This window comes from Pongo pygmaeus, chromosome 5 (assembly GCF_028885625.2).
Source record: "Pongo pygmaeus isolate AG05252 chromosome 5, NHGRI_mPonPyg2-v2.0_pri, whole genome shotgun sequence".
NCBI lineage: Eukaryota > Metazoa > Chordata > Mammalia > Primates > Hominidae > Pongo > Pongo pygmaeus.
Genome location: NC_072378.2, coordinates 19,740,586 through 19,812,674, shown reverse-complemented (window position 1 = coordinate 19,812,674; position 72,089 = coordinate 19,740,586).

Below are 72,089 nucleotides of genomic sequence, written 5' to 3'. Positions count from 1 at the left end.
GGACTACAGGCGTGCACCACCACACCCAGCTAATTTTTTTTTTTTTTTTTTTTTTTTTTTAGTAGAGATGGGGTTTCACCATTGAGAGGTGACAGCGTTCTGGCAGTCCTCACAGCCCTCTCTCGCTCTCGTCGCCTCCTCTGCCTGGGCTCCCACTTTGGCGGCACTTGAGGAGCTCTTCAGCCCGCCGCTTCACTGTAGGAGCGCCTTTCTGGGCTGGACAAGGCCGGAGCCGGCTCCCTCAGCTTGCAGGGAGGTGTGGAGGGAGAGGCGCGGGCGGGAATTGGCGCTGCAGGCGGTGCTTGCGGGCCAGCGCCAGTTCCAGGTGGGCGTGCGCTTGGCAGGCCCCGCACTCCGAGCGGCCGCCTGGCCGCGCTGGCCCCGGGCAGTGAGGGGCTTAGCACCTGGGCCAGCAGCTGCTGTGCTCAATTTCTCCGCGGGCCTTAATTGCCTTCCCGAGGGGCAGGGCTCTGTACCTGCAGCCCGCCATGCCTGAGCCTCCCCCCACCTCCGTGGGTTCCTGTGCGGCCTGAGCTTCCCTGACGAGTGCCGCCCTCTGCCCCACGGCGCCCAGTCCCATCCACCATCCAAGGGCTGAGGAGTGTGGGCGCAGGCAGGGGACTAGTAGGCAGCTCCACCTGCAGCCCCGGTGCGGGATCCACTGGGTGAAGCCAGCTGGGCTCTTGCGTCTGGTGGGGACTTGGAGAATCTTTATGTCTAGCTAAGGGATTGTAAATAGACTAATCACCACTCTGTATCTAGCTCAAGGTTTGTAAACACACCAATCAGCACCCTGTATCTAGCTCAGGGTTTGTGAATGCACCAATGGACACTCTGTATCCAGCTACTCTGGTGGGGACTTGGAGAACCTTTGTGTGGACACTCTGTACTTAGCTAATCTAGTGGGGATGTGGAGAACCTTCGTGTCTAGCTCAGGGGTTGTAAACGCACCAATCAGCACCCTGTCAAAACAGACTGCTCGGCTTGCTGTAAAATGGACCAATCAGCAGGATGTGGGTAGGGCCAGATAAGAGGATAAAAGCAGGCTGCCCCACCCACCAGTAGAGACCAGTTGGTGTTCCCTTACATACTGTGGAAGCTTTATTCTTTCGTGCTTTGCAATAAGTCTTGCTGCTGCTTACTCTTTGGGTCTACGCTGCCTTTGTGAGCTGTAGCACTCACTGGGAAGGTCTGCAGCTTCACTCCTGACGCCGACGAGACCACGAACCCACCGGGAGGAACGAACAACTCCAGAGGTGCTGTTTTAGAAGCTGTAACACTCACCGCGAAGGTCTGCAGCTTCACTCCTGAGCCAGCAAGACCACAAACCCACTAGAAGGAAGAAACTCTGTAACGCATCAGAACATCAGAAGGAACAAACTCCAGACACGCTGCCTTTAAGAACTATAACACTCACCGCAAGGGTGTGTGGCTTCATTCTTGAGGTCAGTGAGATCAAGAACCCACCAATTCCAGACACACGATGTTGGTCAGGCTGGTCTCGAACTCCCTACCTTGGCCCCACAGAGTGCTGGGATTCAGGTGTGAGCCGCCAGGCCCTTAACTTTTATTCCAAAAAAATTTCAGTTAAAACTTCCGATACATACTATTCATAGAGCAGGGACCCTGAAGTGTTTGTTAAATGAATGTCACATATGTCACATACTATGATAGGAATAAAGTCAACCGTTTGAAAGGTTGATAAATACAATGATAGGCTGCTAGAACTTCATGGGTCTTAAGAGAATATCTCACCATATCATCTCACCAGATCTCATCTTCCAGATGAAAAAAGGGCAGCACAGACTTCAACAGGAAGGGCTGATTTAACGACATCTACTATAATGTGAGTCTGGGCCACACTCTGGTTTTCCAGTTTCAGTAGTGATGCATCACTACTCTTGAAAAACCACCAAAAACCAACAAGCAAGCACCCAAAAAGATGTTCAGGAATTCGGAAGTATTCTTTTTATTCCAGCCTTTACTTAAACATTTGCTCTTGCATTGTGGATTACCCATCAACAATGTCCAGTCCTTACCAGTAATCCGGGAGCGCGTCAAATGCTGGAGATACTGAAATGACCTTAACCCAGTACTTGGCCACCTACAGGACACTGTAATGGAGAGCAAAGCAGGACAGAGGAAAAGCAAAACACAAAAACGCCAAAAAATTGGAAAATCTTTGGAGCCATTTGCCTTCTAGAACCTTAAAGGCACCGTATAGTCCTGCACTATAGAATATTGGAAGAGCAGTCGGCTGTAAGTCTGAATTAGTTCCTTACACTTTTCTTCCCAGTTCAATTTCGGGAACTTCCGAGCCCTGGTCCTTTCATTGTTTGTGATACCCAACACCCAGCACAATGCCGCGGAGCGCACAGTAAGGTGGCAGTGAATTCATCAATACTTTCAAAGTCTATTTTCCCTACAAGGACAAGTTTTATTGTATGTTTCCTTTTAAATAAGTGCCACAGTCGCAATAAGTGAAAACAAATCCTCTCTGACACCACCCCAGCGGGCACCCCCCAGCTCCTGGACCTCCCTGCAGGGCGCCCGCCCGTGGGGGTAACCGGCGGAAAACTAGGAACGCGGGCACAGCCGAAGACTGGGCGCGGGGGGCACCGGAATGGCCGAGCCTGGGACGCTGAGACCTCCGGCCGCCGCGGGACGACCGGGCGGGCGGAGGCGTCTCCCGCCCTCCCGGGCCGTGCGGCTCCTGGCGCATTCCTGCACCCTCCTCCCGCGCGCCGCGCTGCCTCCCCCGGACAGCTGATTCATTGGCTCGGCCGCCCAGACTGCCTGGCGCCGGCTGCGTGACGTCACCCATTCACGGAGCCCACCTCCCCCCTCCGCTGGCGCCTGCCGGGCGGTCGCCCTGACAACGCAGACGCCAGCCCGCACAATGACTTCCAGCTGGAGCAGCCCAGGCAGCCTGCGCGCTCACTCGCTTGCTTGCGCTGGGCTTCAGAGCGCTGGGGTGAGTTTCTTTCTCTCTCTCTCGTTTTTTTTTTTTCCAGGCTCCCGCGGGTTCTCCCTCTCAGGGAATCCACTCGCTCTAGTTTTCTAAGGCTCTGGTCCCAGTCCCTTCTGAAGCGCGCTTGCAGGCTGTCTTCCTCAGTCGCCCTCTCCCTGGGCAGCATCCCATGCTAGGCTCGGCAGACATTCTGGCGGTTGGGTTCGGCCCTTGCAGCGCTAACTAACACCTGCAGAGTCGAGGCTCCTGCCAAAAGGCATAAAGCAAAGGAGGAAAAAATTCATTGTCATAATAGCGAAAATGATAAACCTCAGCTGTTTAAAAGAAGAATGTCTGAGTAGCTGTTGATTACCTCCCATAATCACAAAACAACTTTTTTTTAAAAAAGAATTTGCACTCTTCGTCTGTTAAAACGCGGTCATTCTTTTGCTTTCAAATCGAACTTTACGACAGTTAGCAACTTCAAGAACGCTTCCAAATGGATAAATCTTTCCAGAACGTAAAACAAATCTGGGAAGTTGTAGCAGTGTAAATTAGGATAGAGAGTGTGTGAGGGTCGTATTTGGAGGGAGAGACACAGAGGAGATTGGTGGTCTTGGGGCAAGGCAAATAGCTCATTCGCACCCCCTCGCCTCCAGTTTCCACCCCAGACCTTTAAATCTTTGAAGGTGGAGGAAAGGGAGACATAGCTGTTGATTAGAGTTGGGTGGGAGGTAATTCTTATTCTAAATTTTCACTTTATTTTTTGGTGCCAGATTTCTTGCTTCAAAACAGCTGCATTTTTGGAAGAAAGTCCACAACTGACAACTAAGTAAAACCCTCCTGGTGGATAGCATAAATCTGCTTTGTTGAAGCTGCTCATTTGTCTGATCTATGAGTCTAGAAGATGCAAACTCCCTTCTCAGCTTATGCAAAAATACTTCCAGTAAAAACAAGCCCTTTGGCCCCTTTCTTCTGTCAGTCCAGATTTCAGCATGTTCTTCGCTTTGTTATTCATAATTTTATGTATTTGGACCCATCCTCAAACAGACTTTAAACCCTTTAAAGGCAAGGAGGGACTCTTTCCTAAACCTTTAATCCCCTGGCCCAGCTGAGTAGATGCACAGTGTCTTATGATGATGGTGATACAGAATGATTAATAACCACACAAGGCATTCGGTTGGTCAAGTCACTGTTTATTGGCTCAAAATAATCCTTGGCTTCTATATGTCTACAACTCACTTCCTAAACAGTTAAATCCAGAGTCTAATAGATAATAGTTCGTGATCATTAATATAAATAACTAATATATTAGAATGTAGTCAAAATAGGAATACTTGCTTTTCACATATTTCCCAAGGGTCGCTGCTGGTGGTAGTCAACACAATAAAATAAAAATCTGAACTCATTTTGTTATTCATCTAAATTGAGAAACTCGGTGAAACATTGATTTTCTAAAATTGCTGCATATTTAAATGTGATTGTAATTGCTCTTTAGCATTTTAAAATTATAACATCGATACCAAATGCTTAAGAATCTAAAGAATAGTCTATTGGGGCTGGCCTTTTTTGTGTAAAATGGTCTGTATCATAATGGATGACTGATTATCCCATCCACATTATCTGGATTCACTTAATACTAGGTTTTAACATTAGGAGAATAAAACTCTCAAGAAACCTAACATAGATTTGTATATTTAGTTTTCTCCTTCCTTATCATCTTCCACCAGACTTACAGGTGTTCCACCTGCTTGTAGTTTCGGTAATAATACCAGCTGCCTGTGGTTCCTAACTCTAGCTACACTTTAAAATTACCTCGTGCGTTTAAAAAAAAATGCAGTTGGCTAGGTTTGCGTTTAAAAAAAAATGCAGTTGGCTAGGTTCCTCCCCTAGATATTTTAATTTACAAGGTTTGGGATGTGGCCTGGGCACCGATTTTTTTAACTTTTTATTTGAATATAGACTTACAGGAAGTTGCAAAGATAGTACAGAGAGGTCTCATAGAGCCTCCACTTTGCCTCCACTATTGGTTACATTCCGCATAGGTAGAGCACAATAATAAAGCCAGGACATTGACACTGAGATAAAATGTGCCTGTGATTCTGTTACTTTATCCCTGAAGACTCTTGTAATCATTATCACAACCAAAATCAATACCACAAACTATTTCAACACCACAAAGATCTCTCTCATACAGTCCCTTTATGGTCGTCCCTTTCTTTCCCCCACACCATCCCTAACCCTTGGCAACCATTAGTCTGTTCTCTATTTCTATAATTTTGTCGTTTGGGGAATGTTTTATAAATTGGTCCTTACAGCTTGTGACCTTCTAAGATTAGCTCCCCCTTCCACCCAACTCAGCAGAATGCCCTTGAGATTTATCCAAGTTATTGCAGGTATTTCTAGTTTGTTCCTTTCTGTTACTGAGTTCTACACTATGTGTGTAACACAGTTTGTTTAATCATTCAGCATTCACCTATCATGTGACATTTTGGTTCCTTCTGGTTTTTTTTTGGGGGGGGGGAGGCTATTACAAATAAAACTGCTTTGAAAAATTGCTTGCAGGTTTTTCCGTGGACCTAAATTTTGATTTCTCTGGGATAAATGTCCAGGAGTGTGATTGCTGGGTCATATGGTAAGTATGTGTTTAATTTTTAAAGAAACTGCTGAACTATTTTCCAGAATGTGGTACTATTTTACATTCCCAGCAGCCATATATGAGAGATCCAGTTTTTCCACATCCTTGCCAGCATTTTGTATTGTCACTATTTTTTTACTTTTACTGTTCTGATTAGGTGTGCAGTGGTACCTCACTCTGGTCTTAATTTGCATTTTCCTAATGACTAGTGATGTTGACCATTTTCTCCTGTCTTTATTTGCCATACACATATCCTCTTCAGTGAAATCCCTCTTCGTGTCATTTTCTTATTTTCTTATTTGTTTTGTTACTGTTGAGTTTTGAAGGTTCTTTAAATTATAGACATGAGTCCTTTATCAGTTACATCAGCAGTCCTCAACCTTTTTGGCATCAGGGACAAGTTTCGTGGAAGACAGTTTTTTCCACGGAAGTGGGGGTGGTGGGGGAAATGGTTTCCAAATGGAACTGTTCCACTTAAGATCATCAGACATTAGTTAGATTCTCATAAGGAGCATGCAAACTAGATCCCTCGCATTCGCAGTTCACAGTAGGGTTCACGCTCCTGTGAGAATCTGATGCCCTGGCTGATCTGACAGGAGACAGAGCTCAGGTGGTGATGCTGGCTCAGGAGCTGCTTACCTCCTGCTGTGCTGCCAGCTTCCTAACAGGCCATTTACCTGTACCAGTCTGAGGCCCAGGGGTTGGGGACCCCTGAGAGATGTGGTTTGCAAATAGTTTGTCCCAGTATTTTGCTTATCTTTTCATCTTGAAAGGATCTTTTGGGCCGGGTCCGGTGGCTCACGCCTGTAATCCCAGCACTTGGGAGACTGAGGCGGGTGGATCACCTGAGTCGGGAGTTCGAGACCAGCCTGACCAGCATGGAGAAACTCCGTCTCTACTAAAAATACAAAAATTAGCCGGGCCTGATGGCGCATGCCTGTAATCCCAGCTACTCGGGAGGCTGAGGCAGGAGAGTTGCTTGAATCTGGGAGGCGGAGGTTGCAGTGAGCCAAGGTCGCGCCGTTGCACTCCAGCCCGGGCAACAAGAGCAAAACTCCATCTCAAAACAAAACAAAACAAAAAAAAAAAAAGGATCTTTTGGAGAGAAAAAGTTTTTAATTTTAATAAAAATCCAATTTTTTAATTATTTCTTTTTTTAACTTTAGGGGTACGTGTGCTAGTTTGTTATATAAGAAATTGTGCATCATGGGGAGTTGGCATATAGATTATTTCATCACCAGGTAATAAGCACAGTACCTGATAGGTGATTTTTTCAATCCACCCCCTCCTCCCACTCTCCATACTCAAGTAGGACCCAGTGTATAAAAGTACAGTTGATTTTTGTATGTTGATCTTTCTGTGACTTTGCTGAACTTACTTATTGGCTCTAGGAGTTTTGTTGTTTTGGGGTTTTTTGTTTGTTTTTGAAGGTTTCTTGGATTTTTTTTTTTTTTTTTTTACAACGTTAGGGAAACCTGTTATCTGCAAATAGCAACAGTTTTAGTTCTTCCTTGCATTTCCTTTTCTTGCCTTATTGTGCTGGCTGGCTAGAACTTCCAATATTGTGTTGTGGTGAGGTGGGACATCCTTGTTTTGTTCCTGAGCTTAGGGAGAAAGCATTCAGTCTTTTTTTTTTTTTGAGACCAAGTCTTTCTCTCTCACCCAAGCTGGAATGCAGTGGTGTGATCTCAGCTCACTGGAACCTCCGTCTCCCGGGTTCAAGTGATTCTTCCACCTCAGCCTCCCGAGTACCTGAACTACAGGTGTGTGCCACCACGCCCAGCTAATTTTTGTATTGTTAGTAGAGATGGGGTTTCACCATGTTGGCCAGGGTGGTCTGGAACTCCTGACCTCAGGTGATCTGCCCATCTCGGCCTCCCAAAGTGCTGGGATTACAACCACCATGCCAGGCCAGCATTCAGTCTTTCATTATTAAGTATAATATTAGTTGTAGGGTTTTTTTTTTTCTTCAAGTTTTTAAAAAGTCAGTTTGAGGAAGTTCCCTGCATTCCCAGTTTTCTGAGAATTTGTATCATGAATGGATGTTGAATTTTTTTAAGTACTTTTTCTGCATCAACTGATGAATCATATGATTTTTTTCCCTTTAGCTTGTTAATATGGTAGATTATTAATATATTGGTTGATTTTTGAATGGTAAATCAGTCTTTCATCCCTAGGATGCTAGCTCATGGTGTATAATTCTGTTGAATAGTGCCGAAAGCCATTTGCTAATATTTTGTTGATTTTTGCACTTATATTAATGAAGGATATCAGTCTGTAGTTTCTGTCTCTGTGTCTGTTTATCTCTCTCTGTCTCTGTCTCTCTCATGCAATCTTTGGTTGGTTTGGATAGCAGGATAATGTTGGCTTCCTAAAATAAATTGGGAAGTGTTCCTGCCTCTTCTATTTTTGGGGAAAGTATATGTATAATTGGTGTTAATTCTTTAAACATTTGTTAGAATAGTGTGGTAAAACAATCTGACGGGCCCTGGAGTTTTCTTTTTCTGTAATTTAAAAATTATGAATTCAGTTTCCTCAATAAAGTGCTATTTAAATGATCTATTTCATATTGTGTGAGTTGGGATAATGTGTGATTTTTGAGGAATGGGGTCATTTTATCTATTTATTGTCTAATTTTGTCTAATTTATTTATGTGGTATTTACTCATCCCTTTGGTATCTGCAGGATCTGTAGTAATATCCCCTCTTTCTTTCCTAATATTAATTTGTGTTTTTTCTCCTTTCCTAATATTAATTTGTGTTTTTTCTCCTTTTTAATTTGTCAGTCTTGATTGAGATTTGTGCATTTTATTGATTTTTTTCAAACAACCATCTTTTACTGATTTTGTTTTTCTGTTTCCAATTTCACGGATTTCTGCTCTTTATTATTCCCTCTCTCTGCTTTCTTTGGGTTTATTTTTGTCTTCCTTTTCTATGCTCTTGAGGTATAATCCTAGATTTTAATCTGAGACTTTTTCTGCCTTTTTTTTTTTTTTTTTTTTTTTTTTGAGACAGAGTCTTGCTCTGTCGCCCAGGCTGCTAACTGCAAGCTCCGCCTCCTGGGTTCACGCCATTCTCCTGCCTCAGCCTCCTGAGTAGCTGGGACATCAGGCACCCGCCACCGCGCCCGGCTAACTTTTTGTGTTTTTAGTAGAGACAGGGTTTCACTGTGGTCTCGATCTCCTGACCTCGTGATCCGCCCGCCTTGGCCTCCCAAAGTGCTGGGATTACAGGCTCGAGCCACCGCGCCCGGCCCTTTCTGCCTTTTAATGTAAGCTTTTAGTGCTATAAATTTCCCTCTTAGCACTGTTTTTGCAGCATCCACAAATTTTGATATGTTGTGTTTTTATTTTCATTCAGTTCAGTGTATGTTTTGATTTCCACTTCGACTCCCTCTTTGAGTTATGGATTATTTTATAGGTAATTTAGTTTCCAAGTGTTGGATTATTTTCCTGTTACCTTTCTGTTACTGATTTCTACTTTAATTTCATTATGGTCAGAGGATACACTCCGTATGATTTAATTCTTTTAAATTTCATGAGTTTGTGTTATGGATATGATCTATCTTGGTGTATGCTCTGTGATTGCTTAAAGAGAATGTTGCTAGTGTTGGGCGGGGTGCTCTGGAAGTGTCAGTTAGCTTCTGTTGCTTGACGGTGTTATTGGGTTCTCTTATATCTTTGGTGATTTTTCTATCCAATTGTTTTATCAGTTGTTGAGAGAGGAGTGTTGAAGTCCCCAACTATAATTGTGGATATATCTAATTCTCCTTTCAGTTCTATCAGTTTTTGCTTCACATATTTTATAAGTCTGTTATTTGGTGCATTCTCACTTAGAATTGCTGATACAGTTCACTTAGAATTGCTTATGTAATTCTTTTTGGTGAATTACGTTTCTCTCTGTCTCTTGTCCTTTGCTCTGAAGTCTACTTTCTTTTAATATAGCTATCCCTGCTTCCTTTAAATACTTTCATGACTTTTTTTATCCTTTTATTTTCAACCTACCTATTTCATTATATGTGAAGTGAGCTTCTTGTAGATAGCATATAGTTGGGTCATCTCTTTTTTTAAAATTCATTCTGTAATCTCATTTTCTTAATAGTTATATTTAGACCATTTACATTAAATGTAATTATTGATATACATTTATGCTTTTGTTTCCTACTTTATTTAATATTTGCTCTGTCTTCCTTTTTTAACTCTTTTTCTTGCTTTGGGCTACTTGAACATTTTATAAAAATCCGTTTTGATTTATTTATAGTGTTTTTGAGTGCAACTCTATAGCATTTTTAATGGTTGCTGTAGCTACTGTATTATACTTACATAGCTTACTAACTCTATTGGTGTTAATGGAGTACCAGTTCAAGTGAAGTGTTAAAGTCTTCCCTCCCTTCATATCCCTTCACTTTATAATATAAATATGCAATATAATTGTCTTAAGTATTTCCTGTACATACATTTAGAACCCTACCAGATAGTGTTATAATCTTTGTCTCAATAGTCAAATACTTAGAAAGCTCAAGAGGAGAAAGAAAACCTATTATATTTTCCCATGTTTTTTATGATTTCTGTCTTCTTTCTTTCTTCTTGATGTTCCAAGTTTCCTGTTTTTAATTATCATTTTCTTTCTGTTTAGAGAACTCTTTAGCTTTTTTTTTTTTTTGACACAATCTTTCTCTCTCAGCCAGGCTGGAGTTCAGTCCTGCAATCATAGCTCACTACACCTTCAAACTCTTGCACTCAAGCAATCCTCTTTCTTCACCCTCCAATGTAGCACCACCACCCTAGCCAGCTTTTTAAATTTTTTGTACAGATGGGGTCTTGCTTTGTTGCCCAGGCTGGTCTTGAACTTCTGACTTTAAGCGATCTTTCTAGCTCAGCCTCCAAAAGCACTGGGATTACAGGTGTGTTCCACCGTGCCCAGTCCTCTTTAGTCATTCTTTTAGATAGGTCTGTTGGTGACAAACTATCTTAGTTGTCCTTCATCTGAAAATGTCTTGATTTTTCCTTCATTACTGAAGGATATTTTTGCTGGATATAGAATTTTGAGATGACAATTCTTTTCTTTGAGTACTTGAAAAATGTTGTGCCACTTCCTTATGGCCCCCATGTTTCTTGTTGAGAAATCTGTCATTTAAATTTTTTCCCCTATAAATAAGGTATTGCTTGTTGTTGCCACTTTCAAGACTTTTTCCGTCTTTATTTTCAGAAGTTTGAGTATAATGTGCTTCAGTAGTGATTTCTTTGGGTTTATTTTTCTTGGCATTCATTGATAGTTTTATGAATCTGTTGGTTTATGCTTTGGCTAAATTTGGGGAGTTTTCAGTTGTTATTTTTTCAAATACTTTACAGCCACACCCTTTTTCTTCTCTCCTTTCTAGTCTCTAAAGATATATTAAATGTTTTGTTATAATCCTACTGGTCCCAAAGGCCCTGCACATTTTTTAAAATATCAGTTTTCTCTCTGTCTTTCAGATTGGGTTATTTTTATTGTTATCATCAAGTTTACTGATTCCTTTTTTTGTTGCCTTCATTCTGCTGTTTAGGTTATCCATTGAGTTTTTAATTCTGCTCTCTTTCCACTAACACAATTTCCTTTTGGTTCTTATTTATATCTTTGTTTTCCTTGCTGAGACTTTTAATTTTTTTTTCATTGTTTTGGGCATGTTCATAATTACTCATTAAAACATTTTTATGGTGGCGCTGCTTTATTGTTGCCAAGCGGAAGTAGAAATCCATGCCAATGTTAATAACTGGAGGTGAGGGAGTCCTCATAACTCCTGGGCAAGGGTAGAAGTTCTAGTTCTCCATTAAACCTCTGTTGATACCATCCTGGCTGGGAGGGACATGAAGACTCATTACTGCTTGGCCTCTACTGACATTGTTGAGTTGAGTTGGGGTGGCCTGGTTTTTGCTGGGCAGTAGTGAAAGTTTTGCCTCTCCACTAACTTTTTCTGATGCCACTCCAGTGAGGGTGGAGGAGCATTTTATTACTGCAGGGTAGGATGGAAGTCCATACTCTCCATGTGGTCTTCTTGAGCACCATCAGTGTGGCAGTGGTGAGGAGTCGTTATTGCCTGGTGGAGATGAAGTTCCCAGCTCTCTACTTCTCCTCTGTGACACCACTTGGATAGGTGTGTTGGGGTATCTGGCAATGGTGGAAATGGAGCCTCCCACTCAGTTTTTGCTGGTGGGGGTGGAGGTGAGGCCACAGTTTTCTCTGTGGTGTTTGGCTGTTAATGTCCAAGCATCTTCTATCTGGCTAGGTAGCCATTTTGCTTATCCTTTTTCTAGAGAGGGCAGGTTTCTGTTGAGGCTTTTTGGGTTGGTACTCGTTGGTATTTCTGGGTTTCTGTCTTCTCCAGCACCCAATCTGGGATATTTGAGGCAAAAAATTAACCCAGGGCACTCACCACCTGTTTGTTCATCGGGTCCCAAGTTCCCTAGCTGATTTGCCACCTTCTGTTCACCTTGTCTTCAGCCTTCTTAGGTCTGAAATAGAAGGAACACTACTCCATCTTTCTGAAAATTGAAGACCCGTTGCTTTTAAAGGTAGGTGATTCTAAAAAGTACAACCTGGGTTAAAAACAACCTAGCTATGCCTGTTTAACACAAAGATTATAGTCTCTCCCCTTCATTGTGAAGGGGTATCAGTTTCTACCTCTGTTGGATTTGAAACAGTTTTAAAATAATTTTAGCATATGTGGACTTCCTCTTGCCCAAACAGTGAAAATATGTTGAAGAAAGGAACAATGCCTTATTATTTGGAAGGCAGCCGAGCCTGGTGGTGTGGACAAGGCTTTTAGAGGCAGAATATCTGTATTGCAATGAGATCTTGGTCAAAATTCTTAACTTTCTTAAGGTGAATAAAAATTCATGATGTTGTTAAGAGTAAATATGTTATATATAGAAGACCCACCACAGTGCATGACTAATACATAATATATGTTCAAATATTAGTTCTTTCTTCCTGTGGTCATGCTCTATATATTACCTGAATAGTGATTAAGGAAGCCAAACAGTTGGGCTGAGTATTTGAGTCAGAGGACTTACTCTGGAAGCCTCTTAACTCTTAGGCTCAGGAATAGCTAGAAAAATAGTTCTAAGGAAGATATCCTTGTAAGAACAGAAATGTGAATTTTTAAAAATGATCCAGGTATGATAGGGTAGTGGTGTAAGTCAAGAGGAAAGACTATTGAGAATACAAAATGATAGGTAAAAGTGATTGGTTATGGTAATAGAATAGACATGGAAGTAAAACCATGAGCAGGAAGTGAAAGACTGGGAGAAAAGGTTCAGGTTAAGGTTAGGGCCTGGAAATTTTAGTAGGTAAAGTTCTTCCTGTTTCTCTGACTGTACTTTCTCATTTTCTTTTGAGGGTTTTTTTTCTTACCTGTTCCTTAAATGTTGATATAATTTGAGGTTCTGCCCTCTTTTTCTCGTATATACTGACCTTAGATAATCTTATCCAATTCCATAATTCTGGTCTTATGAAAAAGCTAACGGACTCAAACTCATTTATTGAATGTGCAGTTATCACTGGATGTCTCCATTTGGATGTCACACAGGCTTTTCAATCTCAGCCTATCCTAATTCATCTCCCTTCTGTGTTCTCCATCTCATTCAACAGTACCACCATTGATTCAGATCCTAAAGTGAGAAACTCAACCATCTTCCTCTCTTTCATACAACACACTCAAGCGACAACCAACTTATGCTCATTTTTCCTTCAGGAATTTCTGAAAAATTATATTGAGCGTTAAGGGAAGTCATCTTGGAAGAATGCTAAAATAGGTCAAAGGAGACATAAAATATCCTCCTCAGTCTCAAAACTAATATTACCTAGGACTGATTTACTCTGTGCTTTATGGGGTACCTGACAGAATTCTGTTAGCATTGTTCTTTGTTTCTTGACCAGTTATTGCCAGTATTTGAATTTGCAGTTTCATATTCATTCTAGAACTTCATATCCTCTTAGGCCATCTTTTTCTTTTCACCTTGTTTTCTCTTTTCAATTTTATGACAATTGCTGCTACAAGTTGAATTCATCATTCTAGAACTTCATATCGTCTTAGGCCATCTTTTTCTTTTCACCTTGTTTTCTCTTTTCAATTTTATGACAATTGCTGCTACAAGTTGAATTCTTATTTCTCTCCTGTTACCCGCTATATTAATTAGGGTTAGGTTATGTTGCGGTGAAATCTTAGTTGCTCATAGAAACAAAGATCTATGTCTTGCTCCTGCTACATGTCCATGATGGGTTGGCTAAATGTTTTCTCCTTCCAGGTTTGAGTGAGGTCGATGGACCTCCACTGTCTAGAGAGTTGGTGGCTGTGGCACAAGAAAGGGGGGAAGCAAGATACATCTTGTGTTGGCTCTGAAAGGCTTCTGCCTGGCAGAATTGATAAACGTCAATTGAGATTGTCCAAGGACCAAAACACATGCATTACCATGCCCAACTTGAAGTAGGTAGGGAAATGAAGTCTGCCATGAGGGTGGAACACTGAAATTGCTGGTGAACATTTATTTCCAGCATGACTACAAGACTCACTCATGGCTCCTCTGCTGGAAGCCCTGCCTTCTTCTGCCCTCCCTCCTTTCCCCTTCCCTTCCTTTCTTCTTTCTTTCCTTTGATATTTTTAAAATGACTGTTAAAAATATTCTTGGGAATGCCACAAAAATGGGAAACCAAGCGTTTAGTACTACAGGGTGGTTCCAAGTATTGAAAAATAAAAATGGATTTGTTAATACATTGCACTGTAACTGCATAGCTAGTGGTTCCAAGTGCAGCCTGGTTGACAGCAGTGATCCAAAGTAGCAGCGACAAAAAAAAAAAAAAAAAAAACAAAACTGCAGGCAAGTTAGAATTTCATTAAATACCAAAAGCGCATCTCTTAGCACTTACTCCATAGCTCTAGGGTGCTGATGCTCACTGTTATCAGTTGCATGAATCACCATGGCAATTGATGAATGTAAAAATTCAGTATATACTTTTTTCTTGCAGTGTTTAAAAATTTTTGGTTCTGAAGAATATCTTTTCATTTGTCTGTCTCTCTTATTCTGTTCAATCTATGCAACAAGAAAACATTCTCTTTTTTTTTGTGACTTAAAAGCTTTTTCTAATTTATTTGAAAAACTCTGAGGCCGAATGCCGTGGGTCACACCTGTAATCCCAGCACTTTGGGAGGCCGAGGTGGGTGGACCACCTGAGGTCAGGAGTTTGAGACCAGCCAACATGATGAAACCCTGTCTCTACTAAAAATACAAAAAATTAGCCAGGCGTGATGGCGGGTACCTGTAATCCCAGCTACTTGGGAGCTGAGGCAGGAGAATCATTTGAACCCGGGAGGTGGAGGTTGCAGTGAGCTGAGGTCACACCATTGCACTCCAGCCTTGGCAACAAGAGCGAAACTCTGTTTCAAAAACAAAACAAAAACATAAAACTCTGAATACTGACTCTTGACAAAACAGAATTCCATTGTCCCCCCAATATATAGGCATTTATGTTAACCGAATTCCTTTCATGTCTCTTTATTAGTGTGCTCACATTCATACTCCTTGGACTGTATCTCCAAAAGCAAGATAGAGCATCACAGCTGATACTCTTATCTCTATGTGATGATAGACCATCATATCAGATAGTCTGTTTTTACACTGTGATAAGGAAGACCTGTCTGTAAGGTATGAACCAGGGCTATCAATCTCATAATAGACCACTTGTTAATATTAGACCAGTGCTAAGAGTAGAGCAGACAGAAATGAAACCCAATCTATTGTATATGTTAATGATAAAGATATATATGTGTACACTTGTGCACGTGCACACACGCACACACACAGAGCATCCATAATTCAAAAATCAAAAATCTGAAATGCTCCAAAATTTGAAATTTTTTGCACTCTAACATGATACCACAAGTGGAACATTCCACACCTGACCTCGTGGCGAGTTGCAGTCAAAACTCTGTTTCATTCACAAAATTATTTAAAATATTATATAAAATTACCTGTAGGCTGTGTGTATAAGGTATATGTGAAGCATAAATGAATTTAGTGTTTAGGCTTGGGGAGCATCACAAGATAATCTCATTATGTATATGCAAATATTCCAAAATCCAAAAAAATTGGAAAAACTTCTAGTCCCAAGTATTTCAGATAAGGGATATTCAACCTGAACCTGTGTAACTGGTATAACTGTACATACATATGCATGTGCATGTCTGTGTGTGTTCCAACCCAAACGCTGTGCCATTCTTCCCCTGCCTTGCCCCATGTCCCACGTCCACTCCTACCCCCATTTATTTGCTACCAGAACTAGGTCACCTTCTTGTCCCTTAGTCTCAGTGGGAGACTCCCAACTCATTGTGTTTGGATTAAGTAGAAAGTTATTCTATAACCATGTATTCAAAAAAAGAAATAACTTTACAATCATTTGAAACAAAACCAATTATTACTTTTAAAAAGCTACCTGCTTTTAATTAAGCAGGAAATTATCTAAGAAGCCACTTAATTTGCTTTGGTCTGTTGTCCAACAACTGCTTTATGCTGAGTGGAGCATGAAATTAAATATGTAACAACTATCCTAATGGTTATGTTTCAGAATGCCAGCATTTTAGATTCCTAGGTATACTGAGTGATAACAAATACAAAAATGTACCAATCAAAGAATATGGCTGTATTGAGTTTGAGGAAAAACCCAAAATATTATTAATGTTCTTTATTTTTTTTAGTTAAAACTGTTTTTAAGAATCTTCCATTAATTGATGTATCTAGGAAGAGCTGCAGTGCATATATGGAAAATTCTTTCAGACTACAATAAACTACATTTTTTTCCAAATAAATTTTTACAGCATTTTCTTGTGTCCAAATGTAAAATAAATTATGCAAGGATACATTAATAGAGAAAGTCATAATGAATTTTTACTATGTGTTGAAGAAACACTGATACTAATCTCCTTTGAAGGATTCATCTTTGTTTAAAGCGAAGAAGACATATTGTTTGCAATGGAGAAATTGTTTATGTCCACATATAAAGGCACTAGTTTGTGCAGGAAATTTCAGAAGCATTACTTAAATGACACTTCAATCAGTTCTTAATAATGTTGTAAATGCTAGATGGTTCTCAGAGCCTCTTATTTATTTAAAACATTTCTTTCACAACTTTAAAACTATTTTTAAACTAGATAAATCTTTCCAAACACTAATCATATTATGGTTAAACATTTTTAAAATCGCTGTATAAATGTGGATAAAATCATCCTTGTTCTTTTGTAGTTACTTATTTCAACCCAATCCTTTTCTTTTTTTCTAAAAAAACTAGGTTGACATTTTGGCAGTTGTATTAGGAAATGTTGAAAAGCAAATAGAAGAATGTAACTGGATTTCTCTTCCCCCCCATATGTGAAGCAAGGCAAGTGTGAGCTGAGAGAGCTTGCAAGGTTCCAGAGTTACTCAGCACTCATTTATTTGATGCTGAACGTGCTTAATGTTCTAGTTTCTGTCATTGAATCTGTCTATACTTAGCTATATTATTCAAAAATATTTTTCAGTTTTCTAAAACTACTATCTTCAAGGATTCCCTGAGAAGCTACAAAAAAAGGACATCATGGTAATTTATGGGACGTTGGATATTTTTCTAGGACAAAAAATTCTCCTGTTTCTGCATGTATACTTCAGCTTATTCTGATCAGGGAAAGAGCAACACCATAATCACACAGAATCCTTGCACAAGAATCTGTGTGACCTTGAGAGAGCTGGTCAACCTCCCTGAGCCCGATTCCTATGAACTGGAACCGTCTTTCATGTGTACATTGGGAATAATCATAACTCTGTTAGAATTGTGAGGATTATTTGAGATAAGGTAAGACAAGCATTCGGTAGAGTGACTGACACATAGTAGGACCGTGTTATCATGAGTTACCATGATTTAAGTGGTGGTGGATCATTTCATCCTTTTGTAGCCTCTGTCTACCAGATCCTATGGGAAGCCTTTCATGTCTGTCATTTCATTAAGTCTTCCCAACAGCCTAACGAGATAGGTCTTATTAGTATCTCACTTTACAGCTGAGAAAATCAGAACACAGGGACTGGTGATGGTTCACTGGGCATTTCAGGTAAAGAAACAGGTAAAGGTGGTATTTTGAGTTTAAGAAGCCTTTTCCCCTGAAACTCAGCCGAAAGTTTTTCCTACTTAGAGGACCTACTTGCATTTTTATCAGCCTGCAGAATGTGTCTAAACTTCAACTGTGTGTCTTTTGGCTACACTTGGAATGTTAGTAACCAAAGGAAAGACAGACTTTTGGATGATGTGGAGTTTGTTCTCAGCACAGCCAAATCTTTGCTACAATAAAAGATATTATAGACCAATTGCGTTTCTTAAACAATCACTAAAATACAAATTTAAAGATAAAAATAAGTGCCTTTATATAGCTGAGGGTGTGATTTGTTTATACACAAGGGAGTTTAATTTTCCGATTAATGAGTGGGTTTTATGCACATGATGTCCATTAGTGTTAATGAATAATGTGTGTGTGGTATAATAGATTGCTGTGCTAAACACATGGTGCTCCCTGCCAGAGAGCAGATCTGTATATCATAATTTGTACATGTGATATCACACCGATGAAATCAAGAAAATGAATTAATTACATTCACAAATGTTTGGTAGACCAATAATTTCAGGAGTCAAGAAATTCCTTAAGAAACACCTAGGCAATAATGTTTTACTAGGAAATAATTGAGCAATATTTTCAAAATCGCAACCTGGAGGAAATGATATATCATTGAAAGGAGTGACTCAAAAGATAGGACCTAAAAACAACTTGAAGCCTTGAAATTTAAAATTGGTTGAATTTAGATTAGAGCAGAGACATCATTTGATCTTAGTGATGTGGTACTTGCCTTACCTATCCAAATACTCATTCCTGAGAGCTTGACACAGTGCCAGGAAATACACTTTCTCCTAATTTTTTTTCATGGGAAGTTGCCTGGAAAATAAAATTAGAAAACGAAAATAAGTTTGGTTTCAATGAGGGGTAACCAGCTCTCAAGCTGGTACAAAGTACCAGGTTTTTAAAATAAATTACCCAAATCTTAGGGTTTATTCTATCTACACGGCATGACCTAGGGTTGCAGAGAATCAAAGACTTTTACTCTCTGGTCATTCCTAGTGCCCTGTGGTTCTTATGCAAAGAAAAGAGAATAGCACCCTGGGCTCTGTTCCTGTGGGATTTCTGTATAAGCTTGCTTCCTCCTCTTGCTTCATGTTACACACACTCTCTCTCTCTCTCTTTTCCTCTTCCTCTCTTTCTGTCTCTGTTGCACGCTGTCTCTCTTTCACACACACATGCACACACACACACCTTTTTTTAAAAAAAAAATTAGGAGATACCTTAGGTGATCAGCTGCAAAGGTTGCAGGTGTATAATACGTTGTTATTTTTAAAAATTTCTATGGCTTTCCGACATCTGAATCAAAAAGCACACTCAAAAGGAAGGAAAGAAGAAAATACAACTATTTAAACTCTGCATTTCCTAAAGGCAGTTGCAATTATAGTGCCACTTTCTCAATTTTATTTAAATTTACTGCCTGCCAACATATGAGTGCTGACCTTTCCATACTTAGCAAAGTCTAGGCATGCAGTGAATGAGTTCACGAAAGGGGCGTTTCTTGGGAGGTCACAAAAACAGAACGTTATTGTGAGAAACTAGAATGATTACCAGGACACTTTTTTTAATCTAACATTTTATGATTAGAGAAACCCAAATCCAGTGATCTGTTTTGCTACATCATGCTCTATTATGCCTTAGTTTCTTATGTGTAAAATGGGTATAGAAACATCTGTGCCCTTGCAATTAACAGGAATGCTTTTTAAGATAAATGAAATAGCATATTTAAAAGACAATAGTATTCTTTAACACAGGCCTGGCCAATGAACTCTCACTAATCAATACCATTAAAATGATTATACAAACAAAAAATATCTTTATCAAAATGACCTATGAGTAAGCGTTATTCTAGAGTTGTTAGCTAGTTCTCTAATCATATTAGCCATTATGGGCCTAGCGTAGTTAGTGCTCAATATGTGTATCTTGAACGGATGGAGGAAACAATGAATAAATGGGTGTTTGAATTTTCACTTTGGCATTAAATAATTAAGGGCCATGGAAAAGGGATGGCAGGAATATAGCATGCATGCCAATCGTTCATCTTCCCTTACTAATTAATTATAGCATTCTCTCTTGCTGAGACTGAAGGTAACTTCAGAATCTTTCTCAATAGAGGAACCCAAGATATCTCTATCAATCAACTGGAGTTACAGTTGAAAGAAAATATATTTGCAACCCCAAAATATTTAGAGAGACCAATGATTTAAAGGGCAGGGTGAAATGATGGACATGACACTTACCTGGGACCTATTATCCCTAGCTGATCTTAAGTATTTATGTTCAAACATACCAGGACACAGGAGAGTCCTAAGACTCAACTTTTCCCAAAACAGATGTCACTGTTGCTTTGAAATAGTATAATGTGTAATACAATGTGTGATAAGAAGAAAAGGTACATTGGTAAGAAGAAGACTCAACATAGAAATTATAATTTTCATAGCAGTATTATTGTTATTATTGCTATTGTAGATAGAAAGGGAGAGAATGAGGAAGGAAGGAAAGAAATATCTTACTTTGTTAGGCATACAAGAAGACTTCAAAACTAGGCAGGGCTTAAAATGAAGATCTCCTTATTTCAAGTCACTCATTCTGTTACTTAGCTATCAAAAATATTTTGTCTGGGCGCAGTGACTCATGCCTGTAATCCCAGCACTTTGAGAGGCCGAGGCGGGCAGATCACCTGAGGTTGGGAGTTCGAGACCAGCCTGACCAACATGGAGAAACCCCGTTTCTACTTAAAATACAAAATTAGCTGGGCATGGTGGCACATGCCTGTAATCCCAGCTACTAGGGAGGCTGAGGCAGGAGAATCGCTTGAACCTGGGAGGTGGAGGTTGTGGTGAGCCGAGATCACGCCATTGTACTCCAGCCTGGGCAACAAGAGCAAAACTCCGTCTCAAAAAAAAAAAAAATATATATATATGTATATATATATATATACATATATATAAAAAATGTATGATTTGTGAGTACTATGTGTACACACAGAGCAAAGGTCTGTAATTGACCTTGGACATGCAAAAAGAATAAGATGTAGTTCCTGTTTTTGAGGGGCTCCAAGTCTAGGGAGGAAAGTGGACTGAGTAACAAACAGTTTAACATGATGTGCTATGGCAGTTCAAATACCTACTAAAGGTATTGACCACCAGACTGTAATGCCTTTCTCTCTCTATCCAATAGTGACTACTGTTTCATGTTGAAATATATATTTTAATGTAGAAATTAAAATCTATAGATATCAATTGTTTAAAAATTACCAGTCATATTGCTTTATTAAAATACACAAGGTGGACTATGTATAAAAAATTATAGAATTTATGCCTGAGATTAATTCACACTGGGCTTTATCCATAATTTACTTAATCAGAGGAAATAGTTTGATGTTATAATGGCTGCTTAAAAAGAAAAACTGAGGAGTCAGGCTTGTTTTAAAACTAAACTAAGATTTTATTCTTTCCTTCAACATGAAATTACTGAGCACTTGCTCTGGGCAAAACACTATGTTAGACTCTTTGATGGATATATTTACAGTCTAGTAGAGGAAATACAATCTGTATCCTGGCAACATTACTATAGGAAAGAAATAAAGATGCAGCATAAGGGAGTTACAAATAAATACAATTAAAGTTCAAGGTAGGGGAGAGTACTTCTAGCCTTGTGGAATTAGGGTGTGAGAGACAGTTCGTAATATTGGAACATTGGGTGGGGCTTGAAGCAAATACACATGCACACATACACACCCTTATATGTGTATATATATTTGTGTGTGTATATATAAAATATATGTTTGTAAGTATGTATACGTGCATATATATGCATCTGGATCAAGAGCCAGGCCATTACCTGCACATAGTTTTAGCTTTTACATATATGTGTGTATGCATATACAAATGTTCAAGATGTATCACATACCTTAATGTAAAATACATATACACATGTATACATATACATGTGTATATACATATACACATATGCACACATATATACATATACATATTGTATACATGTACACATACACATACACACACATAGAGTCATGCATTGCTTAATGATGGCCATACATTCTGAGAAATGCATCATTAGGCAGTTTCTTTGTGCAAACATCATGGAGTGTATATACACAAACTTAGTATAGCCAACTACACATCCAGGCTATATGGTATAGGCTACAAACCTGTACAGCATATTACTGTAGTGAATACTGTAGGCAGTTGTAACAATGGTAAGTATCTGTGTATCTAAACATACCTAAACAGAGAAACAGTACAGTTAAAATATGGTATTATAATCTTATGACATAAGATTACATACAGTCTTCTTATAATCTTCCATCATCCACCCAAATGTCATTATGTGGTGCATGATTGTACATAGTGTTTTCTTTTAATAGAATTACAGTAAACATACAACAAAGTGTAGTGTATAGCTTGAAAACACCCCTGCAACTAGCATCCAGATCAAGAGCCAGACCATTACCTGCACATAGTTTTAGCTTTTACATTGAGGTATGTGATGTATCTTGAACATTTGTATTTTAAGGTGTGAGGTAGGATTCAAATATCATTTTTTGTTATATGGTGATTCAATTATTTCAGTACCATTTTCTTTTTCCCATTGAATTATCTTGGCGTATTTGCCAAAATCAATTGATTATCTACATATGGACCTATTTCTGCACTCTATTGGTTCTTAATGGTGCCCTTTTTTTTAGTCTGCTAAAACAATTATTATTTTTATTATATATATTTAAGGTATATGGTGTGATGTTTTAATATGCATGTACATCATGAAATGATTAAATAGTACCCTTTGATGAACAGAAAATCTTAATATATATGTTTAAAAAATATATAATTATACTTATATACCTAGCACTTCTTGTGTCCTATTTGTAAAATTTTTGCCTACTCCAAAGTCATGAAGGTACTCTCATATGTTTTCTTCTAAAAGTTTTACTGTTTTACCTTTCACATTCAGATCTACGGTCCCTCTTGGACAGATTTTCCTGTGTGTATATGATATGAGGTAAGAATAAAGATTCTTTTTCCCATAGCTATCCAATTGAGCCAGAACCATTTGTAGAAAATTCTGTGATTTCCCCACTACATTGTAGTGAGTGGCCTCTTCATCATAAATCAGTTAACCTCATATGTGTGTTTCAGTTCCTGGATTCCATTCTGTTCCATGAATCTATCAGTCTCTTCTTTTATGGCAATATATACTGTTCTAATAATTATCACTCCATAAGTCTTAATATCTAGAGTATAAGCTTTCTTCAACAAGAAACAAAATGATTATTTTGGTTAATTTTGGCCTTTTGCATTTTTATATAAATTTTAGAATTTTTTTGTTAATTCCAATATCGATTCAAAATTTGCTAGGAATAAAATTGGGATTACGTTAATTTATGGTTAAATTTGGGAAGCACTGTTAGCCTTACAATAGTGAACCTTCCAGTTTGTGAACATGGTATAACCCTTCATGTATTTATGTCTTTTAACATTTCTTTCCTAATATTTTGTAGTTTTCAATGCAGAGGTCATGCAGATGTCTGTTAGGTTTACACCTAGGTATCGGAATTTTTAAAAAATGACTTTTGTTGATGTTTTAATGTGTCAATTTGACTAGACTACAGTCTCCAGTTAGTCAAACACTTATCTATGTCATGCTATGAAGGTATTTTGCTTATATGATTAAAGCCATTAACCACTTGACCTTAAGTAAGAGAGGTTACCCTAGAAAATCTGGATGGGCCTTACTGAATAGTGGGATGGCCTTCAAAACAGGGCTGAGGTTTTTCTTTTTTCTTTTTTTCTTTTTTTTTTTTTTTTTTGAGACGAAGTCACTCACTGTCGCCCAGGCTGGAGTGCAGTGGCAAGATCCCGGCTCACTGCAACCTCTACCTCCCAGGTTCAAGCAATTCTCCTGCCTCAGCCTCCTGAGTAGCTGGGATTACAGGTGTGTACCACCACGCCTGGCTAATTTTTGTATTTTTAGTAGAGATGGGGGTTTCACCATGTTGGTCAAGCTGGTCTCAAACTCCTGACCTCGTGATCCGTCTGCATAGGCCTTCCAAAGTGCTGGGATTACAGGCGTGAGCCACCGTGCCTGACCCCAGGTTTTTCTTACAAAGAGATGAAATTCTATCTGTGGATGACAGTGCTGGCCTGTGCCCGTGAGTTTCATTCTGCTCATGATCTTTCCTTCCTGGTTCCCTGGGCTAGGGATGTCAGACTTGCTTAGTCAGCCTCCACAATAGTAAGCTAATTTTCTGTAATGAATTATCTACCTACCTACATAATCTATTTATCATTTTATCATCTACCTCCCACTGGTGCTGCTTCTCTAAGTGAGCACTGTCTGATACAGATTTTGGTACTGAATGTGTTTCCAAAAGAACAGAATCTTAAGGATGAATTCTCTGAATTGTTGCTGAGCAGTATCTGGAATGATGTAGTCAAAGCATTGCTCAAATTATTGCCAGTGGATGCCCCTAATCAAATCCCAATACCTCAGAAATATTACAACACTTTAATTAAGGTCATTAGATACCAAGGAGCAGGACCAGGATTTAAACCTCGATTTGTTGGATGAAGGTGTTAGCAGCTATGCTCTGCTGCTAGTGCCCATAGGCACTAGATTTACTTTGAGAGAAATTAATGTTTTAAGATTCACACTCTATATGATTCTATAGGTTAAATATCTTTTTTCTCCTTTTGGTATTATTGTTGGGAAGAATATATGGTTTGGGAGATGTTAGATACAGGGAGAAACACAGAGGGATTGACAAGCATTTTCTGATCAGACTCGGAATATTTAGTTCTATTCAAATCTTCACTACTCATTTTTCAGTGGTTTGTTTTTACTCTTCTGATGTCAAAGACCATATTAATTCACTCATATTCAAAAGCCAAAGAGACTTAAAAGCCAAAAAGAACGCATTTAAAAACAATCTTCTTGCTGTTTACAGCGGCCTAATATGTATGAGACCTCTCTTGGAAGGAAGGATGAGCACAAGGAGCTATAATGGGCTTGATTTCCTTGGCCAGCGTGGGCAGAATGTTTTTGCATAGAGATTTGCAGGAACAATACCTGCTGCATTTTAATTTTTACAGAGACTGAAAGTACGTGTGAAAGTATGTGTGAGCTGAATGCACCCCGTGTGAACCTTGCAATTCTAATCTTCAAGGGAAATAAGAACTTCATGGGTCCTAAGCCACCCCTGGAGCAAACATATCCAGGCACAGCCGTCTGTGAATGAGCAGGGCCAAAGCATGCTGGGTGCAGAGCTTTACCCAGAGGACTGTTTGGGGCAACTCTAATTCCTAAGGCATGGGGTATGATAGGGTATAGAAAATCTGTTAGGAAAAGAACAACCTAAAGAAAAAAGAGGGAGCAAGGAATGGCAAAACAATGGATTCGATCTTCCAACTTCATTGAAGGAAAACTATATGAGATTAAAGAAAGCACGTGCCACAGATGCAGCCGGGAACGGCCGGGGGTGAGGCAGCAGTACAAATGCTGCTTTAATATATTGCAATAGAAAGATTTCTGGCTCTTGTATTATGTCTCAGATAGAAACTTCAAGTTTTCTCCTTGGGAGATACATTTAATTAATTAATATACATTTTGCTGACTTTGGGATTTGCAGAAGGCAAACAGTATTTGTATTTTCATGTCTCACAATAACCTAGTGAGATGGAGTTGTTATTCCCATTTTCCAGACAAGCTGAGTCCAGTGACTTGTCTAAGATTCCCAAGGAAGCTGGGAGATACATCTCTTGAATATTTTTCAGATAGTGTCTTGAAAAAATAATGAGCACTTTTATTTCCAAAATATACTTTTGTGAGTCTCTTAGCTTCTCTGATTATCAAATAACATGTTGAGGTTGGCAAGGCAGGTGTTATGATGGTAAATGTGCCTACTTGAGGAAACTGAGGCTCAGAGTTGAGTGACACCACCATTCAGCCATGGAAACTAGAAACTGTGGACTACATCCATTCTATTCCCTGACCAGCATAGAACTACTTATACACTGTAACCGTAACCTCCCAGCCTTTACACAGTTTCTCTCCCTGCAATACCCACACTGTGATGGTTAATTTCATGTGTCAACTTGACTGGGCTACAGGATGCCCAGATATCTGGTAAAGCATCATTTCTGGCTGCGTCTGTGAGGGTATCTGCAGAAGAGATTAGCATTTGAATTCATGGACTGAGTGAAGAAGATCCACTCTCTTCAGTGTGGGTGAGCACCATACAATCCTTGAGGGCCCAGATAGAACAAAAAGGCAGAAAAGGGGTGAATCTTCTTGAGCTGGGACAGCCAACTTCTGCCCTAGGACATCAGAATTCCTGCTCCTTGGGTCTCGAAACTCCAGAACTTACACCATTGGCTTGCTTAGTCTTCAGGCCTTGGGCCTTGTACTGAATTACACTACTGGCTTTCCTGGTTCATCTGCTTGCAGATGGCAGATTGTGGGACCTCTCATCTTCCATAATCACGGGAGTCAATTCCCATAATGTATTTTCTTATCTCTCTCTCTATATATATATCCTATTGGTTCATTTCTTTGGTACTCTATCTAACCAACTCCTGAGCCTGACCGTCAGGCTTTTGAGAGAGGGCTCAAGGTCACCACAGCTGGAGCGGGGGCTGAACTGTGGCTGGGACCTGTGGGGCTCATCTCTGGAGCTACTGGAAGAGGAGTCTGCCTAGTGCCCCACAGCTAGAAAAAGGCGACATTCTCGCTGGGGTGGGGATTGGGGGTGGGCAGGAAAAAGCTGTTTTGCGAATATTAAGTCTTTGAGGGTGTTCCATACAGCATTCACCAGATGAACAGTACCGGGCCATCATAGCCTTTGGCTCAGTCATTTCTCAGGCTAAGAGAAGCCCTCTCTTTCACTAACAGAGCCATCTGCCAAAGTCTGCTGTGAAACCAAACATCCATGTTTTGCTCCACCAGCAGGCTACTGAGAGGTAATGATTAGCTGGCTGCCATTGATTGAGTGGTCACTAAGTGAGGAGGTGCATTACTTACATGGCCTCATTAAGACCTCTGAGATTATTCGAACTGACAGAAAGGGAAAATGAGGCCGGGCAAGGCACATAGATGTGCCCAAAGTTTCCTACTTGGTAATGAGCCCAAGCAGGGCCTGAACATGTCACATAGGAGGGTGCATGTTTGACGCCTCTTAATTTAATTTACTTCTAGCCAGAGCAGGAAGAAAGGTCATTTAATACTGTACTTGAAAACTGATTTTTGCTCTACTGAAGATGCCGCTACTGAATTTTCCCAGGGAATGAGCTGAGTCCTGCTTTCTTTCTATTAATTACCTGTGCAGGCAGCCTTGCACTTCTAATATTGCCTCACACTTGAGACTCTTTCAAGGTTATCTGACTGCATGCTAAGGCGAAGAAAATTCTTTTCAAACATTAGTGCTTAATGGACTTTAGCTCAAAGCAACTGAACCACCTACACTGTACCTAGCACTGTTCTGCCCCCCAGTCCCCACCCAAATAAAGATAAAACTGGTCCCTAGTCTCCAGGAGCTTTTAGTCTTTGGAAAAAGCATTATATTCAAATGAGATAGTTAGACATTGTTCTAGACAGACACTAATCTGTGACAATAAGTACATAGAATAGTGCTAATAATGAACAATGATAAATACTTTGACAAAATGTACTTAATACAGAGCAATGATCAATCAGAAAAATGTCAGGTAGGATTTGAATAATTCCAAGGAATATTTGATAAGAGCATTTTCCCTGGTTTTAAGGGTAATTTTGAAAGTATTAATTTGTTGCATGAGATTTAAAAAAAAAAACCACCCATATTATCACTTAATTAAAATTTTTTTGATATAGACTTAGGGAGAAGTGGTCTAGAGTAGCCAACCATCCACTTTGTCAATTCTGGATAGAGTCAGAAGAAAAATACTATTTCCTATGTGTAGATATTCCATGAATTAATACAAAGCATCAGTTCTTAGAATAGTCATTGGTGTATACTAAAAATTCAGCAAATATTAGATACTATTTCAGCAAATATTTGATATTATTATTACCTCTTTGATGAAGCAATTGTTTGTATTTCAGGCAATGGTTCAAATGAATATGTGATATAATGCATAATGTTTTGTCATTGAGTTGGATCCCCTGTGGTTTATTTTTCCTTGCAAAAAGTCAGGCTTTTCCATTTTGTATTTTTGTCAGTAGAGTGTCTTAGGTAAAATGCATAGCTTTGTAGCCCAGCTCAATAACTATACCCCTTCAGGTATTTTCTGGTATTTATTTCACAAATCCATACATTTTTAAAAGAACAGATATCGTTTTTAGTAATTCAAAAATGTTTTCTAGGTACTTGTTTATATTCAAAGTCTGTTATCTTGCATGAACATTCCCCAAAACATGTACCAGACATTTTTTTCATATTTTGGATTGTCAATATGAAATTTACTTAAATTTTCCCACAGCATCAGTTTTCTTTGTAAATTTTCAACACATTTCATATGCTTCTATAACAGATAATGCCTTGTTCTGCATTTACTTTCAAGAAAATGACTTCTATGGTTTTATACCTTTACCTCATATTAAAAATACACTAATAAGCTTGTTGTCACGGGGAACTATCTTTGTGTCAAAATGAATGTAGCATTTGAAGAAGCCATTTACAATGAGGAAGTTTCCATTTCTGAGCACTGTTAATATTAAGGTGCTGAATTACCTGCCCTGGTAGTTAAGTGTTCTCAGCCATTGCTGTCTTGCTCAACTGACTTGAATTTTGTAGAAGCTGAACTATTTGCAGGTCACACCGTTATGTGCAAGGTGAAAGTTCTTCCCTAGTAAGGAACACTTGAAGTATAAATAGTAGGCTTAGTAGAGTGAAACAAATTGCCTATCGTGATGAACTCACTGATGTGTTATTTGTGTTCCTTTCTGTCTACTTAAAGTCAATATAATGAAAATAATATGTTCTCATAAAAATTTGGAAATTATAGAAAGGAATAAAAAATACTCATCGACAATCACTGTTAACATTTTTATGTATGTCTTTTGATCTCCTGTGTATATTAAAAAATCACTGAGATGTGTACACATCATTTTATATCTTTTTAAAATACGGGCTGAGCGCAGTGGCTCACGCCTGTAATCTCAGCAGTTTGGGAGGCCAAGGCAGGTGGATCATTTCAGGTTAGGCATTCAAGACCAGCCTGGCCAACATGGTGAAACCCCATCTCTACTAAAAATACAAAAAATTAGCTGGCCGTGGTGGCAGGAGCCTCTAATCCCAGCTACTCGGGAGGCTGAGGCAGGAGAATCGCTTGAACTCGGGAGGCAGAGGTTGCAGTGAGCCAAGATTGTGCCACTTCACTCCAGCCTGAGTGACAGAGCGAGACTCCGTCTCAACAAAAAGACAAACAAAAAGAATACATCCCATTATAGCATCTTCCATCTGCCAGTCATTTTTTGTATAATCATAACTGGCTAATGTCCATGTTTGTAAATATAGAATCCTGTATTTTAGACTTGCCAGCCAACAGACTATACTCACATATTGTTTTCTCATATCTGTAGTCATTTGGTCCATCATAGATTAAATATCCATGAATAGAAAATATGAGTCTGCTTGGCCAGGTGCGGTAGCTCACGCCTGTAATCCCAGCACTTTGGGAGGCCTAGGCGGGCGGATCGTGAGGTCAGGAGATCGAGACCATCCTGGCTAACACAGTGAAACCCCGTCTCTACTAAAAATACAAAAAATTAGCCGGGCGTGGTGGCAGGCGCCTGTAGTCCCAGCTACTCAGGAGGCTGAGGCAGGAGAATGGCGTAAGTAAACCCTGGAGGCGGAGCTTGCAGTAAGCCGTGATCGTGCCACTGCACTCCAGCCTGGGCAACAGAGTGAGACTCTGTCTCAAAAAAAAAAAAAAGAAAATGTGTGTCTGCTTTAAGACATTGCCACATGCCTCAAACATTCATTTGATGTCTCTTCATTTTATTTGTCTATGTCCATACTTTTGGAAAAATTTCATTGATTAATTTGCTTGCTATTCTGAGATAGAAGTAAGGCATCAGAGCAGTTTATTTCTTGATATCACTCCTGCTCACTGTTTTGAAGAGGCCTAGCAAGTAGAAAACTTAAAGTAGTTTTCCTAGGATAGAATATCAACTAGGACCAGTAACTCCACAATCATTGTTACAGAAGAGTCCATACTTACGTCCACAAATTACATATATTATGTAACCCTAACATCTAAACTCAAGGAAGAATTTTACATTATTCAGATTACAATAAAGGGTGATGGGTGCACCAAAATCTTGGAAATCATCACTAAAGAACTTATTCATGTAACCAAACACCACCTGTTCCCCCAAAAACCTATGGAAATAATAAAGAAATAGGAGCATTTGTAAAATAATATTTTTAACTTAATATATTGCTAGGTGACTTTTTTTGAGTTGAGGCCGATATTTTGCACTGTTAATTTCACCAGTCTAAAAATAAAGCTTCTGGAAAGCTTTTCCTGGATATGAACTGTGGTAATGAGGAGGCACCTGCATGTCCACATAGGATATACATGGGATTGATTGCAACCTCCTATTTTTTGTTAGCTTTATTGAGGCATAATTTACATATAATAAAATTCTTTTTTTGGCCAGGTGCGGTGGCTCACACCTGTAATCCCAGCACTTTGGGAGGCCAAGGAGGGTGAATCACCTGAGGTCAGGAGTTCGAGACCAACCTGGTCAACATGGTGAAACCACATCTCTACTAAAAATACAAAAATCAGCCAGGTGTGGTGGTGCATGCCTGTAATCCCAGCTACTCAAGAGGCTGAGGCAGGAGAATTGCTTGAACACGGGAGGTGGAGGTTGCAGTGACCCATGATCATGCCATTGTACTCCAGCCTGGGCAACAGAGTGAAACTCTGTCTCAAAATAAATAAATAAAAATTAAAAAATTCTTTTTTTTTCTTTTAGATACAAGATCTTGCACACTGCACAGGCTGGAGTGCAGTGGTGTGATCATAGCTCACTGCAGCCTCAAACTCCTGGGCTCAAGGCATCCTCTTGCCTCCCAAGTAGCTGGGACTACAGGTACACACCACCACACTGGCCAATTAAAAAAATTCTTTTTTTGTAGAGATGGGAATCTCACCGTGTTGCTCAGGCTGGTCTTGAACTCCTGGCCTTAAGTGATCCTCCTACCTCGGCCTCCCAAGTCGCTGGGATTGCAAATGTAAGCCACTACCCCTGGTCTAAAATTCAATTTTAAGCATTTAATTTGATAAATTTTGACAAACATATGCAGCTCTGTGACAACTACCACAATCATGATATAGAACATTTCCATTACATCTAAAAGTTGCAGTGGGCCTCTTGGCAGTGACTCCCTTCACCTGCCTCTTGACTCCATGGTAACAATGATCTGCTTTTTATCGCTGTAGTCTGGCTTTTCTAGAATTTCATATACATGGAACTTTATAGTCTGTTTTATCTGGTTCTCTCATTTAATATAATGCTTTTTGTAACATCTATCTTCTTGTTATCAGTTCATTCTTCTTTGTTGCTGAATAATATTTCACTTATTTAATCCCTTCACTAGTTGATAGGTATTTGAGTTCTTTCTAGTTTTTCACAATTATTGACATTAAAAATAAAGCAGCTCTGAACTTGAGCACAAATTTTACTTTCATTTTTCTTGGGTAAGTACTTAACAGTGGAATTGCTGGGCCATATAGTATGTGTATATTTAACTTTATAAAGAACTGCTTTATAATTTATTTTCTGAAGTGGCAGATCCATTTACATTCCCATAAGCAATGATTAAGGCGAGAGGATTGCTTGAGCCCAGGAGTTTTACAGTAAGCTATAACCGTGCCACTGCATTTCAGCCTGAATGACAGAGTGAGACCCTGTCTCTAAAAAAAAAATAAGAGCAAACACTTTGTATACAAACCTTTATAGTTACATGTTATGCACATGTTTTCTCCTAATTTGTAGACTACCTTTTCATTTCCTTAACAGTGTTTTTTAAATAGCAAAATTTTAGCAAACTTTTAACATTTTGATGACATCCAGTCAATTTTTTCTTTTTGGGTCCTAGTTAAAACATATTTGCCCAATCCAAAGTCAATGAGATTTTCTTCTATACCTTCTTCTAGAAGTTGTACAATTTTATTTTTATATTTGTCTCTGTGATCCATTTGTTTTTTTTTTTGAGACGGAGTCTTGATCTGTTGCCCAGGCTGTAGTGCAGAGATATGATCTCTGCTCACAGCAACTTCCACCTCCCTGACTCAAGCAATTCTTGTGCCTCAGCCTCCTGAGTAGCTGGGATTGCAGGCAGGTGCCACCACACCTGGCTAATTTTTGTATTTTTAGTAGAGACAGGGTTTCACCATGTTGGCCAGGCTGGTCTCAAACTCCTGACCTCATGTTATCCACCTGGTTCAGCCTCCCAAAGTGCTGGGATTACAGGTGTGAGCCACTGCACCCGGCGTGTGATTCACTTTTGAGTTAATTTTTTGGTATATGTGAATCAAATGTTATGTTTCACTTTTTTGCATATGGAGATTTTTTTTCTAGCACCAGTTATTGAAAAGTTTTTCATTTTTCCATTGCATTTTCCTAGAATAGTTGTCCAAAAAAACCTCCAATTTGTTATTGTGTATGTGATATGGTTTTGCTCTGTGTCCCTACCTAAATCTCGTCTAGAATTGTAATCCTCGCTTGTTGGGGGAGGTAGCTGGTGAGAGATGATTGGATCATGGGAGTTGTTTCCCCCATGCTGTTCTTGTGATAGTGAGGGATTTCTCATGAGATCTGATGGTTTAAAAGTGTCTGTCAGTTTCCTCTTGTCTCTCCCCTGTCACCGTGTGAAGGTCTTTGCTTCCTCTTCACCTTCTACCATGATTGTAAGTTTCCTCAGACCTCCCCAAGTATAGGGAACTGTAAGTCAATTAAGCCATTTTTCTTCATAAATTACCCAGTCTCAGGTATTCTTTAGAGTGGTGTGAAAACAGACTAATACAGTATGGGTCTATTTCTCGACTCTCTAGTCTATTTCTTTGTCTATCTTAACACCATAGCACACCATCTTAATTATTGTAGTTTTAAAATAAATCTTGAAATTAGGCTGTGTTCATTTTCTAACTTTGTTGTTTTTCAAAGTTGTTTCAGCTAGTCTAGGTCCTTTGTATTTCTATATGAAATTTAAAGTTACTTTGTGAATTTCTTCAAAAAATATCTTTTACCCACAAAGTATAAGGAACTTTTATTCAGAACATACAACTTTTACCCACAAAGTATAAAGAACTTTTATCCAGAATATATAAATATTTAATACACATTTATAGCAAGGAGTAGGGGTTGGGTGGAGATGGGATATTTCTGTAAAGCTTATCCTATGTTCCTTTAGCACTTCTGTCCAAAGCAGCTCTAAATGACTTGTACTAATAAAGGTGCACATTAAGTTAAGGGTCCAAGAACATTTCAGATAATTCTTAAAGTATTTAGAAATGTGAATATACTTTTGATGCTCAGGCCAGTTTCTGAAAGCAATGGGCATGTCAGACCATAAGGCAATTCAGATCTTGGCGGTATCACATTAAAAATAGGCTGCATCTTTTTTAGTAGAGGTAGGCTCTGCTAATGATTGCTGCAACCAGAAGTCAAAACTTCTTTCTTACACACAGTGTAGAAAGAACTGCATTTCTTGCAGCCACAACTCCAACATGCCCATAGCACTCATGATCAGCCTTGAATATGTAAGACAGTGTTGCAGTGTCCTGGCCTTGCTGGTGGCAGCTGTGGGCATGGTCCTCTCTAAACTGAATCTTTTGTTCCGCATTATGGTCATGTTATTCCAGAACCTAGATCCTTTTTTTTTTTTTTTTGGAGAGGGAGTCTCGTTCTGTCGCCCAGGCTGGTGTGCAGTGGCGTGATCTCGGTTCACTGCAACCTCCACCTCCCGGTTTCAAGCAATTCTCATGTCTCAGCCTCTCAAGTAACTGGGACTACAGCTGCATGCCACCACGCCTAGATAATTTTTGTATTTTTAGTAGAGATAGGGTTTTACCATATTGGTCAGGCTGGTCCCGAACTCCTAACCTCAGGTGATCCACCCACCTCAGTTTCCCGAAGTGCTGGGATTACAGGCATGAGCGACTGCACCCAGCCAGATCCGTTTTTAAAACTATCTTCCTTAGTGCTTCTTTTTTATTGGATTCAAATGCCAGTAGCTAGAAGCTACTAATTTATTGAGGCTTTACCCTGATACTGTTTACAATGCATCTTTTCAGGCATGTATCATATTTGTGGATCAGACATTGACAATTACAAGGCACTGAAATGATTATATTCAATTGCCACAATTGAAGCCCTTGAAATAGGATACCTGAGATAATGCATTCCACATTCCAGTGTCTCATTCGATGATCAATGTATTAATCAGAATCAGAGATGATAGCATACTATATACTTGTCAAAATAAACTTATTAGAAATACATTAGTTCTAACTAAACTCTTGTATTGATTTCTCATTTATTAATAGTAAGCGTTACACCTGCTCTCAAATCTTCTAATTAAAAAAAATCTGTTTCCTAGACAGATTGAAGTTAAATGGTTAGCATAATTCCTGTGTGTGTGTGGAGAGAAAAGATAGTAGCTCACTGGCATACTCCATTGGCATGCCTTATTTTCAGGAAAACAAAGAGAAGAACAGCTACAGGAAGCAATTGATATCCCTGCACAGGTTGGAGTTGATATGCAAATTTATAAACACAGTGTTTCCATTCTAGGTAAGCTATACAGAATCACACCAGCAGGGGTTTCATACTGTATTTCCTTCTGTTTTAGCTGTGTTGTCATTTCAGAAGCTGTGAAACTAAGAATCTCTAAAAGATGTGTTAAGAGATTCAAAACCCCAGCAGAGAACTATGTAACAATAAGCAATCATATAAAAAGTAAAGAGTAAAACATTCAACAATACAAGGAGGGTTTTACAAAATGGATTTACAAATTTGGGGTAGTATCAGTTTAATATGACTTTTGTTACTCCTTATTGTTAACATAGTGCTTAAGGAACTTTTAAAGGTAGTGTACAAATTGGATTAGTCCAGAGCTAGTTAGGGAATAGTTTATTATTATTATTATTATTATTTTTTACTTTTGAGACAGTTTTGCTCTTGTCACCCAGGCTGGAGTGCAGTGGTTGCGATCTCAGCTCACTGCAACCTCTGCCTCCCAGGTTCAAGAGATTATCTTGCCTCAGCCTCCCAAGTAGTTGGTATTACAGGCGCCTGCACCATGGCCAGCTAATTTTTTGTATTTTTAGTAGAGATGGGGTTTCACCGTGTTAGCCACGTTGCTCTCGAACTCCTGACCTCTGGTGATCTGCCCGCCTTGGCCTCCCAAAGTGTTAAGATTACAGGCATGAGCCACCACTCCTGGCCAGGAATAGTTTTTGTCTTTAATAAGCTCTGTTTTACTTCTATATAGGCATAACTCAGAGATATCACAGGTTTGGTTCCAGACCACCACAATAAAGCAAATATCATAGTAAAACAAGTCACACATTTGTTTTTTGGTTTCTCAATGCATATAAAGGCTACACTATACCATACATACTCTTATTAAGTTTACACTATACCATATATGCTCTATTAAGTTTACACTATACCATACATACTCTATTAAGTTTACACTATACTGTATATATTTATTAAGTTTACACTATGCCATATATACTCTATTAAGTTTACACTATACCATACATGCTGTATTAAGTTCACACTATACCGTATATACTCTTAAGTTTACACTATACCATATATACTCTATTAAGTGTGCAATAGCATTATGGCTTTAAGAACTTACATAATTTAAAAATACTTTGTTGCTAAAATTGCTGGCAATCATCTGAGACTTCAGTGAGTCATAATCTTTCTGCTGGTGGAGAGTCTTGTCTGGATGTGGATGGCTGCTGACTGGTTAGGTTGGTGGTTGCTGAAGGTTGAGGTGGCTGTGGCAATTTCTTAAAATAAGGCAACAGTGAAGGTTGCCACATTGGTTGACACTTCCTTTCACGAACGATTTCTCTGTAGCATTCAATGCTGTCTGATAGCATTTTACTCACATAGAACTTTCAAAATTGGTATCAGTCCTCTCAAACCCCGGCACTGCTTAATCAACTAGGTTTATGTACTATTTTAAATCCCTCTTTGTCATTCAGCATTGTTCATAGCATCTTCATCAGGAAAAGATTCCATCTCCAGAGACTGCTTTCTTTGCTCATCCATAAGAAGCAACTTCTTATGCGTTCAAGTTTTATTGTGAGATTACAGCAATTGTCACATCTTCAGACTCCACTTCTTTTTTTTTTGAAATAGAGTCTCGCTCTGTCGCCCAGGCTGGAGTGCAGTGGCACCATCTCGGCTCACTGCAAGCTCTGCCTCCTGGGTTCATGCCCTTCTCCTGCCTCAGCCTCCACGCCCCCGCCACCATGCCTGGCTAATTTTTTTTTTGTATTTTTTGTGGAGACGGCATATCACCGTGTTAGCCAGGATGGTCTCTATCTCCCAACCTTGTGATCCGCCCGCCTTGGTCTCCCAAAGTGCTGGGATTACAGGCGTGAGCTACCGCGCCCAGCCCAGACTCCACTTCTAACTCTAGTTCTCTTGTTATTTCTACCACATCTGTGATTCCTTCCTCCCCTGAAGCCTAGAACCCCTCAAAGTCATCCATTAGTGTTGGAATCAACTTCTTCCAAACTCCTGTTAATGTTGATATTTAGACTTCCATTAATCATGATTCTTTTTTTTTTTTTTTTGAGACAGGGTCTCACTCTGTTGCCCAGGTTGGAATGCAGTTACATGATTATGGCTCACTGCAGCCAGCCTTGAAATCCTGGGCTCAGTCGATCCTCCCACCTCAGCCTTCCAAGTAGCTGGGACTACAGGCACATGCCACCATACCCAGTTAGTTTTTTTTTTTCTCCTGGAGACAGGGTTTTGCCGTGTTGCTCAGGCTGGTCTTAGTCTCAACTCCTGGGCTCAAGTTATCCTCCACCTCAGCCTCCCAAAGTGCTGGGATTACAGGGGTGAGCCACTGTGCCCGGCCATGGATGTTCTTAATGGCATCTAGAATAGTGAACCCTTTCCAGAAGGTTTTCAATGTACTTTGCCTAGATCCATCAGGGGAATCAGTGTCTATGGCCTTACAAGATGTATTTCTTACATAATAAGATTTGAAAGTTGAAATGACTCCTTGATACATGGGCTACAGAATGAATGCTGTATTAGCAGGCATGGAAACAATGTTCATCTCCTGTGCATCTCCATTACAGCTCTTGGGTAACCAGGTGCATTGTCAATGAGTAGTAATATTTGAAAGGCATTTTTTTCCCAAATGAAAGATCTCAACAGTGGGCTTAAAATATTCAGTAAACCTCCCAGCACTTTGGGAGGCTGAAGTAGGCAGATCACGAGGTCAGGAGATCGAGACCATCCTGGCTAACACAGTGAAAACCCATCTCTACTAAAAATACAAAAAATTAGCCGGGTGTGGTGGCGGGCACCTGTAGTCCCAGCTACTCGGGAGGCTGAGGCAGGAGAATGGCATGAACCAAGGAGGCAGAGCTTGCAGTGAGTCGAGATTGAGTCACTGCACTCCAGCCTGGGCAACAGAATGAGACTCTGTCTCAAAAAAATTAAAATTAAAATTAAAATTAAAATTAAAAATTAAAAAATTAAAAATTAAAAAATTAAAAATTAAATAAAATAATTAAAAAATAAAAAATAAATTAAAAATTCAGTAAACCATGTTGTAAACAGACGTGCTGTCATCCAGGCTTTGTTGTTTTATTTATGAAGCAGAAGTAGAGTAGATTTAGCATAATTCTTAAGGGCCCTGGGAGTTTTGGAATGGTAAATGAGCACTAGCTTCAACTTAGTGTCACCAGCTGCATTAGTCCCTAACAGAGAGTCAACGTGTCCTTTGAAGCTTTGAAACCAGGTATTGACTTCTCCTCTGTAGCTATGAATGTCCTACATGGCATCCTCTTCCAATATAGGGCTGTTTCATGTACACTGAAAATCTGCCATTCAGTGTAGCCACCTTCATCAATGATCTTAGCTAGATCTTCTGGATAACTTGCTGCAGATTCTATATCAGCACTTGCTGCTTCACCTTATCCTTTGATGTTCTAGAGATGGCTTCTTTCCTTAAACGTCATGAACCAACCTCTGCTAGCTTCAGACTTTCCTTGTGCAACTTCCTTCTCTCTCTCAGCCTTCATAGAATTAAAGAGAGTTGGAGTCTTGCTCTGAATTAAGCTTTGACTTATGGGAATGTTGTGAATGTTGTGGTTGGTTTGATCTTCTATCCAGACCACTTAAACTTCCTACATAGTAGCCATAAAACTGTTTTGTGTTCTTATCATTTGTGTGTTCACTGGAGTAGCACTTTTTAATATTATTTTTGAATTGCTTTTCCTTTGCATTCACAACTTGGTTAACTGTTTGGTACTAAAGGCCTAGCTTTTAGCCCATCTTAGCTTTAGATATGCCTTTCTCACTATGCCTAATCATTTCTAGCTTTTGATTTAAAGTGAAAGATGTGCAACTCTTTCTTTTACTTGATCACTTAGAAGCCATTGCAGGGTTTTTAATTGCCTAATTTTAATATCGTTGTGTCTCAGGAAATAGGGAGGCCCAAGGGAAGGAGAGACATGGCCAAATGGCTGGTTGGTGGAGCATTCAGAACACGCAAAACCGCACAACATTTGTGTATTAAATTTGCCATCTTATATGGATGCAATTTGTGCCACTTCCCAAAATTACAGTAGTAACATCAAAGATCACTGATCACAGATCACCATAACAGATATTACAATAATGTAAAAGTTTGAAATATTGTAAGAATTACCAAAATGTGACACAAATACACAAACTGAGCACATGCTATTGGAAAAATGCCAATAGGCTTGCTCAGAGTGGGGTTGCCACAAACCTTCAATTTGTAAAAAGAAAATACAATATCTGCTGGGTGCAGTGGCTTGTACCTGTAGTTCCATCTACTCTGGAGGCTGAGGTATGAGGATTGCTTGAGCCCGGGAGTTTGAGGCTGCAGTGAGCTATGATCACACCACTACACTCCAACCTGGACGACTGAGTGAGACCCTGTCTCTAAAAAAAAACCACAAAAACAATATACAACAGAACTCCCAATATCTGTGAAGCACAATCAAGTAAGGTATACCCGTATGTCCCAGAGGTTCTCGTATACACATTGCAATGAACTTTGGGGGGGATTAAGCCTACTTCTCAGCATCCCTCATTAAAATTAAAGTACAGAAAATCTATGCTTTCTGTAGCTCTACTTTTTAGCAAATCTCTGAATTGGATCTTAGAATAGTCACAGGAAAATCAAAAGTGGGTAAACTTGGAGATTCTAGGCCTTCATTTCAGCCAGATAGAAAGAAGCCTATCAGATCTTTTCTCTTTTCCTGGTGGGAATCCATCCTTCCCATATAGCTTCACTGCGTGTCCCCAGGAGTGGCCAAACAGCCTCCCTGTCTTAAAGATCAGTCCCACTTTAGAAAGGAAGGTTTGCATTGATTTATATATAACAATTCTAAAGGCTATTGATCTCACTCTGATCTGGAATTCAGTTATGGCAATACATTCCTAGTTAGCTCCCAGGACCCAAGTTTCTGTTCTACTAATAATCCCTCCTACCATAAGTTGTAAAGAGGTAGGTTCTGGTTTCTCTGTGATCTTGAAGTAGAACACCAACATAAAGAAAGGCAGGAATAAAACACAGCAGCAGAAAGAGCACAGTAGTTCACCTGGGCTTTTCCTGGGCCATTATTCATGGGCCATCTTTGTACCCAGCATGACTTCAAGCCCAGGGGATGAATCCTGTTTCAGGTCCTGATTTCCAGTTGGCTTCCTCGTTTTGTAGTTCATCTAACCTGATAATCTAATGAAAAACAAAGCAAGTACCAGAATCTGGCTTTCTGTCTAGTGCTCATTCTATTAAATTACGTTGCATGGCCATCTGAACAAAAGCCCATATGGGACTTCACTTTATTCTTCACTTATCTGCTGTTTATTTTTATTTTTCTGACTCTGTTGAACCTGATGATGCTGCAAAATGAAGTTTTGTTTACTTACTTTAGAAAAGAAGTTGTGATAATTGGGTGGTTACTGACGGTCTGTTCACTAGAGGAGACACTTCAAGCAGGAATGATTTATTTGAAGAGATTGATATCAGTTTAGGAAACAGTACCCTGAACCTCCCGATCGTGATCCTAAATTGGCCATTACAGTATTGGGATTCACCAAATTACAGTTTTTACAAAGGCATTAAACAGGGAGTGGCAGGGGATGAGAGGAGTCTTGCTTGGTGAGCCTTTACTCTTATTAAGAGAGGAAAATCTTTGTTAACTAGTACAATTCCTTTGGGTTTGTGTATGCAGAGAGCCCCAGCGAATATTCTCTTAAGCTCATTGTCCTAACCAGGATCCTATGGCAACATGATTGGTCACATGACCTACTTTAATTCTAAAGGAGGCTAGAAAGCCAGTATCCTGATTTTTGACTTTGTAGTGAGAGTCAAGCAAGAGAAAGGAGGGTAAGAAATGGTTGTCATGTCTGCCACAAATAAACTTCTCATTTCTTTGTTCATTCACCTTCCTAGCTCTTAATCATTAGTTCTTCATATTTATTCCCTTATGCTGTTGGTTATATTTTTCTCTGTGTACATTTACTTCCTTAGTATTTCTCCATTACTGATGGGATAAAGTTCAAAATCCAGATGAAGGTATCTGAGATCCTTTATGCTTGGCTTCTGCCCTTGTTTCCAGCCACCTCTGTTTCCATTCCCTTAAAGACACTGGGATGCTACCATGAGGATACTGGTTTTTTGTTTGTTTGTTTTGTTTTGTTTTGTTTTTTTGGCAGAGTCTTGCTCTGTCACCCAGGCTGGAGTGCAGTGGCATGATCTCAGCTCACTGCAACCTTTGCCTCCTGGGTTCAATCAATTCTCATGCCTCTGCCTCTCAAGTGAGTAGTTGTGGCTACAGCACTGGCTACCATGCCTGGCTAATTTTCTCTGTTGTTTTTCAAAAGTGGCAGAGTGTCTCAGGCCCATGTTGCCATGCAATATAGTTAGCATTTAGTCATTAATCAAGATAATCTCAATCAATATATTAATAATATATTGATAATATATCCCAAGGCCATCCCACTGTTAGCACTGATTATGCCTCATCGTAATGGTTTTCTTACATGGTTGTCTTTTCCTACATTTGAAGATTTCTTGTCTAGTGGGGCCGACAGACATGGGAACAGTGCCTGGCCCAGGGCAAGCATTCAATATATGTGCAGTGGAGACTATGAGAGCCCCGAGGGAAAACACCATCTTTTATTATTTTCTTGTTTTCCCAATAACAGCCCAACAGAGTTAATAACCCTAGTCAATTTGTTAAAAAAATTAATTTGATTCATTGATGAACCACATGAGTGAAAGACATTTTTTAAACCTTATAACATCAGTGGAGATTTATACTGTGGTTAGCCTATCGCTTTGGTCATTATATAAGATCCTGGCTGCCCAATGTACCATAGTGGCCATAGCACCTCTTTTCCTATTCTCTTCTCCCAAGAATGTGTCTTTAAGTGTGTTTGTGTGACTTCCTTATCTTTATTTTTCTTTCTTTACTTCTAACTTCCCCACCATCAATAATGGTAATTTCATATTCCTCATGGCTTGTCTGCTCATGTCCGATTCACACTATCATCAGGTAGAAGACACTTCTCTGCCTCAGCGGAGTAGGAATAGTCTTTGTATCCAAAAGCTAGGATCATCTAAATATTCTAGCACAAAAACCATTTAATATTCACAGCACTGACCTCTGGCAAACATTTTGTGCGCAATGCCATGAAGCTTGATTAATCAAGGAATGAATCATTTTTTTCCCCACAGAAAATAATCTGAAGACTATTTAGTTTTCTTATAGATTTTTCATTCTATTAAAAATGAAAATACTGAATTCACATTGCTTAATACATACTAATATAGATCTCAGAAAATTCTCTGGTTTGTTTTATACCTTCCCACAGGGTGTGAGTGTCCGCAGGGTATCTATAGGAGTTGTCAGGGAGACAGACTATCATTAGAACAGTAGGGAGTCAGCCGGCTTGCTTCATAATAGGTAAAAGAATATCTCCAGTATAAGAGGACCACCTAAATAATGGAAGAGATAAAAGTAAAATGGTGTATCTTTAGATACATATTTATTTTTTATGTGCATACATGTTTATGTCAGAGCTACTGATGACTCTTAGAAGTACAAGCCCATGAAATTTGGATTTCTTGGGCAGGACCATATTGGACAGTAACAACAACAACAACAACAACAGAAAATCTCTTCTGCCTGTTTAATTTACTTGGAGGCATTTGCAGAGGAAAATTGGGAAACAGGTGAAGTTTTACGATTCTTATTCTTTCAGTAAACACTTATTTGGAGGTGACTAGGAAAAACCACATCCTTTGGGAGTTAGTCAGATGTGGGATGGAAGCCATATATTGGTTGTGTGACTTTGGGGAAGCTGCTTAGTCATTTTAAACTTTGGTGTCTACATCTGTAAAAGACAGGTAATATTCCTTATCGCAAGGGTTGCATGGATAGGAGTACTCAGTGGTAAGTACTCAATAAATGGTGGCCATTACCATTACTATTATTACTACTGTCACTACCTCGTACATGCCTGGGGAACTGCATAAGACTGGGCACATTCTTTGCTCACAAGGAGCTTTCACTTTACTTGGGGTGGAGGACCATAAACAACTAATTATATCATAGGACAGCATAATTTTAGGGGAATAAAAAGGGTATAAACAAAACATGGGATTAGAGAATGGGTAAATTGGTACTACATGGAGACAACAGAGAAAGCTTCATGAGGATGAGGAATCTGTGCTGAGCCTCAGAAATGAGCAGGATCTTCACAGAGAAAGGGGAAAGGGACTGATTTTGTTAACACCCAAACTGCTCTTCTCTTTAGCCCATTTGCTCACAGTTGTTTCTACCTCATTCTTCCTCCTTTCTATACTTAGTAGCCTCCTCAGGTAAGAATAGGCTACTATTGTCTGTAGGGGAAGTATTCTCCGTTGTTATGTTGTGTGTAACTGCTGTGTGGAAGGCATATGGAAGCCTGTGTGGTCATAAGGAACTGTTGTGTAGTGGTCTGTGTGTAAAGGTCAGGGACCTACTGGATTTGAGTGAGTATCAGTCACCTTGGAAAGAGTGTCTCAGGCTGGACAGCCAAAACCCAGAGAGACAAATCCTGGTGGGCGGCGGGATGTTTCTTTTGGTCTGACCCATGAGCTTAGTCAGATGTCAGAGAGGTGGTTCCCTTTGGAAGGTGTCAGCAGCTTCCCTACAGAGATAGATTGCTTATGGGGAGTTATTGGGGAACCTAAGCAACTTAACGGAAAGGCTGTCGGGGTCCTTTGGTGCCCTCAGCTGAGCAAGCCCTTGATGTGAGCCAGGTGTGACCTTACTCTGTGAGGTCATGCACACCTGGGTTTGGATTCCAGCTCTGTCATTTACCAATGATTGATCCTGGGCAAGTTCCTAAATCTCTGAGTCTTGTACCACTTACAAGGCATGAATAATGAAACCTTCCCTATCTGATTGATGTGGGGACAAAATGAAATAGCTCCCAGACGTGTAAAACCCTAGATACAGAGTCATAGCGTGTGACTTCCCTTTCTTTCTTTCCATCTCTTGTTTTCTCTATTTCCCCTGCTCCTGTCAGCATTGTATTTTAATGCAGAATAAAGACCTGGGTGTTCCAGTCAGTATCTGCTATGCTAAGAGGCACTAAGAAAAGAAGTTTTAGCCATACATGACTCAGAATATTAATGGAAGGGCATGGTATTCCTGAGGGTTAGCATGGGGGCTGCCACAGTAACCACAGGGAGAGAACCCAAAGGGGTAAAACTGGTGAGGAGGCTGGGTGCAATGGCTCATGCCTGTAATCCTAGCACTTTGGGAGGCCAAAGTGGGTGGATCACTTGAGATCAGGAGTTGGAAACCAGCCTGGCCAACATGGTGAAACCCTGTCTCTACTAAAAATACAAAAAAATTAGGTGGGCGTGGTGACAGGAGATGGTAATCCCAGCTTCCTGGGAGGCTAAGGCAGGAGAATTGCTCAAACCCAGGAGGAAGAGGTTGCAGTGAGCCGAGATTGCACCACTGCACTCCAGCCTGGGAGACAGAGTGAGACTCTATCTCAAAAGACAAAACAAAACAAAACAATACAAAAACAAAGCAAAACCAAACAAAACAAAAAACTGGCAAGGAGTGGAATAGGAAAGAGTCGATGTCCCAAGAAGCCAGCCTTCCTCAGTAGTAGATTCTCCTTCCAGCGCTAAATTTTAATGGCTTTGAATTTTACTAAGAGAGGAGGTACCCCTTCTAAGGATATCCATACCTTAATGTAAAATTAAGTAAATGTATAGCTTCTTCTAGAGCCATTTTTGAAATGAAAAAATTTGCCTCACATGAAAGGAATTTTAAGAATTCTTAGGCAGTCAGAGAAGATTTTGTGGGGGAGGACAAGCCTGGAGGACAGGGAAATTTACTCAAGGTTACTGTACTCAGAAATTAAACCTTTACATAAGTGGTTTTATCGTAGTGGGGCAGAAGCCCAGAAATTCCAGTTTTTAACCTGTTCAGCCTCTATTGATGAGCACTGGTGAATTAATACACTACTGCATTTCTCTGGCTTGGCTAATTTGGGTGGTTTTTTCTGTTAGTTTGTTTTTTTTTTTTTGTGGCAGAGTCTCGCTGTGTCGCCCAGGCTGGAGTGCTATGGTGTGATCTTGGCTCACTGCAACCTCTGCCTCCCGGGTTCAAGCGATTCTCCTGCCTCAGCCTCCCGAGTAACTGGGATTACAGGCGCCCACCACCACGCCTGGCTTATTTTTGTATTTTTAGTAGAGACGGGGTTTCACCATGTTGGCCAGGCTGGACTCGAACTCCCAACCTCAGGTGATCCTCCCGCCTCAGCCTCCCAAAGTGCTGGGATTACAGGCATGAGCCACCTTGCCCAGCCGATTTGACTGTATTCTTATAGTGAGGCTAACTTTTATGTATCAGTATTTAATTATTCTTTAATTGTGCCTGCAAAGAAAAAGAGAAAAATAGAATTGAGGCAAAAAGCCTATATGGTAAAATATATGAGGATAGAGTGGATTTGGTCCAAATGATCCAGAGCATCATCTCAATCCTCAGTCTTCTTTTCTTCTGAACATGTTTGAGTCTAATGGAGGAAAGCTATTTTCCTAATGAGAAACTAGAATTGAGAATAAGTTAATCCTACTTTTGAACTTGCAGTGTGAAAATCATGGTTCTTTGGGAAGAAAGTCTTTGTTAAAATTCAACTTCTATTTGAGACATGCATATTTCACAGTTACAGGTGGAATACTATCCATGTTTATGTGGCCCTCTCACATGCAATATGCAAGTAAACTTTCTTAAGTAACTGAATAAAGGTGGCCTGCAAATGTTTGTGAGTGAAGCACTTCTAATTCTGTAAATTGTACTAATGGATATGTGAAAACCTAATGGGTTAGAGTTAGGAGGCCAACTGATTTGCAATTATACATGCATTACTCTCAATGTGAAAGTAATCAAGAGTGCTGAGTATACTTGGGTCTTAATGCTGTGATTCTCACTGATGACGCTGTGAACCAGATAAAAGAAGGTATTGAGAGAGGCATGACAAGAGACTAAAACGTAGAAACATTGTTGCTTTTTAATATAAATAGTTCTGTTCACAGGTCATTGTCTTCACAAAGCATTACTCAAATCAACTTAATAGTTTTAGTAGAATTCTAGTCATTCAGCATTAACATCAAGGATATTTGTCTCAAATGGAGTGTCTTGAGTTGAAATTAAGGTAAGTTTTAAAAACCAGAGACTTTTCTGAGTTAGCTATCATGGTTTTTAAAGTCCATGTCTAAAAGGTGGTCATTGCACATTATATTCCAGGTTGGCTGAACTAAATGTGGTACCCAAGGGCAGCATCACCTCTCTGTTCTATACCATGCTAATCATGCTGCAACATGATGTGCTGAACGTTTTTAATGTTCTCTTGTGAGTGTTTTTGCCTTCTTTTCCATTTTGACACACAGGTAGAAATTGTCTAAATCTTTCCCATTCTGTTATTCATTATATTTTATTAAGTCTACTGGAAATAAATATATGCCATTATTATCCCAACAACAAGAAAATCCTGTTCCACATCTTGACAGTTGCTTCAATATCTATTGCAGAAGGAGATGGAAGCTGAGCAAACGCTTAACCTCATGTTCTGAGCAATGTGTATACATGTACAATCTGATCCTTGTTTCACAACCAAACAAATAAAAATAAATCACATTTAAGAAAGAAAGAAATGACATATTGTGGCCAGTGCTAGGAATATGGAACTTCATCTATTTCTGCTGATTGCATTGTTTAAGCTGTCTGTAAGAAACCTCTGCCCCCAGGAAATCCTCAAAGCATAGAGGAAATTGTACTAGAAAAATCCATTACATTGACCCCTGCTGGGGGGTTGACTCAAGTGGCAAAAAATGATGGTAAAATATTAAGTGTCTTAATATTATGCTCCATACAGTCACTGCCTCTTATTAGATAACAAGGCAAATTTTCAGATAGATTGCTCTGAATTTCTAGAAGCCTGTTTATGATGGACACAAGGTTGAAGACAAACCCACTGTGTGCAATCAAGAAGGATGGAAACGTAAGAAGGAAATGAATGAATGACCTGGACTGAGAGCTCTTTGTAGTCAGGAAAGAGAAGCATTATGAGAATTGACTACATGCTAGCTACTATGTCAAACTGTTTGTATTCATTTCATAGAATCTTCACTTTAACCAGGGTGCCAAGGCAAGGAGAGGCTAAACAACTTGCCTAAGGTCACATAGCTGTTAAGAAATAGAGTTGCCCAATCTGCTGAGTCTGTTACTGTGACCAAACAGGCTACCCATAGTTTGGTGATGGCATTTATTTAACTGATTTTATGCAATACCTAAGAGTAACCACAACAGGCAGACAAATGTTTAGGTAATATTCTCTGATAGCAACAAAAAAGTCAATGACGTTTTCTACTTATTATATCTGTTGAAATGTGGGCATTGAGTATCAAGGTTTAACTGCCAAAGATGTCAGTAAGCATGTAATAGGAAAACTTCCGCAGTTCAGCAAAGCAGCGAGTGAAAATGGTCAAATTAGTAAAAGTGGCTCATTGCAGATGTATCATGCTAGAAAGTCAAAAGTGCCAGAATATCCTTAATAGACTCCGCCAGTTTGAATGATATTTCAATAACATCTGCAGGTCACTATTGTTTTCAAATTTTATTTATTTTCAAGTAGTTCATGCTATAGCAATCAAAATACCCTTATTAATTCCAGGTTAGTTTATCACTCATTTGCATTATTTTTCCTTATTCTATTTGATTTTTCCTAATTAAGAATACTAATAGTTTATAGGTAGCTTTTCATATTTATTCCATTGCATCATTTAATATGATGTTGTAGCTTCAGCTAGATCCTCCTCTGTGTCTACCAGGTAAAACAAACAAATAAAATCAAAAGAGGAAAAGTATGACTGGCTATGTGATTATTTTCATTAGCAGTGAATCTGTCTGTTTCTGTGTGATTGAGATGCAGTCCGTCCCTGCTGCACCTCTCATTTACTCCCAGGAAACAGTCCCAGTTGTCTAAAAAGTCAACACCTTCTGACAGGCACCATCTGGCCAGCCGTTCATTAACTCCCCAATGCTGCTCATGAATTTGCCTCTCTACGCGTGACCAGTGACACCGTTGAGAGCTAATGTGGCTTAAAGGAATATTGTTTCCCTGTTTGGATCACCCAGGCATCACCCAGCATGAGTCCTATAGGCAACATCCTACCTGTGATTTAAGTTTGTTATAAGATTAAATGTAATACTTGATAATATTTTGCAAATTTGAAGCTGAGGGCTGTAAAGAGCAAAAAACTAAATAAATAAATAGATCATAAATTTTGAAAGATTTTTTTGTTTGGTTTGAAGATAGAAGACACTTCAGAAAATTCTTTTGTGGGAGTAAATTTTTTGAGGAGTGACTTAACGAGGGAGTGATGAAATAGATTCATTTATTGTGTTGCATCTGAAAATCCCTTCTGCTTTCTTGCTATATGATTTACCTTTATTTTTCAGTTTCTTTTGCTTTTAATCCTATACTCAGAGGTCACATAGTCTAGCAGGAGAGATAATGTGAAGATAATGCAAGAGTTTGAGGAAAAACTTCTGCTCTTTTTCTTTATGTAACCCTAGTCTGCCACTTCTGAATATTTCTTAATTTTGGTTTTATCATTTGACAATGTAAAAATGGCTCAAACCTGCTCTACCAGTTACACCTGGTTTCTAAAGGCACCCATTTCTAGGCATATCAAATAAGATAATGAATGTGAAAAAAGCTTTGTAAAACATAGCTGCTGTCTCACTGGGTATCTGTTTTGGCTTATGACAGTATCACAGATGTAGAGATCCCAAAATAAAAGATACTAAACTCGCTCTCAAGGAGCTTACAGTCCAGCGGAGAGATGGACACAAAAGCAAACAAACAAATCATGTGATGCAACATTAGGATTCCTAAAATCAAGGTCTAAAGAGCAGAGATAATGCTGGAGGAGCCCTACAAAGGAGGCTGGGACATTTTGGGCAGAGGGAATGTGGAAAAAAGAGAGAGATGAGAGACAGTATGGTACTTTTGAAACCCTTAAGTAATCAAAATGGGATAAAAATGTTGGTAGAAGAAATGGCGAGACCTGACACATAAGAAGCATCTGGTTTGCGAACAGCTTTGTTTGCTGTGTAAAGCCGTTGAATTGTACCCTGTGGGCAATGGGAGGGTGTTGCAGAGTTTTGAACAGAATGAGATGATTGGAAATGCCTTGAAAGAAGGGAAGGTTGAAGGAATGATGAGAGGGGCCTAAGCCCAGATGTCAGAGGCACAGTAAGGAGTCATTAGCAGTAGTACCTGTGAGAGATGAGGAACTAGAATAGTGACAGGGAAGGTCAAGAGGAAGCATCAGAGAAATTGAGTGTGGAATAGCAAGGCTTGTGGGCAGCAGAATTAAATTAATCCAAAGATCCTTTATCAGATAAATGTTCCATCTTCTCTCAGGCCTGAGTTTTTCAGGTCTATTTTTTTTTCTTCTAGTATTCTTAGAGGGGAGATTTTCTTACTTGTTCTGTAAAAGTTATTTGACCCATGTGTGCATCTTGGAAAGATTCTTTTGACCTTCTCTGATGCCAAGAACTTTGCCAATAACATTTCTAGAGTAATTTCTTTTCCAAACTCTGAGCTCTATGACAGCAGGAATCAGACCTGTCCTGCCCCCTGGTATATTCCCAGCACAGTATTTGCAATATAATAGATCGTTAATAACTATTTGTTGAATGCCTTGATGATAAACTCTGCAGTACTTTGCAAACAAGATGCCCTGAGAAGTCAGAAGAATAGATATGTCTTTATAATAAAGTTTAAAAGTTGCCTCATTGTAAGCAGGCTTAATAACGGTAATATTAATAATAAAACATTTGTTGAATCCTTCGATAATTTTCACACACTGTGATAAATGTACTTTGTGTTCTTTATCTAATTTAACCCTTACAGCAACCCTTTGTGGGCACTGCTTTACTTCAATTTTGCAGATGGGAAAAATGAACCTTAGGGGTTACTCATGAAGTGGGTGGCAAAGCCATGGTTTTAATCCTGAGTTTCTTAGGGGCAAAACTCCAAATCTGAAACCACTATGCCTAATTTAATGACCTCTTAAACAATGTGAATTCTGTCAAAAAATGACAATTAAAATAGGTTTAATCCGTTCTCTTTTCCCTACTTGTTGATGTCTTTCATCCCGGGATTGTTCTGTGTTGTTTCTTAATACATATGCTTAGATTTTATAGGCACAGATGCTATCTTCCCTCCCCTTTTCTGGTTTCTCCTCCCACTCTAAATAATGACATACAGTCATAGTGTGGATGTTAATGTGAACCGTGGTTAGATTATGGCTCTACATCCAGTGGAGTGCTGGTCTTACGCATTTCCTCACTCCAGTCTGTCTCTTGGGTGGAGTCTGAGGCTCCATATCCACTTCCTACTCCATCTCTCTAGCTCCACACCTGGAATGGCCCCTCCACCATTCCTACAGCTTGGTGGCCAAATGTGTGAGTGTGAGTAGCATTTATGGGTAAGTCAATTTGCAATAGGTACTAGTAGTGAGAGCAACAGGCATGAAAGAGAAGCTCATGGATGGTAGAGTTTGGATATTATTTATCTTCCCTACTGGGTCACCTAGTCCACTGCCTGGCACCCTGAGGCACTTGATAAACATTTGCTGATTGAATTAAGTATGTATGTATGTGAGCCATCTGACAAGAAAACCCACTGTTCCCTTTATTTTCTGTGCAATGGACTGAGCTCTGTTTTTTAAATACATATTTTAACACAGTATTGAGTATCAATACATTCAACACAGACTCAAAAGAATCTTTTCCTTTATCCTTTTGTGATTTTTCTCCTTTCTTGTGAATGTATTCATAGCTAGGTACGATTACAAGAAAAACGATTACTTATAGTAGTGTGGATATGAATGTTTGCTTGCCTTTTTGGTCTCAGATGAAGAGCTGTACATATCATCACAAACTATCTTTTTCCTAAGTATGTCTCTCTTTTAAAGGCTAATAATGCAATATATATTACTTTAATTGCAGATTTTGTAATATGCTCCATGTTTTACAAATACTGTGGCTAGTCTTAAAGAAAAACTTTGTACAATAACTTGCACTCGGAATTCAAGAGTGTCTCTTATTTGTGATATCAATTCCCCTTGTGCCTTGGACTTTTTTTTTTTTTCCATTTCACCTCCAAAATTGCATTGAAAACATCTGCTAAGGACTTATTTAAACAGCTAGTTAATGCTTTATAAAGCTCAGAGGTGCGCCCATCTGTTCCAGGAGCATTCTCTTTTCTCAAGAGCTATATCATATTTTCTACCTGTCTGACAGCTGGTTTTGCCTCAAAACTCTTAATTTCTCTTTATATCAGCAGCTTGACACCTTACTTTAAGGTTTATAACTGATTTTTCTTCATCTTGCTTCTCTCTGAGCAAATCTAAAAGCAAGGAAGTTATTTCCTTCCTTTTTTCTTAGTCTTACTTAAATCTTCCAATTTTGTTTTTGTTTTTAGAGCCAGAATGCCTTTCCTTTGAATCTGCATAATCAAACAGAAGTCAGGATGTAGTTCTGATGGATTTCATCTCCAGCATTATGGTCCTTGAGCCCCTCCGCATTCCACCCTGGTATACAGGACCCAATGGCAAGCCCTTTTAGCTCCTATCTGGTCCATGGGGTTAGGTTACATACCCTTTGCTAGAGAGTGAAGATGAATCCCAATGTCATTTTGATCCTGCTTTCATGGGCTGATTCAGCTTTCTCAGGCTGAGTCAGGAACCAGTCCTCTGTATCCTCCAACTGCCCATTTCTAGATCTTCAAATGGTCCAGTCTAGGCTCCAGGTGACAGAGGATGCTCTCTCTTCCACCCCACCCCTTTCTGAATGGGCAGACTCAAGGCATAGCAACTGTTGTCTGCAGAAGAATCTTTTTACTATTGCTTCTTGTCTCCTCTATGTCCACTCTTTTGTATTTTCAAAGTAAGTGAGAGGCTTCAGGAGTTACGGAACAAACCCTTTTGTAACTCTGCATTTAAGGATCTGTTTCATATTTTTTATGATATCTGTTAATATATTGGCACCTTAGTCGAGAGCAAGATACAATGAGGCCTAATTTAACATCCGGTTACACTTTCTTCATTGCGTAATATTGCTATAGCGACAGCAATTCAGATGTAGTAATTTGTGTTTTGCCCTTATTATAGTAAATCAGATGGCATCTTGCAGCTATTTACTCTTTACATATGTGAAGATTAACTCACCCCAGGGGTTATTTTTTTCCGATGTAAGAATCTTAATTTCCTTAACTTTTCCCACAGGTGTCACATGCCATTCTTCTGATTTTCATGAATATCCTCTAAGAGGCAGCAATGCACTCACTGTCTTCTTCCTTTTGCCTCATCAAGCACGGGGGACACTGGAAGGAAGAGGTACCTCATACATTTTACACTGACTTAAATCTTAGAGAAGTTTATCTTGCATTGAAACTGAGGATTTGAAAAGAGGCTTACCTGACTTAGGTTTGTGTGAAAATGCTGGTTATGTCCCTTGTGTCTCAAAAACCAACCAAAGTTTTCCAGTTGGTCCTACCAAAGAAAATACTGTCTGTTCCAGTGAGTCAAATACAAGACCATCTGTGCCAGTCCATTAAAAAAAATCATCCAATTGCTGTTAATAGATGACCGTTTCCGAGGGCAAATCCAAAGGATAAAGAAAAAGGTGTGTAGTTATTTTGTATTGATGTAGCCATGGCTATTTTTGTTTATCACAAAGAAGAAAAGACTACTCCCTGTACCATTCCGTATGTATGTTTGTACACAATGGAAACCATATTTCTCATACATCAGTGTGCCAAGAAAGCTAGTCAACAAGCAAGGGCTAAGAACAGAACTGGGAGGTTATCCCGACACTCTCCCTATACTTGGGAGATTCTTGTTGAGTGGATTGGGAATTTTATAGTTGTTCCTGCTTCTGCTGATCCATGCAATTTTAGGCAGGTGTTTCTCTGTGGTTCCGTTATTTCAGCTGTGAAGTGAGTGGTAACAACAGGATTATTGGATAGTTTGTTAATGAAGTGGAATCATTGCTAAGCCAGATATATGCAGGAAATACCTGCAAGTAAGCTTAAAAGCTGGAAGTGAAGCAAGTCTGTTTTTTTCTTTAAGGGGAGGTCATAAATGGCCGTCTTCAGGGAGTGTTGTCAAGAAGGGGCTGCAAGCCATCTGAAGCTCTAGGACATCTGCAAAGTTTTTCTCTCCCTTTCACAAATTCCTTTGAAGAAGCTTTGTGGCAGTGCCAAGGGCATTTACTTTCCTGCAGAGCAGATGGGGGAAGACAAGAGCAGAATGAACTTTCTCATGTTTTCCAGTGAGAGTCAAGTATTTCCATCCTCTTCCTTGCACTTGAAGTCATCATTTCTCGTAAAAGATTTTTATAATACCAAAGGCGAGGCACAAAACCAATAATCATGGTCCATCAAGAATATGTATTACATGACTACTCCCCTAACTATGAGAATCATTAAGGCTTTTCCGATGAGATAATGTGGATAGTCTCCTGTCAGTGTAATGACTTTGCCGCATCTTCTTTATCTAGCCACATCCCCACTTTCAGAGTTTAGGGAAACCCACCTTCTATTCTCAGCTCCGCTATCCAGAGTGATCACCTGGATAGGTGATCACTTCTAACACCTTCTTACATTCTAACATGGACCATACTGTCATCATCAATTACTTGGCACTCAATCCTGTGCCGGTTTGTGTTAAGTTTGCTAGTTTTCTTACCGTTTTACATTGTATTGAATATGCACTGTACCTTTATGACACTTCTACAGAGATTTATTCTTCTGGTTAAACTGAAGGTCTGATATCTATGGTGATTTAGTCCTCTACTTGACTCTAAACCTTGGACCAGTCACACATACCATTGAGGTTCTTGAGCTGTTTCTTTAGCGTCCCCTGACAATCGTTATCATTTATATTAAAAAGCAAAACATGATTGCTGAAAAGGAGGACCTGGGATGCACCAAGCATACCAGTGCTGAAGATGCACTTACTGGAACCCCATTTGAACATGGGTCATGAATGGACTGCAATATGGCACCTTGATAGCCATTGTTTGATGACTTGACATAACTGCAAACAGCAACATTAAAAGACACCTGGAGTACACCTTAAAATAACAAAATATAAAAGGGTTGAATATTCAAAATGAACAAAGACATTCTTGTTGTGAAATATCCAATTAGAAACAGTGAAGATATGTCTAAAAACTAGGTCAGTGGGGCACGGTGGCTCATGCCTGTAATCTCAGCACTTTAGGATGGTGAGGTGGGAGGATTGCATGAAGTCAAGAGTTGGAGACCAGCCTGGGCAACAGTGAGACCCAATCTCTACAAAAATAAAAATAAAAATATATTAACTGAGCATGGTGGCATGCACTTGTAGTCTTAGCTACTTGGGAGGCTAAAGGAGGAGGATCAGTTGAGCCCAGGAATTCAAGGTTTCAATAAGCTATGATCGCCCCACTGCACTCCAGCCTGGGTAACAGAGTGAGACCCCGTCTTTAAAAAAATAAAAGAGATCCAAAAAAATTCCAGAATAAACCACTTCCACTTGTTCAAATTCAAACAAATTTATTTGTGTACAATGTGTTAATAAAAGCCAGTTATACATTATCACTTAACACCACATATATATGCAAAGTCATTAGTATAATAAAAAAATTGTGTGCTTATATAGCACCTATTATCCATTGTCCTCTGAGGATAAAAAATCTGTTTTGGCCTCTATCATTCTCAGTTTGACATTTGGTTCACTTAAATATCTTCATAAGAGATTTTTGTAATATCGAAAACAAGGCAGAAAATGAATATTAATTATGCATCAAGATTGTGTTAGGCACTATGCTGTATAATTTCAATTTTCATGTTATCGTCACGACAGTGGTCTGAGATTAGATATAGTTACCTCCATTTACTTTCAGAAGAGAAAAGCAAAGCTCTGTGGGGTTAAATAAATTGTCTATGTCTACCCTTGGGGAATACTGGAACCAGGATGCAATACCAGGTGTGTAAACCCCAAGATCCATTAAATCCCATTACACCAACAAAAACACGTTGAGGAAATCACAAGTTCTCACGATGCCATACTTAATAAAGACATTTTTTTTGGCCGGGTGCAGTGGCTCACATCTGTAATCCCAGCTCTTTGGGAGGCCGAGGCAGGCAGTGGATCACCTGAGGTCAGGAGTTTGAAGCCAGCCTGGCCAACATGGTGAAACCCCATCTCTACCAAACATACAAAAGTTAACTGGATGTGGTGGCACGTGCCTGTAATTCCAGCTACTAGGGAGGCTGAGGCTGGAGAATCCCTCAAACCTGGGAGACAGAGGTTGCAGTGAGCCAAGATTGAACCACTGTACTCCACCCTGGGCGACAGAGCAAGACCCTATCTCAAAAAAAAAAAAAAGCTTTTTTTTTTTTAAATAATTTAAGTTCTAGGGTACATGTGCACAACGTGCAGGTTTGTTACATAGGTATACATGTGCCATGTTGATTTGCTGCACCCATTAACTCATCATTTACATTAGGTATTTCTCTTAATGCTATCCCTCCCCCCTCCCCCCACCCCATGACAGGCCCCAGCGTGTGATGTTCCCCACCCTGTGTCCAAGTGTTCTCATTGTTCAATTCCCACCTATGTGTGAGAACATGCAGTGTTTGGTTTTTTGTCCTTGTGATAGTTTGCTCAGAATGATGATTTCCAGCTTCATCCATAACCCTATGAAGGACATGAACTCATCCTTTTTTATGGCTGCATAGTATTCCATGGTGTATATGTGCCATATTTTCTTAATCCAGTCTATCATTGATGGACATTTGGGTTGGTTCCAAGTCTTTGCTATTGTGAATAGTGCCGCAATAAACATACATGTGCATGTGTCTTTATAGTAGCATGATTTATAATCCTTTGGGTATGTACCCAGTAATAGGATGGCTGGGTCACATGGTATTTCTAGTTCTAGATCCTTGAGGAATCGCCACACTGTCTTCCACAATGGTTGAACTAGTTTACACTGCCATCAACAGTGTAAAAGCATTCGTATTTGTCCACGTGCTCTCCAGCATCTGTTGTTTCCTGACTTTTTAATGATCGCCATTCTAACTGGTGTGAGATAGTATCTCATTGTGGTTTTCATTTGCATTTCTCTGATGACCAGTGATGATGAGCATTTTTTCATGTGTCTTTTGGCTGCATAAATGTCTTCTTTTGAGAAGTGTCTGTTCATATCCTTTGCCCACTTTTTGATGGGGTTGTTTTTTTCTTGTAAATTTGTTTAAGTTCTTTGTGGATTCTGGATATTAGCCCTTTGTCAGACGGGTAGATTGCAAAAATTTTCTCCCATTCTGTAGGTTGCCTGTTCTCTCTGATGGTAGTTTCTTTTGCTGTGCAGAAGCTCTTTAGTTTAATTAGATCCCATTTGTCTATTTTGGCTTTTGTTGCCATTGCTTTTGGTGTTTTAGTTAAGAAGTCCTTGCCCATGCCTATGTCCTGAATGGTATTGCCTAGGTTTTCTTCTAGGGTTTTTATGGTTTTAGGACTAACATTTAAGTCTTTAATCCATCTTCAATTAATTTTTGTATAAGGTGTAAGGAAGGGATCCAGTTTCAGCTTTCTCCATATGGCTAGCCAGTTTTCCCAGCACCATTTATTAAATAGGGAATCCTTTCCCCATTGCTTGTTTTTGTCAGGTTTGTCAAAGATCAGATGGTTGTAGATGTGTGGTGTTATTTCTGAGGCCTCTGTTCTGTTCCATTGGTCTATCTCTCTGTTTTGGTACCAGTACCATGCTGTTTTGGTTACTGTAGCCTTGTAGTATAGTTTGAAGTCAGGTAGCATGATGCCTGCAGCTTTGTTCTTTTGGCTTAGGATTGTCTTGGCAATGCAGGCTCTTTTTTGGTTCCATATGAACTTTAAAGTAGTTTTTTCCATTTCTGTGAAGAAAGTCATTGGTAGCTTGATGGGGATGGCATTGAATCTATAAATTACCTTGGGCAGTATGGCCATTTTCATGATATTGATTCTTTTTATCCATGAGCATGGAATGTTCTTCCGTTTGTTTGTGTCCTCTTTTATTTCATTGAGCAGTGGTTTGTAGTTCTCCTTGAAGAGGTCCTTCGCATCCCTTGAAAGTTGGATTCCTAGGTATTTTATTCTCTTTGAAGCAATTGTGAATGGGAGTTCACTCATGATTTGATTCTCTGTCTGTTATTGGTGTATAGGAATGCTTGCGATTTTTGCACATTGATTTTGTATCCTGAGACTTTGCTAAAGTTGCTTATCAGCTTAAGGAGATTTTGGGCTGAGACAATGGGGTTTTCTAAGTATACAATCATGTCATCTGCAAACAGGGATAATTTGACTTCCTCTTTTCCTAATTGAATACCCTGTATTTCTTTCTCTTGCCTGATTGCCCTGGCCAGAACTTCCAATACTATGTTGAATAGGAGTGGTGAGAGAGGGCATCCCTGTCTTGTGCCAGTTTTTAAAGGGAATGCTTCCAGTTTTTGCCCATTCAGTATGATATTGGCTATAGGTTTGTCATAAATAGCTCTTATTATTTTGAGATATGTTCCATCAATACCTAATTTATTGAGAATTTTTAGCATGAGGGGTTGTTGAATTTTGTCGAAGGCCTAAAAAAGGCATTTTTAATGTGCAACATGTTCTTTAATAGAAACAATAACCTTCAGTTAAATAAAGAAATGGATGTGTCAATAACAGATTAATTTTTCATGCCCAGATTGACACTGTTCTGATATTTCATACCCTGCCTACCCACTTTTCTTTGCCCTGCCCAGGCTCCAGGGACCTACGTGACTTCCTATTCATGCTGATCCCACTGAGACCCTTATCTACCATGTGCCTCTTGGATCTGCCTTATGTTCCAGGTATAGTTCTTTTTTATTTTTTTTGAGATGGAGCCTTGCACTGTCACCTGGGCTGGAGTGCAATGGTGCAATCTTGGCTCACAGCAACCTCCGCCTCCCGGGTTCAAGTGATTATCCTGCCTCAGCCTCCCAAGTAGCTGGGATTACAAGTGCACACCACCATACCCGGCTAATTTTTTTGTATTTTTAATAGAGACAGGGTTTCACTATGTTGGCCAGACTGGTCTCGAACTTCTGACCTCATGTGCCCGCCTTGGCCTCCCAAAGTGCTGGGATTACAGGTGTCAGCCACTGCGCCCAGCCTCAAGGTATGGTTCTTTAACACAGAATAGATGCATTCTCTGTAGCCAGGCATGGTGGCCAGCGCCTGTAGTCCCAGCTATTCAAGAGGCTGAAACATGAGAATCCCTTGAACCCAGGAGGTGGAGGTTGTAGTGAGCCGAGATCGCGCCACTGCACTCCAACCTGGGGGACAGCAAGACTCCGTCTCAAAAAAAAAAAGATTTATTCTCTGAAAAAACTGAACAGGAGAGGAGGTTACAGACTCAGAGAAACCAGGCGCCACTGTAGGTGAGGGTGAGGCAGTTGTGTTGAAGGACTTGAATGAAAGTCTGCATAATGATGAGTAGGAAGCAAGGCACAGGGCGTAGTACTCAGATCAGCTCTGTGCTTGACTTAATGCTCTCCTCTGCCATTTTGAAATTCTGAATAATTTTATCTTTGAACTTGTGTTTTATAAGTGAAGTTTGATGGGATGACGAAGCATGAACGTGAGCAGAGGAGATATGCATAATGTGTGTCCACTGTTCCTTGCTGCCCTGTTTAAATATAGTGTTTCTGATGTCCCATGAGCACAGAACTTCAGTGGACCCAGGATGTATGGTAGGTTAGCAAGCCTCAAAGTGAGTGCAAAGGAAGATGTTGAGTCCATGAGTGAGTATGCTGCTGCTGACAGGCCTGAGAAGCCACTCTGCCTGTTCCAATAACGACTTTCAAAGGCAGGAACAAGGCAATGCATTCTAAGAACGATGACCTCCAAGGAACCCCATCATGTCCTTTCCACTCCTGTTACTTTCTTGTATTAGCCAAACTACCTACAATAAAAATGATGACATAGAAGGAATGGGACAGGTAGTAAAACTCAGAGTTTCTTTTCTGTCCTAATTTATTCTTCAGTAAGGAATGTAGAGTGTTAGTAGAATATGTGTCTATTAAGAAGTGAGATAAAAATAGGCTGGCCACAGTGGCTCACTCCTGTAATCCTAGCATTTTGGGAGGCGAAGGTGGGTGGATCACATGAGGCCGGGAGTTCGAGACCAGCCTGGTCGACATGGTGAAACCCTGTCTACTAAAAATTACAAAAATTAGCCAGGCATGGTGGCACACACCTGTGATCCCAGCTACTTGGGAGGCTGAGGCATGAGAATCGCTCGAACCCAGGAGGTAGAGGTTGCAGTGAGCCGAGATCATGCCACTGCACTCCAGCCTGAGCCACAGAGTGAGATTCTGTCTTTAAAAAAAGGAAAAGAGAGTAAGATAAAAATGATTGAGTTTTTACTTATTTATTTTTTTGGTGCAGCATTTCCATTTTTCTGGTAAGAATGAAACTTATATTCAAGTACACACTATGAAATACAAATTGTGTAATTTCAGTCATCCTGTTTAAGCATTAAATGTGCTTATATTTGCATTTAAAACTGGCATTGCACAACATAAAGATGAACACTGAAAAATTCATGCTAATTATTTAAATTTTAATCTTTTTAAACTTAGAATAACTTTAAATAGCAAAAACAAAACACTATGACAATTCAAGAAAGAGACTGCAGAAGAAAAGAAAAAGTTTTATGTTTTAGTAACATTAGTGCCATTTCCCCTGCTTTTGGAACAAGGGGTCCACATTTCCATTTTGTACTGGGCCTTGCAATTTATGTAGCTGGCCCTGGTAGGATGCCTTGCTTCTCTCTCCTCAGAAGGTCGGGGGCCAGGCTTATACCCCAGTGAGAAAGAGTGGTGGATTCTATTCTGGAGACATTAAACAGCCCCAGGAAAAAAAAAAAAAAAAAAAACTTCCATGAACTTAGGAGTTCACCAAGAAGCAGTAGACTTTCCCCATTCACTCTAGAGAGAATCCAGGGCCTGTGCCCGCCCATGTGCATGGGATTTCCCATTGGTTTTAGGCCATCACTGTATGGATGTCTTATAGTTCTTAGATGGCTAATGACTTGCAAATATCAGAGAAAATCTTTCAAATGGAAAGAGAGCCACCAGATAAACATCAAATCCCCAAGGAAAAAAGGGGGCATGAAGAGATTATCTGATATGATAGAGCATCTGGAAAAAGACACAGAAATTATCAGAAATTATTGTACAATCAAACATTTGGGAAAATATCAATGACTGGTGTACAGAAAACTACCAGCAACTCTAAAAAGGTGAGACAAAAATTGATGGCACAAAAAGAAGATAATCAGAATGCACTACATGCCTTTATATAAACCTTATAATGTGGACACAATATGTTGGTTTAAATAAAGTGGTTATGTAACTGTATTTGGAGGATTGGGTGAAGGAAAGTAGAGAAGGGATAGAGAGGCTAAATCCTCATCTAACCTTTAGAGTCGATTATTAATGTCTAATATTGGTGAATCAAAGACTAGTAGTGTAAGCATGTTACTTTGGAACATGGAAATAAATTCCAGGAGAAATAGATAAAGTAGTTAAAAGTGCCTAGGAGCATGGTTGGAGGATGAGAGGAACTAACAGCAGAAGCAGGGGATAGTTGCTTTTCCTCCTAACTCTTCTACTTGATTTTTCAACTCCGTACATGTGTTGTACTGATAAACATCTACAGTAAAAGAAAATAAAAAGAAAAGCTACTGATTATCTCACAGAATTTCCAGGAAGCCTGAATAACCATGCTTGGTAGTTGGGCAGGAGCAAATGAAGTGTCCTGATGAGGACAATACTGCTACCCTAGCTGGCACTGCCTTTGCCACTGCAGTGGTCACTGGATGTTAATGGTGGCGCACGTTCTCCACCATCTCTGTGTCTTTTCATCATGGCCACCAGGTTAAATGTCTTGGGTGGTAGCAACTGATTGGCTGAGGTTAGGTCATAGGTCCATGAACCTTGGCCAGTTTGGCAGAGGTCACAGAAAAATGGCCTTTTAGGCTTCTAAAGGGGAGATGAGCTCTGCCTTCTGTAAAGATTCATATAGTAGAAGCTGCCTTGATTTTAGGAAGGGGATTCAGACACTGGGCAGCTGAAAATAACATCAAATGCGCACTAGGGTCACTTTCTTGTGAAAGTGCAGATGACTTGCAAAAATTTGATTTTTTTGTCTTCTGTCAGGCACTTTTTGGGGGAATTTAAAGCTTTTGAGGACTGGAATATAGCAGAGGGTACATGATTATCTCTTTCTCTCTCTCTTTCTTTCTCTCTCCATCTACCACCTTTCTATCCAACAATCTATTTAACATTAAGTCCAAGGACTGTAATTAATAAAACAATGGTATGACACAGCAGATACTCTGGAAAAGTGTGTGTGTGTGTCCAATGTAGTGATTAGAAACACAACTTCCCAAGGAAACCAGAAACTCTCTACAAAGCAAAAATTCACCAGCAAGCAAGCCAGCAAGCAAGCAAGCAAGCAAGCAGACCACAATACCCACGGGAGAAAAAGATATAATTCTCCCCTCCCAGAAAAATGCCCTGTTCTGTTTTCCCCTTCATTAAGACTCTGACAAGTGAACAGCACCCTTCTGAATAATTTCAGGAACTAATGTTCACTGCAGAGAACATCAGGTTGCATCAAGGAACATACATACACAGAAGTCAACTCAAGAAGATCTGTCATTTCTTCAACCAGCACACAGCTGGGGGCTTCATGAAAAAGGACAATTTTAACTTTTATATGCTTTTCATTGATTTGGTGTATTAAACATAATTTCCTATTTACTTTTATTCTGGTGATTTGGGGCTTTCAATTAGAAACTAGGCAAGCTAACAGACACATTTGTTGCATATTTTATGTATTCCCAAAAGGTTTGCCATTGTGAAGAGCCAGGTTTTGGGGAGCAAAGAAATAAATATGCTAGTGAAGTCAGCTTTCCACAAAAACAACCTGAGGGACGTGCTTCGGTGGCTAGCCCTGATTGTTTGAGACAATGAATGTGTATTACATATTCCTATGTATTTACAGCCTATATGTATATATGCAAATGCACACAGGCGGTATTTTGAATTTCAGCAGGTAAAAAATTTTCATCTCTCTAGCTCTTACTGATTCTCTAAGCTGCTACATTTGTTTTGCTGTAGAATTTTCAATAAACACGTCTGAGAATACTCTTCCACCTGGATTCAAAGTAATTTGCATTTCCTCTAGTGTGAAACCAATTCACTGCAGGTATAGGCCTAAGAAATTATAAATATCAGATATAATTTTTGTGATTGCATTTCTTGTCTGAAAGTGGTATTCACAGAAAATGTAACTTTAGGTGAGCATAGCAAGAGTGTGTGTTTGCCAGCAAAAGAAAACTATCATCAGAGTGAACAGGCAACCTACAGAATGGGAGAAAATTTTTGCAATCTATCCATCTGACAAAGGGCTAATATCCCAAATCTACAAAGAACTTAAACAAATTTACAAGAAAAAAACAAACAACCCCATCAAAAAGTGGGCGAAGTATATGAACAGACACTTTTCAAAAGAAGACATTTATGCGGCCAACAAACATATGAAAAAAAGCTCATCATCACTGGTCATTAGAGAAATGCAAATCAAAACCGCAATGAGATACCATCTCATGCCAGTTAGAAATGGCGATCATTAAAAAGTCAGGAAAGGCTGGGCACGGTGGCTCACGCCTGTAATCCCAGCACTTTGGGAGGCCGAGGTGGGCGGATCATGAGGTCAGGAGATCGAGACCATCCTGGCTAACATGGTGAAACCCCGTCTCTACTAAAAAATACAAAAAAAATTAGCCGGGCATGGTGGTGGGTGCCTGTAGTCCCAGCTATTCAGGAGGCTGAGGCAGGAGAATGGCGTGAACCTGGGAGGCGGAGCTTGCAGTGAGCCGAGTTCACGCCACTGCACTCCAGCCTGGGCGACAGAGCAAGACTCCGTCTCAAAAAAAAAAAAAAAAAAAAAAAGTCAGGAAACAACAGATACTGGAGAGGTTGTGTAGAAATAGGAATGCTTTTATACTGTTGGTGGGAGTGTAAATTAGTTCAACCATTGTGGAAGACAGTGTGGCGATTCCTCAAGGATCTAGAACCAGAAATATCATTTGACCCAATAATCCCATTACTGAGTATATACCCAAAGGATTATGAATCATTCTACTATAAAGACACATGCACATGTATGTTTATTGCAGCACTATTCACAATAGCAAAGACTTGGAACCAACCCAGATGCCCATCAGTGTTAGACTGGATAAAGAAAATGTGGCACATATACACATGGAATACTATGCAGCCATAAAAATGAGTGAGTTCATGTCCTTTGCAGAGACATGGATGAAGCTGGAAACCATTATTCTCAGCAAACTAACCAGGAACTGAAAACCAAACGCTGCATGTTCTTACTCATAAGCAGGAGTTGAACAATGAGGACATATGGGCACAGGGAGGGGAACAGCACACTCTGGGGCCTGTCAGGGGTTGGGGGCAAGGGGAGGGAGAGCATTAGGAGAAATACCTAATGTAGACGATGAGTTGATGGGTGCAGCAAACCACCATGGCACATGTATACCTATGTAACAAACCTGCACGTTCTGCACATGTATCCCAGAACTTAAAGTATAATAATAATAATAATAAAGAGTGTGTGTGTGCATGAGGAACAACACCCTTGCAGTATTTGTAGATGGTGAACTCTGATCAGGTTAAAAAATCAGCCCAATCTCTACATTTAATGAAGTTGATGAAGAGAAAAAGTCATTAATTCAATTTTTTAAAGAAATATTTTCATGCTGGTCAGAGAGGAAAAGAAGACATAAACAGGTGGCCATGATATTTGGGAAAAAGAAGGACTGATTTTAAGCTGCAATTTGGAATGAAGAGCAGAATGTTGATACTAGCAGCGTCTGGCAGGCAGCTTAGTGGCATATTTAGCCTTTCTAGAATCAGGCTTCATACCAACCTGCTGAGTTTTATTTCCATAATTGAAAATCTGATGGAGATGTGGGAAGTAGTATGTACATGGTTATAACGCTAAGCTGGCCCCAGGCAGTTCTTGACCATCCACTATATTAGAGTCCTGTACTGTCTTCAGGTGGTTTGGGGCTGAAGTAGGGGTTCATGTATGGGAAGAAAGACAGGAAGATGCATTATCAATTTGAAAGAAGTAAGAGGTACTTCTTACCTATAAACAATTTAAATAGAAGCTTACTGGGAAGGAAAGCTCCTAATAAGTCAAGTAATCCTATTGGCTCTACTGCTACTCGAATCTTAATCTGCTTACGTTATGTACTTTGGTCTAAATTCTATTCCATGGGTCTATACAGAAAAATCTAATCTTTCCTCCCCATGACAGACCTATATACTTTTTTTTTTTTTTTTTTTTTTTTTTTTTTTTTTTTTTTTTTAGAGACAGGATCTTGCTCTGTCCCTCAAGCTGGCGTGCAGCCCATACACTTTTGAAGGCAGACAACTATGGTGTGTTCTGCAATCATTTGTTTTGAAGAGTAGGCTGGGCATGGTGGTTCACACCTATAATCCCAGCACTTTGGGAGGCCAAGGCCAGTGGATCACCTGAGGTCAGGAGTTCGAGACCAGCCTGGCCAACATGGTGAAACCCCATCTCTACTAAAAATACAAAAATTATCTGGGCATGGTAGCGGGTGCCTGTAATCCCAGCTACTCAGGAGGCTGAGGCAGGAGAATCACTTGAACCCAGGAGGCGGAGGTTGCAGTGAGCCAATATCGCAGCATTGCACTCCAGCCTCGGCAACAAGAGTGAAACTATGTCTTAAAAATAAAAAAAAAAAAGAGTAGGTATCTTCATTTCCTTCCTCGTCATGAAATTTGCATCTGTTTCATCAGCCTGTTAGTCTTCTCTGAATGTATTCATGTATCAAATGTTTATTATATATTAACTGTATCCAGGCATGCTAGAGCTACAGTACAGAAATAAGTAAGATATATTCCCTTCTATAAAAGAATTTTGGGGCTAGTAAGTGAGACAAAAAAATGTATATACCATGATGAAGTGCTATAATAGAGCTATGCCTAGAGTATTATGAGAGGGTCACTTGTCTTTGTTGGGCAGAAATAAGCAAAAGTTTCAGGTAGGGTTTGACTGGCACAGAGCACAGAGGATCTCCTATACTGTAGAATTTTAAAAATCTCATCTGTAACTATACCTATGTGCCCCTTTTTATACCTGATGTTATTTATGACTTTGATGTCTTTTTTATATCATACTTCTCAAAAACTGCCTATTTTATTGCTTCTTTTTAATTAATATCCATTTTTATTCTTATAGTTTCCTTCTACTTTTAAAAAATTTTACTCTTTTTTTTCTAGATTTTTGAGTTTATTAATCTTCATTCTTCTTGATCTCTAGTAGATTCTTTTGAGTCTATATATTTCCCCTGGGTACAGCTGTGGCCACACTCCAGTGGATTGGGTGTATGACGTTACGTGGCTGCTTAATTATAAAGAATTTGTAAAGTTAGGTTCGAGTAGCTCCAAGATTCTCCAAATGACTCTCCTTGGATCCTGTGATGCAATATACCCTTCACCAGATCCCAGTGTTCCTGCTAAGAGGACACATGGGGTAATCACCCCTGCAGAGGGTTCTCCTCCTTTCAGCATCCCCTTGACCTCAACAGCCATTTTCAAAGGAGCAGCACCATCCTCTTTAATTAGGGCCAGCAATGAGGGGAGCTGGCAAATGGGTATGTTTTTCTTAGCTATGTTGCCAACATGAGAAATTTCAGTTCTGGAGAAAGACCCCCTTGCCAGCACAACTAGTTAAGACAAGAATATGATTGCATCTAGATTTCATCAGAATACGATGAGGTGCATCATTAAGCCGGGCAGAGGGAGGCGGACTTGCGTAAATCTATTCTCCTACTCATTCAAAGCAGTAAATTGCCGAGTGTGCACAGGTGATCCCCATAAAGCTATGTTTCAGGCGGATGCCTGCTGGGCTGGCACTTAAGCAAATGCCGTAACCCATTTGTTACTCTGTCTCTGTTCCCTTCCCTTCTTAAAAGCACTTTCTTTTATCAACCTTCCTTCAGGAGATGGTGGTTTCAGGCTCTCCTTATCCTCTCCTCTGTGAAAATTTACCCTTAAGAAAAGATCTAGAGACTTCAACATATATAAATGACTGATACTTAATATAGTGCCTCACCCAGGCCAACACTCATTTTAAAGGGAACACAAAGCCTGCATTGAAGGAAATCAGTGTGTATGTCTAGAATTTTCATCAGTAGTAGTATGAAGGGCTATTTGGGGGCAGTAGGAGATGCGGACTCCAGTACTGATCGATGGGGGCTTGGCTAGTACCTGAAATGATTGATGAGGGCTGCACGTACGCAGAGCTGGAGTTCTCAACCAGGGGAAATTTGTCTCCAACTCCCAAAAAGCGAACATTTGGCAATGCCTGGAGATATTTTGGAACAACTAAGGGTGGGGGGTGCTACTGGTATCTAGTGGGCAGAGACCAGGAATGCTGCTAAACGTCCTGCAGTGTACAGGACAGTCCCCCACAGCAAAGAATGGGCCGGCCCCAAATGCCAACAGTGCTGAGGCTGAGAGACCCTGGTGTAGAACGATAGATATTTGACAAACGACACTGACCCCCATGTTGGAAAGACAGCAGGGAGAGCTTTTGTGGGCCAGCTGGAGACCAGCTTCCCTGATTCGAGGCACTCCCACTGCCCAGGACATAGAGGGATTATCCCACGGTGTAGTACAGCCAGATCTTCTCATTTCTTTGGAGAATTCAAAAATCCAGATTTTTATGTGACATCTCTAGATGTTAAAACACCAGCAATGAATCCAAATGAACAAAGTTGAGAGAGCCACGCACACTTGGCCAAGGGCTGGACTTAGCTTGCTGGCGGCTGACATGACAAGTTGTGACCAGATCGTCCTGGCCCATCAAGGTGACTGTGGGTTATAAATCCAGGGCTACAAGCTACCAGGGCAAGGTTCTGGTGGTCAGTCTTTCTGTCTGCAGAGACCAGGACTGTCTCACTGAGGCAAAAGCCAAGGAGAGGTCTGTTTTAGCTGCGTGGAAAATAAAAAGTATAGATTGCTCTGAAAACTGTTCTAGCACTATTTAACAGAGTTTACCAAAGCAATTTTAGCTTTTCCTCTTGTAAAAATTTCTTTTTTGGGCTCAATAGGCACATTTCAGATTCTGGAGTTTTCTCTTACTAATTCCAGTATCTACCAGACAGGGTTGGTTGTTGAAGGGATCAAATAAGATAATATATGTGAAAGTTCATAGTGTAGAGTTGTCTGCTGTGAAAAGAAGTGTTAGTTGACTCTGAATACAAAGATAAAACTCCACTCTCTGAATGGGACCGTAGGCATTTTTTTGAACTGGATAGACTCAGTGGCCGGCTCCTGGGATAATGAGCTGAGTTCACTTGCTTGAATTTGGAGGGTAAACACATGTTCTTTGTGTCTGGGAGGTATGCTTGGGATTTCCTTTGTCTCTCCCTGCTTTGGGGAAAAGCAAATTTGGCATGGCCTTTGAATGTTTGCCTCCCCCACACTTTTTTTTTTCTTCAGTATGGAAGCTTTGTAAATTTTCCTTGTTAAAAACAAGCACCATCTTCATACCTGCTGAAACCTAATTCTCATCCAGAGGGATGTGAGGAATAAAGGGGGCAGTGATACCAACAGCGGGCGTAGACAGCCCATCCATCCCACGCAGGTACCCTGGCGTGGCTACATAGACCTGGGAGGGAGGCCGTTTGTAAAGAACCCTTTTTATTGTGACTCTCGCCTCCCTCAGCTCATCCCGAGCCATGAGAAGAGCGTTGTCAATGAGACAGGCCAATTTTACCCATCTTACACAATAGTGCATTACAGACTTTCCAAGAAGACACCATTCAGGGTGAATCACCAAATTCAGGATGAAAAGGTTTTGATTTGCAAAAGCGCTCAAGCATTTCTCTTTAGAGCTGGAGATGGCAGGGAAGGAACCGACGTGCATGCAGCTGCATCACCTTTGGGCCAGGTGTGCTGGCAAGCTCTCCACACTAGAGCAGGGCAAAGGCATCTAGCATTCACAGGCGCCTTTGTCCCACCGTGGGTGCTGGGACTCATGAATGCCCTATTTAAGGCAGAAAAGAATAAGAAGGTGCCAGTGATAGTGGGGTATTGAAGTGAGAGGAATCGAGTCAAAGCATGAACTGCATGCAGGTTAACAGCAACTGAAATTAATGTTAAAATTTTTAGGTCCTTAAATAGATTCATCAACACAGGTAAGAGATGATGAGAGAAAATACTAGATAGTTGTGTCATTTAGGATGATTTCAGCTACTAGTCACTGAATATCTATCTAAAGTGAATTAAACCCTTCTTGCTCAGAGTTCGGGCTCAGAACTGGCATTGTCACCTTCACCTGGGAGTTTGTCAGAACTGCAGAATCCCCAGACCCAGCCCAAGGCCTCCTATAATACATCAGAATCTGCATTTTAATCAGACACACAGGTCATTTGAAGTCACATTACAGTTTGAGAAACAACCATGAAAAAGGATTATTTTAAATCTCAGATAACACGTAGACAAGTTAACTAATCAGAGTCAGTTAACTCAGCAACTCAACAATGTCAAGAAGGGCCTAGGTGTTTTCCATTTTTCTGCTTTGCTGTGTTTGATGTCTTTACTTTCATATTCAGGTTTATGGTCCTGTGATCACAAGATGGCTGCAGAAGCTCTGAGCATCACCTCATATAGCTCAACAAAGGGGTAGGAAAAAGGAGCTTCCTCTCAAATATGCCTTTTTAACAGCAAACCAATCCTAAACCAGCCATTGGCAAGGGGATTAAAATAATGCTGACTTGCTAAGGCCAACAAACGTTTAACCCCTGGGACCAGGTGGGGCTTGGCCTCCTTTGAAGCTCGTGGCAATTAAATATATGAACAAAATGGGCTTCTGTAACTTGAAAGAAATAGGAATGAGGAGGGAAGATAGCTGGTAGGAAAAGCAGCACCGTGTGCTGCAGGAATTTTTTTGAGGCTGGTTTCGTATATTTTGAGACATCAGGAATTTCCTCTAGAATATTTGTTAAGAGAGTTAACAAAGAAATCAGCTTTTGATTTGATTCTATGATGACTGACCCAAGGGCTATTATCCTAGGACATACATAGATGGGTAGTTTGTGTTACAGGAAATTCTTTTTTTTTTTTTTTTTTTTTTTTCTGGTAAACGGAGTTTCACTCTTGTCGCCTAGGGTGGATTGCAGTGGCATGATCTTGGCTGACTGCAACCTCTGCCTCCCGGGTTCAAGTGATTCTCTTGCCTCAGCCTCCCCAGTAGCTGGGATTACAGGCGCCTGCCGCCACGCCCTGCTAATTTTTGTCTTTTTAGTAGAGATGGGGTTTCACCATGTTGGCCAGGCTGGTCTCAAACTCCTGACCTCAGGTGATCCACCTGCCTCGGCCTCCCCAAGTGCTGGGATTACAGGCTGGAGCCACTGCGCCCAGCCTGGAAATTCTTAATGATAAAATAATGCAGTTACACAATGTTCGAATGAGAAGGCTAGAAGGGACATTTTACACTACTTAGAATGGTGCCCTTATTCTACAGATGAGGGAAAAGTCCAGGTGATTTATGCACTGGTTAGCTGTGTTGGGATTGGAATATATTGCCCTTTCATATGCTACCATCTTGATGGGAGGTAGTTCAACCTTTTCAATTTGAAATCTGTGTTTTGAAGACCTACATAATGTTACCTCTCTGGGAAACATGAATAATTATGTAGAGCAAATCACACAGAGGTCATTTTAAGGCCATCTAAGAGAAATAGGATTCTGTTAAACAGGTCATAGGATCCCAGATGCCCCTGAATCATGAGACCTAGAGAGCTAGAGAGTAAGGCTATGCTTGATGCAGTCAGTAGGCACTTGGCAAGTGTTTGTAGAGTAATTACTGGACTAGATAAATAAATTAAGTATAAATATGTCTTTTTCAAAAGAGAATTCTCATGTGACTCACCTTCACTGTTGACATTCCTATATGGTGTATGTTGTTTTTAATTGAATTATTCTGAATAAGTGGGGTAGGACCAATGGATTCCAGAGTATGTATTTTCTCTTTCATGCTCTTATTTCTAAGGGTCTAAAAGAAGAAAAACAAATATAATGTTAGACTGCATTAAAGAATGTACAATAGTCCCCCCACCCCTTATCCACAGGGGATATAGATATACTTCAAGACCCTCAGTGGATGCCTGAAACTGCAGATAGCACTGAACCCGATTGCCATCGATCGGAACATGTTTCTGTTCATGTCCTCCACCCACACATTTAATGCCTTTTCATCTTAATTAAGCACTTATGCACTGTGGCCATAACTTCTGCAGTTTGAGGTGCAACCACAGAACTAGTATAAAGTTCTTTTTCCTTCTTCACAATTTCATGGATAAACGATTTTTATTGTAGACTTTAGCAACCTCAGTATATATATTTTTTCTTTCCTTATTAAGTTGAGAACTTTCATCTTTTCACTTAAAGGATGCACTTTACTTTTCTTTGGCATAGCCAGATTGCCAGCATCACTACTCTCATGCTTTGGGGACATTACTAAGTAAAATGTGGGTTAGTTGAACACAAGCACTGTGAAATGGTGACAGCCGATCTGCTCATCGAGATGGTTTCTATGTGATTCATGGGCAGGGAGTGCATACAGTGTGGATATGCTGGACAAAGAGATGATTCACGTCCCAGGCAGGATGGAGCGGGACGGTGTAAGATTTCATCACACTACTCAGAACGGTGTGCAATTTAACACTTATGAATTGTTTATTTCTGGAATTTTCCATTTAATATTTCCAGATGACAGTTGGGCCAGGGTAACTGAAACTGCAGAAGGCAAAACCATGGATGGTGCAGGGGGCTGTGGGGGTGGTGGGGGACTGTGGGGGGAGTGGCAGGACTACTGTGTCATGTTTCGGGTCAAGGGAGACAGTCTTCACGGTACCCTTTGGGCTGATTCTGACTACTTTGGAATTGTTTTTTATCAGTTTCTAGCAATATAATTTGAGGAGGACATTGATTAAGTGTTCATTGATGACAATGACGATAAAAATATTAGAGCCAAATATCAGCCACTTTAAATTTTTTTCATTAAATCTTACAAAACTCTTGTGAGATAGACATCTCAAAGATAAAAAACAGAAGCTCAGATAAATTTATTAATCTAAGGACAGCTACTAAACAGTGGAGCTGGGATTTGAACTCAGGGCTGTCTGACACCTAAACACCATCAAAACAGCTAATGTAGTTAAGCATTAGTTAAATTCTAGGCATTGTTCTAAGTGCATTATTTCATTAACCCTAACAAAAATCCTTTTTCTGAGGATTGGAAATACCTATAATTTCCTTTTACAGGTAATGAAGCTGACGCTTAGAGAGGTTGAGTAATCTAACCATGTCTTTCTGACCCAGGTCTGACCACCATACTATTGCCTGCAGATGAAGAGGAGCAACATATGGTATCCTGTGTTGCTCAAGAGAGCAGAATTAGGACTTAGAAGAGCCTTCTAAGAATTGCTCTGTGCCACCAAATGGGTGGCAGACTTCTAGACGAGTCTTCTAGACTTGTCAGCCTCAACTACAAGTGAGCTGGTGAGAAAAAACAAACATTGCTATCCAGGGGCTTTTGCTTGTCAGCCTCAACTACAAGTGAGCTGGTGAGAGAAAACAAACATCGCTATCCAGGGGATTTTGCTGGATATTCAAACTGAATGTAATAGAGATGGGATTGGATTGTCTCTAATGTCTGTTTCACGAATAGAGTTCTGTAAATAGTCTGTCTTTTTTGAGGCCATTGTATTTTCAGTATTAGGCCATTTAGTTGACTGAAAGTGTGTATTCTGTAAAGAGAGAAAGGGATATGGAGAGAAAGGAGACTGTTACTTTTATCTTCATGTTCTTTGCTCTCCCACATGCATACCCCACCTCTAGCTCTTACACTCAAACATTTACACTTGCAGCTTACTGTAGATGCCACTGTCCTTTTCCACATTTGGACAAGTAGATTTCTCACTCCCAACCCTTATTTTGAAAATAAGGTGTTTCTACAACTTTCATTTTATTTTTAAAAATAAAAGTAGGACCACTGTTTAGATATATTAATCACTTTTCCCAAAACTCATGTTTGGTCATCTAAAAGCCTGTGTCTAGAAGTTGTGAGGAATAGTTGAAGCTTTCATCAATGTAAAGCTTGGGTAATACTCTACTGCCGAAAGTAGTTAATTAATTTCTGCAAAGTTAAGGTAGTAGAAATGGGAGCTCTGATCTGTTTTGAGAAATGTGTACAAAATTCATGTTTTCCCAGAGAAGAATTTTCCAATGTCTCCATCTAATTTGGCTCCATTC